The sequence below is a fragment of the Chanodichthys erythropterus genome, chromosome 5 (assembly GCF_024489055.1).
Source record: "Chanodichthys erythropterus isolate Z2021 chromosome 5, ASM2448905v1, whole genome shotgun sequence".
Taxonomy (NCBI): Eukaryota; Metazoa; Chordata; class Actinopteri; order Cypriniformes; family Xenocyprididae; genus Chanodichthys; species Chanodichthys erythropterus.
Genome location: NC_090225.1, coordinates 38485376 through 38557464, shown reverse-complemented (window position 1 = coordinate 38557464; position 72089 = coordinate 38485376). Strand labels below are relative to the sequence as shown.

Sequence of the window (72089 nt, the reverse complement as noted above, 5' to 3'; positions counted from 1 at the left end):
CTTAATTCAAAATACAAAAAGTTTATTGTGCTTTTCCAAATACACCATAACAGATTAACAGCATACAAAATACTGTACATAATACTGTACATAAAAAACTACATGCAAACAAGAACATAATATTTTATACACAGATCAAACTAATGTTCAGAAATAGTTCTACAAATTTCTTTTTATATATTAATGTTATTTAAAAAGAAACGTAGTAAAAGTTGTGCAGTTGTGCTTTCAAGTAGAGCAATCACCCACTCTACAAAAGACTCACACTCACACACACTCTTCGTCCGGTCTCGTTTGCACTTCACTTACCTGAATACTTACCTTAAGGACTCCACCGATCTACTCACCTGTCTCCAGCGTCTCCTGTGTTCCTCGTGTGCAATCCCGTCTGTGTGTGTGTTCCCTGTCTCCAATCTTCAGCATCTGCTCTGTTCTCCAACCCTGCAATCACAAAAGGACAGAATTACCTCTCTGCTTACCATTCATCTATTCACTCACCTGCACTGCTGTTTGACTCTGTTGAGATTAATAAATACCACTGTTTGTTTCACTCATGCCTCCGTGCCTTCTGTACTGTAACAGAAGACCGGACCATACCAACCAGATTTCAACATGAGTCATCAGGATCCCTTTCAAGAGCTCGTTTACGCTTTGTGCCGAGCACTCACACCTCAACCACCATCTCAGTCACCGTCACCCGCTGTTGCTTCCGCAACCACCGTCTCCACCTCTTCACCTGTGGTTCACGCCAGTCCCATGGCCCAACCAACGCCCTACTCTGGATCGGCAGAGGATTGCAGCGGATTCCTCCTGCAATGTGTGCTGGTCCTGGAGATGCAACTGCATCTCTACCCCAAAGAAACAGCGACAATAGCATTCATCATCTCTCAACTGCAAGGCATTACGCTGGGCGGACTCCCTCTGGACACAGAAAGGCCCAGTTGTTCAATCCTATTCCTCATTCATCTCACACTTCCGTGAAGTCTTCGGCAAGCCCCTTTCTGACTCTTCCATTGGTGAGAAACTTTACAACCTTAACCAAGGATCTATGTCTGTCAATGAATATGTCTTGCAGTTTAGAACGCTGGCCGCATCTAGTGGATGGAACGAGCAAGCCCTCATCACCACCTTTCGTCAGGGTTTGGAACCTAGAGTGTGGTTGCATCTCGCTGCATACAAGGATTCCATCGGCCTTGAGCGCTTCATCCAGCTATCCATCCTCGTAGGTACTCGTATGCAGTCGTGTATTGAAGAACACCAGGGCCAGCCACTCCCCAACATCTTCCTCCGTTGGTCCAAATCTGTCAGCCCTCCAGAACCAGACAGCGAACCCATGCAAGTCAAGTCAAGTCACCCTTATTTATATAGCGCTTTTTACAATGCAGATTGTGTCAAAGCAGCTTTACATTGATAATTGGTATATAATTTTTCCTTTTAAAGAATAGTGTCAATGCAGGCAGATCAAAAGCACTGTTGAATAAATGCCAAGGATACTGTTGAATATCAAATGTAAAGTCAAAATAAATTAAATTAGGGCTGCATGATTAATCTTATTTTATCACAATAACGATATCTGCTTCTCTCGATTGATTTTAAATAATTGTCACGATATTGGCCCGCTCTATGAAAATTAACATAATTTGGAAATATTGGAAGTAATATTAGGAATTTCGCTGTTTTATCTTTTGAAGTTCCTAAAGGTTTTACCATTTTTCATAATGTTGATCAGCTAGAAATGATTTTTCTTTGCTTTACGAATTTGCCAGGCAATTTGAATCTGGTTTGTCTTATTGCAAACGAATTGTGTTGCTTTAAAATCTAATGTGAATACATATTACAAAGCGCTCACCAAAACCATGTTTTGTATTGATTTACCATCTAACGAAGTTATCATAGTTGGTTAAATTTAAGTCTTTGTGCCACCTACAGGCCTTTTGGGTGAAGTCTAGGTTGGTAAAGAACTTGCAAAATAGCCATAGTTTCATTACTCTTTTGATAGAATAAACATGATTAATAATCGTGATTATAATTTTGAGGAAACTGTTGCACTGGCTGTCGTGTTGATGATATCTTCACAATGGATGATCTAGTCGACTCGATCTCTGCTGATACAGGGCTGCATTATGGTCGTGTCAAGGCACCGGTCCTCGGTCTCATCTGGAAATGGCCCCGAATCCGGTTGACTACGGTAAACCTCGGGATAAACAGAAAGACTAATATTAGCGTAGATGCCCTTCTTTTTCTGATGTAACGAGTACATCTGGTGTTATAGGAAGTGTTCCCGGTTCTGGCTGAACTAATTTATGCAGCCTAATAATCCTTTAACGGATTTGAAAATATAAATATATAATGTGTTCTGTGTATGCCAGGTTAAAGAGATGCGTTTTTAGTCTAGATTTAAACTGACAGAGTGTGTCTGCATCCCGAACAATGCTAGGAAGGTTGTTCCACAGTTTAGGTGCCAAATAGGAGAAGGATCTACCACCTGCGGTTGATTTCTATATTCTAGGTATTATCAGCTGGCCTGAATTCTGAGATAGCAATAAACGTGAAGGACTATAATGCATTAAGAGCTCGCTTAGGTACTGGAGGCTAAGTAGTGCTTTGTAAGTAAGTAATTAACAAGATTTTAAAATCTATATGATGTTTAACAGGAAGCCAATGCAGTGACGACAGAACTGGGCTAATATGGTCATACTTCCTAGTTCTAGTAAGGACTCTAGCTGCTGCATTTTGTACGAGCTGTAGTTTATTTATCAAAGCGGGAGGAACAACCACCCAGTAGAGCGTTACATTAATCTAACCTTGAGGTCATGAATGCATGAACTAACTGTTCTGCATTCTTCATTGAGAGCATATGTCGTAGTTTAGATATATTTTTAAGATGGAAGAAAGCGGTTTTACAGATGCTAGTAACATCACACCCAGGTTCCTAGCTGACGACAAAGACTTAACAGAGCACCCTAGTGAAAAAAAAAGTATACTTTATTGTATTTTAAATATATTCCCTTTTTCTATAGTACACTGCAAATTTACTAACAAAAAATTTACTATCATTAAATATATAAAAAGTATATTAGTATCATATTTTCACAATGCAACTTTTAACACATTTTAAAATAATTCTACTTTAGTTTATTTTCTAAAAAATATATTTTAGAAAAATATACTTGAAGTGTAAGCTCAGTTTATTTTTTAAAAGTCTATTTATTTGCACTTTATAAAAATATATTTGAGGTATATTTTAACAGTGTGCTGAAAATGATCATTGTAACAATGCACTGAAAGTATATTTTAAAAATACATTATTTAATATCCTGAAGTTGTAGTGTATCTAATGTTAAATTTGAGTATATTTTTTAAGTTTACTTCTTCATCCTTGGAATTCATTATATTACTTGTGCTATTTATTTCAGTATGAATGCATTACAAGCCCATTTAATATGCAGTGTAGCCTATACAATTTCCAAATATGTGTAAATGTTTATTAAGTTCACACTGGCAGAATCATTTTACAATCGTACACACAAATCTATATTAAACAGCACACCAGAAGCACAAGTAATGCAAAAAAAATATGTTGAGTGGTTAAACTTATCGGAATTCAAATGTCTCTTCAACTTGGTCTCTGACCAATCAGATTTTGTTGCTCACTGCCTTCAGCCAATCAGAGCTGCTGACGTCACGGTCGTCGTCTGAATCCCCTCTCTCAGTCACTCAGGTGAAGTATAATGTTGCAATGTATAATTTATTCAATAAAACACTGAAAGTGCAATACATCGCTCAATCTTGGGGATTCTGACCAGTTCAATCAAGTGACATCGCAGCCTGACCCTATGAGCCTGACCGTGATAGCGACGACAACCGGCTAATCTAATGGCCTACGCGATCCTGAAAGAACCGGAGAAAAGTGCTGCCATTTGGTGGTGAGATGTAGTCTACCAGTTAACAAACTTTATTGTATTTTCTTTAACAAACGGAGAGCGATATTTCGGCTTGATATCTCCTTTTTGAGTTTGTGTGTGGTGGTTTATGGCACATGTTTGTATGCAGCACCAACACATTCATATGATTGGTCAAATCGGCCCGTATTTTGTACAATATTAATTCATAAAGTGTTTTATGCTTGACTATGTACCGAAAACAACATCGACATGCCATTTTGATACAGTTCCCTGCTGCTAATCCTCATTTACTGTTCAGAAATTGTATTGGTTCAATGTAGGATAAAGACAAACTATTGTAAACGTGAATAAAGAGTTGAACATGCTGTCTTATATCTTTGGTATATTCTGTCAACAGATGCTGTTCTTCACGAGTCTCTGCGGTCATCATTGCGCCATCAGACACAATGAGAAGCTCATCAGAAAATGGAATATAATGTGTAATTTGTATTTGTGTATAGAGGGTCACCATGGTCCAATATTTTTTTTTCTTTAATGAAAAACATGGTAAGTTTTACTGAATCTAAGTTTAAATAAAAACTATTGGATTTGTCAATGAAATATTTCTCTTCATTAGTGATGTTGTTACATTTTATTTATTTTAATGGCCTTGAAAACAAATGCATTCAACTTTGGGAAAATGTGTTAAACTGTATTTAAATAGTAGCACAACTGTATTGTGTGAGATGTATTGTAATTCAAAGTACAGTAGTCAACATTTGAAGTGGATCAAAAAAGTTAGGACAACTTTGATTAAAGGTTTTGATCCGCTTCAAATGTTGACTATATTATACAAAAAAATAAGTAATAAAGTGTATTGTTATTGACTGCAAAGTGTGTAATGTTTCATATTTGGAATAAGCCTGAGCATACAGTACATACTATAACCTGTAAAATAATATATTCAGTGTATATTGCTTGTGTTTTCTGAAGACACTCGTAATTATTTTGTAATGTACTTAAATCACAAATAAAGTGTACTTATAACACAAAGTGTACTCATAACAGAAATAAAGTATACTTATAACACAAATAAAAGTATACTTATAACTGAAATAAAGTATACTTATAACACAAATTAAGTACACTTTAATATCACTAATCAAGCATGTAATTAGTCCCTACACAGACATATACTTAAAGTGTACTAAGTATACTTGAAGTTGTTCCAATTTAGCACACATACGTATACTAAATATACTTAAAGTTGTATTTTAATACTAATTAATTTCAACTTAAATATACTTAGTACTAAATTAGTTGTTTCAAAATAGCACACTTTAAATGAACTAATCATTAACACACTTGAAATATACTAATAATTAGTCTTGCTGCAAGTATACTTAGTATACTTTTTTTTCACTAGGGCAGCCATCAAGTGTTAGACAATATTCTAGGTTATTACATGAATAAGTTTTTGGTCCAAAAATTAGAATCTCTGTTTTTTCTGAATTTAGTAGTAGGAAATTAGTCAGTTTCTTATATCAGCTATGCATTCTGTTAATTTTGTGAATTGGTAAGTTTCGTCAGGGCGTGAAGAAATATAGAGCTGAGTATCATCAGCGTAACAATGAAAACTAACGCCATGCTTCCTAATGATATCTCCCAAGGGTAGCATGTACAGAGTGAAAAGCAATGGTCCTAGTACTGAGCCTTGCGGTATTCCATATCTAATGAGAGCAGTCTCAGTACTATGGTACGGTAGCCTGACTTCGTCATACTCATATTCTAGGCAGAATGTGAGTCTGATACTGCTCCATTGCACTTGAATTATGGGGCGTGTCTTAACCGAACCAGTAAAAAAAAAAAAACTCTGCACTCAATTGGATAGACCTACAACCAATCAGAGCAACGCAGTAAGTGACATATGTTGAACTTGTACTTAAACTTTTGCCGAATCCCGTTGGAAGGACGGCAAACACATCTTTTCCATTGACAAATGCCTTGATTGCGGTTCTTTGTTCGTCTTTTAAAATTAATGCGCTGTCGATTTCTTTTATTACAGACGTGATAGCGGAATCTAAACATCTTACTTCTCCAACTGCAGTCATCATTGGTGAAAATCAATTCAACCCAAGCGCTCTTTGATGACGTGGGTGGTTACGTAACCACAGATAGCCTGTCCATTATCGATTAAAGCCCGCCCTTGCAATTTGATTGGCTCGAGCATAATTACTCCACAATGGATCGAGTCCAGACCGAACTTCCCGTCCAAAAAAGATTGTGGGCGGGGTTCGGGCTGGCACCCAGGCTAATGGTACGGTCTAAATCTTGACTGGAAATCCTCACAGATATTATTTCTCTCTAAAAAGGAACATAGTTGCGATGAAACTGCCTTTTCTAGTATTTTTGACAGAAAAGTAAGATTTGAGATTGGCCTGTAATTGACTAATTCTTTAGGATCTAGTTGTGGGTTTTTAATAAGAGGTTTAATAATAGCCAGCTTAAAAGTTTTTGGTACGTATCCTAATGACAAAGATGAATGAACAATATTAAGAAGGGGATCTATGACTTCTGGAAGCATTTCTTTCAATAGCTTAGTTGGTATAGGGTCTAACATACATGTTGTTTTTGATGATTTAACAAGTTTAGACAATTCTTTCTCTCCTAAAGCAGTAAATGAAATTAATTTTTCCTCAGGGACACTACAATGCAATGTCTGACACGGTACTGTAGTAGATGGTTGCATGGTTATAATTTTCTCTCTAATATTATCAATCTTGCAAGTAAAGAAGTTCATAAAGTCGTTACTGCTGTGCTCTTTGGAAACATCAGAAGTTGAAGCTTTATTTCTTGTTAATTTAGTCACTGTATCAAATAAATACCTAGGGTTGTGTTTATATTCTTCTAAGAGTTTTGAAAAATAGGCAGATCTAGCAGTTTTTAAGGCCTTTCTGTACTCAATCATTTTCTCTCTCCACGAAATGCGAAATACTTCTAGTTTTGTTTTCTTCCAGCTACGCTCCATTTTTCTGGCTCACTGTACCATGGCAATGGATTAAATTCCTTAATCTTTTTTAACCCTCTGGAGTCTGAGGCTGATTTGGGGCCTGGAGAACTTTTGACATGCCCTGACATTTGTGCTTTTTTCAGTTGTTCATAAACATATTAATGGAAAAAGTGTCATTACACTGTATTCAGCACAAACTAGGCTACAATAATGTGAGGAACATGTATGTACATGTTTGTGTTTTTGAAGGAATAACATTTATGCGTGGTTATTGAAAAAAACAAAAAACTTAAGTCACTGAAATGAGGCCAAAAAAAGTATATTAAATATGTATTCACAAGACTTCTGGTTATTGGAGGTTGTAGACTAGAGTTTTTGCTTCACAATTATGTAAAAATTATGCTGCCTACTCATATAAAACAATATATTGATTTAGTTTTTGTAAGACACTTTTTGCCAAGAAACACAGTATGCGAGGAGGCGTGAATCACCACTGAATAATGGGCCATTCTCACCTGAGAATACAAAATAATTGGATAATAATGAGCTGAAATGACTTGCATATTAATGAGGCATTTCAGTCAGGTAGGCTATTAAAAAAAAACCTTCTGTGATGTCTCAAGCTCATCATGATATATGAAACATACAGAAAAATATTATTACAATATAAAGTAATGGTTTTATATTATACTTTAAAATATAATGTATTTCTGTGATGCAAAGAGTCTGAATATAGGCTTTTAGTTTAAAAGCATGCACATTTGGAGAAATATTGGATTCTCATATGCTTGTCAATTTTCTATACAGAGGAGTTATATTTATTTAATATTAATTGTCATTACTATGAGCGATGGTGTTTTTAATTCATCCTTGAAGTCGCAGGGCGCTCTGTGCATTTTTAGTCCACAAAAGAAGAAGAGGCTATTCCATGAATGGAGTTTCCAATTCATACTGCAGCCGGAGGGAGCTAAAGAAACAAAAACTCATCTAAAATTCATCTATAGAAGAAAAGAAAACAGGAACTAACTGCATGTCTTCTAGAGATCGCTAACCATGACTTTTACATCCAGATAAACACTTTTCAAGACAATAAATACACGATTGAGACGATGAATGCATGTATTGCCTCTGAATTTGCGTCTGAATAGCGCTGGCTCCGTGGGCGTATTAGCAGATAATGAGCTGAATCACGGACTTCTGACATGGCTCTCTTTTCATACAGATTACATAAACACAGAAGGTTTGTTTTCGATTTGACTTACATAATTTAAAACCTGACATCTTAACGTTTTTTTTAGACATAAGTCTAACTTTTTTGTCATTAGTATTCACTAAGTTACAGTTCATTTTCTGAGAACTACCAGATTGGACTTCGTTCAGAGGGAGACGAGAGATCACGCATCATGTTAGTTTTCTTTATTTTACAAAAAGCACAACATTTTATTTTTACTCTGAGTGTACACAAATGAAAGAAGATATTCCACAGATTAAAATGGTGTATAACTCTTAATTGTATGTGCAACATTGACGGAGTATTTCGAGTCTCTTTCACACTGATAAGAAATAAACCACGGTGGTATCGCCGGCGATACCGTCAGACCTCAGAGTGTTAAACGCAAAGGAGTGACTGAATCTAATGTGCTGGAAAAGAAAGAGGCAATAGTTTCTGTTGCAACATCGAGGTTTTCTAAGCTGTCTGGTATGCTAAGGCGATGAAACTGATCAGGAAGGTTATTTATAAAGCGATCTTTAGTGGTAGAAGTGATGGTTCTACCATATTTATGGCAGGGAGGCAGTTTAGCCTCTTTAACTAAATGTAGTATATACGAGACTAGATAATGATCTGAGATGTCGTCACTCTGCTGCAGAATTTCAACGGCGTCAATATCGATTCCATGTGACAATATTAGATCTAAAGTATGATTATGAAAATGAGTGGGTCCTGACACGTGTTGTCTAACACCAATAGAATTTAGAATGTCCGTAAATTCCAATCCCATTTTTTATTATCTACATGGATATTAAAATCACCAACAACAAGGACTTTATCTGCAGCTAGTACTAACTCTGATAGAAAATCAGCAAATTCTTTAATAAAGTCTGTATGGTGTCCTGGTGGCCTGTATACAGTAGCCAACACAAATGTCAACTTACATAATGTTACGTAAAGCACCATCACTTCGAAGGAATTATATTTGAAAGACTTTTGACTAATACTGTAAATATTACTATAAATTACAGCAACACCTCCCCCTTTGCCTTTCTGTCGAGGATTGTGTCGATAATCATAACCTTGAGGGCTGGACTCATTTAAAGTAATGTAATCGTCCAGTTTTAGCCAGGTTTCTGTCAAACACAGCACATCTAGATTATTGTCTGTGATAATATCATTTACAATAAGTGCTTTTGAAGAAAGTGATCTAATATTTAACAATCCAAGCTTTATCATTTGTTTTCATTATTATCTCGATTTTTTTATTTGTCTATGAAACCTATATTATTCTGCGGACACCACTTAGACAGCCAGCCATTGAGTGATGATAATCTGCTAACTATCTCATCACTCTGACGAACAGGAAGGGGATCAGAGCAAATTACTTCTCCTGACATTGTACTTGCGAGTTCACACACCTCTTTAATGTTAATTTTAGTGATCTCCGACTGGCGAAGTCGAACATCATTTGTGGTGACGTGAATAATAATTTTAGAGTATTTACGATTAGCATTAGCCAGCACTTTTAAATTTGCTTTGATGTCAGGTGCTCTGGCTCCCGGCAAACATGTGACTATGGTGGCTGGTGTCTCTATTTTCACATTCCGTTTAATAGAATCACCAATTACTAGGGCACTTTCAACAGGATTCTCAGTGGGTGCGTCACTGAGTGGGGAGAACCTGTTTGATGTTCTTAATGGAACGGAAGAGTGGTGTTTTCCGTGACTAGGCCGCCTCACCGTGTGAGACTAATGACAAGTTAAACAAGCTAGCGAGATGCAAACGCATTGTAACAGCGATTTAGATTCAAAGATTACAAGCTGGCGACGTCAGATTAATGTGGTGGGCAATAGTGTATATATATAAAGTAATGATAATATAAGCAACAAAAAGTACGAGATTCTATAAAAGTAAGAGAAAACAAAGCTATACGGAGATACAAAACACTGAGCAGCGAGGCAGAGAGGCAGACAGGAGCAATTGAGCAATCCAAGTTGACAACTCTCGACTCTCTTCTGCCGAACGTCAATGAAGGCTGACTCTGAATCTCTGTTTATATTGTGGTGCTCCTGGACATGCAATATCCGCATGTCCCATCCATCCTCCTCATCCCATGGTGAGTGCTATCACTCCCTCCATTAAAACGATGAAACCACTCACTACTGTTGTAAACCTTACTGCCGCTGATGTATCTGTTCCAGTGGTGGCACTCCTCGATTCAGGGTCAGCAGGAAACTTCATCTCCGGCTCCCTCTGTCGACAGCTCAAGCTCAAGAGCTCGCCCTCTCCAACCATCTACCAAATCCACTCCATCACGGGCAAACCCTTAAGCCGTAAGAAGGTCAGTCGATGTGTGGGTCCCCTTCAACTTCATATGGGAATTCTTCATGTGGAAGATATACATCTGCTGGTTCTGGAGGAATCCACCTCTGACGTGGTTCTAGGGCGCCCATGGCTGGAGCAGCACAGTCCAACCATCTCCTGGCGGACGGGCGAAATCCTGAAGTGGGGCGATAACTGTTTTTCCGGGTTTCCTGTTTCCAAGTCTCGTTCCAACGACATCTCCATCTGTACCACCTCCATTGAAAGTCCTGTCGAGAAACGTTCAGTGGACATTCCAGCCTGTTACGCCCCCTTCAGCAAAGTCTTCTGCCCACAACCGAGCCTACAAGCTGCCTCCACACCGGCCATGGGACTGTGCCATCGATCTGTTACTGGGTGAGCCAGTGCCCAGGGGAAGGTACCCCCTGTCTGTACCAGAGAAGGCCACGGAGGAATATATTGAAAAAGCCCTTAACCAAGGATACATCCGCCTGTCTACTTCCCCTGCTGCTTCGAGGTTCTTCTTTGTGGCTAAAAAGGATGGAGGCTTGCGGCCCTGTATCGACTACCGTGCACTGAACAAGATTACGTCAAGTTCCGGTATCCCCTTCTTCTCGTCCCAGCAGCTCTGGAACATCTCCGTGGTGCCACTATGTTCACCAAGCTGGACCTCCGCAGTGCGTATAACCTCATCCGGATATGCAAGGGGGACGAGTGGAAGACTGCCATACGGCATGACGAGGTACTCGTAATGGCCGGTGGGCATGACGAACATGCCCACCGGCCATTACGAGTACCTCGTCATGCCGTATGGCCTGGTCAGTGCCCCCTCTGTATTCCAGGATTTCATCCACGAGGTGCTCCGGGAGTTTCTCCATAAATTCGTCCTGGTATACATAGATGACATCCTCATCTACTCCCGGAGCTTGGCAGAATATCGCCACCACGTTGCAGAGGTTCTTCATCGCTTATGACAGTTCCATCTCTTCCTTAAGGCTGAAAAATGTTCCTTTCATCAACCCTCTGTTCAATTCCTGGGATACAACATCGATTACAGTGAATTATGAAGAAGATGGAAAACTAAGGAAAATTCTGTCCTCTTTTTGGGTGGTGTCTCTTCTCCTCTCCTCCAAAACAGGTTTTGGTGTAATAAACATTTACGATCCTTTTTTTCTGGTCCTGGTATAAAAGGTAAAGAGCAAAGCAGTCAGGGGGGATCATTTGTAGGAGAGGCCCCCACAGAGATGGGTGAATGTCTGAAGACATTCACCCATCACTGTGTGTATATATATGCATTTCTTTGAGTAATCAATGTTATGCATTTATCATTTCTGAATTGGCTTTAATTGGTTATGTGTGTAATTGATACGATACACTGTGTAGCGAAAATTAACTCAAAGGGGGAATATTAATAATTATTCATAACCCATTATGATTATTAATTATGATTAATTATGAATATGCAAATCCATTAATCAGATTAACTGGACGTAGCTACATTAAAATTAACATTACAATCAGTTAACCTGTTCGTCCAGTGAACGCTCAGTGTTGATTGTTTATTAATTCTAAGAAATGTCAATTTCCAAGTTATGGAAAAATAATAATTCTTATTGTACTGTACTACTCAGAGCACGTAGTCCGGATCTATCACTTAAGAGGCAATTCATTAGCAGACGGAGTCAGAACCAAACGTGTATTGTGCACAATCTTTATTAACTAACTCACAAACACATAACTAAACTAACAAACACATAACATAACATACATAAAGGGTCTCTCACACACACACACACACACACACACGCAAGTCAGAATGAGTAATGATAGAGTTGAACCGGAAGAGATGCTGTTACTAGAGCTACATGAAATGTCAAAGACAATCTGAAAAGGAATCATCAGTTTCTTCAGCAATAGCAAAGGTAAGTCTTACAAATTAATACTAACTCGCTGTTTAGTGTTAAAATGTACAATACTTGCAAGATGCCCTTAGGCTGAGGAGCATCGGTTCTGCCTTCTGAGGAGAGATCTTGGATGATTCAGTCCGAAGTTATTGCCAGTCTTTTCCATGTTGGATGAGGAGCACATGGCTCATTTGTAGTCCGAGGCCTTGCTTTTCTGTGTCTCTTCTCTGCTCTCCATGCGGCAACCACATTCCTCAGCACAATAAACTTGTAACTGAAAACTTCCCGGAGGATGGGGACAGACTCCAGAGTGAGCTTAAAACTATTGGTTAACTAACCAATAATTGTGTCTGATTTGCCTCAGTCATTACATAATTCCCCCCCTTTCGCTCGTTGTTGTCTCTCTTATGACAACAGTGAGCAACGTTGAAGGTGCAGGAAGATCAGACACATCACTGGCACACAAGGCTGGAAGGCTGTGATGGGCCCTGGTTGTGTGTGTCTCCTGGAGTAGTGGTCGTTTCATGGCGGTTGATGCAGACAGTCTGCAAACTCAGGTCTCTGAGCTGGTGCTGCAGGAATCAAAGCATCCAGTGCCTTGACAGTGTGTCACCTGTCACTCTAAAGTCAGTTAGTGGGGGCAAGAAGTTTGCTGGTGGCAAGGATCAGCTCTTTGAGCTTGCTCAGCAGGTGTCGAGGTAGCAGGTACCATGACGGTGTCATCTGTCATTCGGACACCCGTGAAGCAGGTGATTGCAGGAAGAGGTTATGGGAATTGTAGTGTGAAGAGTGTTTCAGACTGACCTAGGGTTGATGACAGAAGCGTTTGTTTCCTCTGCTCTCAGTCCGAAGGAGTCTGAAGTTTACTGTGTCCCTCTGCTCTTGTGGCAGCGCCAACTTGAGCAGGTCTGAGTGGTCTTGTGTGAGTGGCCAGAAGCTTGTGCTTCTGAGTACTTCTCAAGTAAGCTTACTAGCATTAGAAGCTCCTACAGGTTCAATGCAGGCATGTCCGGTCGCCCTTGTGCTACCTGCTGTTGGAGATCATGCGGTGTCCGCAGGAAGAGGATGTTTCCATCCATGGCTTCTCCCTGTGGTAGGTCTGGTGCCTGGGTCTGTCTGAATTAATCCTTCTCCTTCTTTAGCTTTAGAGGATTTCAGGAAATTGGCTGATAAGGTGTCAAGCAGAAGGCTTTGGCTCCCCCCCTCTGTACCTCTGTGCTTGGCTGGGGGAGGTTCTTCTGCTGATTCTATGTGGGGTTTTGAGACGTTTCTCCTGCTGTGGTTCTTTCTGCTGCAGGCAAGAGAGTCTCAGTTCTCTTTGGGCCATGTCAAGTTCATCTTTGGTGTTGTCCAGCTGCTGGGTCAGAGCTTCAGTCCCAGATCTGGACACATCCAGAGGACGTTCACAGGTCTTGACTGTGTCATCTTTGTCCTAGAGTTCAGAATTTGCTATTTTTAACAGTGACTATTTGTGAAAGAGTTCTTTTACCAAGTCTTCTCTGGCTGCCTTTTCCAGCTGCTCTCGTTGCTGAGCAGCTGTCAGAGCCTTTGAAGTTTTGTGGATTTTCCTCTGTGTCTCTATTCTGTCAGGGTCCAGGGTCCTTTTAGCATGCATTAGTTCCTTGTGAGTCTCTGTGATCTGGAGTTGGAGGTTGTTCACCTCCTGTTTCAAACCTGTGAGGTTGTGGGCCAGGAAGAAGTTGACTTTGGTCAGATCTTTGTGATCATACCTCTGGTTTGAGTCATCTACCTTTACTTCTCTTCCATCTTTGTCTAGTTGCTTTTGGCTCTGGTGCTGCAAGTGATCAGCAGCCCTGGTTAGGAGGGTGTTCCTCACGACACCTAGCCACTCCTTTTGGTCTGCTGTCTTGGCAGTTAGGCTGAGCATCTGCAACATTTGGGCACGTTTGTGGTGAGAGTAAGGGTACGAGACTAATGCAAGATCAAACAGAATTTGGAGCTGACGGCACAGTGAGCAGCCAGGTGTATAAAATACAGCTAGGTTTAATAAATGACTTAAGATGGTTCTTATGGTCAAATTATTCCTCAGAACTTACTGATGGCTCACAAAAGGCTTGACCTCTAAACAAATGGAAAAGGGAAAGGGAGAAGAAGAGGAGAGCTTTCATATTAGATTGTGTTTATTAGTGGTGCTCAAAATTATGCCATAGTAATCGTTCAGATCACTTTTGTAACTGGCTCATAAAATTGAAGCAACTGTTGTAAATAAACAAAATCAAGAAGGAAAGTATGTCTAGATACTTGTAGTTCTAATGGAAATTAAACCACACAAGACCAAAGGGAAAATCTCAATAAATCCTAGAATTCTTCTTTAGCTAAACAGTTTACATGTAATTAAATTTAGATTTAATTACCCTAGTAACTGCAGATTTAGCTGAGCAGTGTTCAGGGAGAACTGCACCTAAGTGCAGGTAAAATCAGCTGAGAAGAATTAAAGGAAAGTGAAAGATCATAAAACCAGGAATGTGGTTAAAGGAAATTGGTTTAGATCACACTGAACACATACAAGCTATAGTTAAAGGCTTTAAGTAAATAATGCTAACTGTTAACTGTAGTAGTTTAGTTAGCTACCTTAGCTGGAGGGCCGCTAGGTTGTATTAGCTTAGCTCCCTAGCCTGTTTTGTGTACAATATGATGTCACAAGGTGTTGAGTTAGTGCTTCCTTTGACAAGTTGTTGTCATGAGAAGCAGTGCATATCAGAGCAATTCAACAGTTCATGAAGAATGTCTGCACATTTGAAACGAGTTACACATCGAGTTAAAATGGAGTGCTTATACTTCATTAATTCAAACTCAAATTCAGCAAGATGCAAGTATGGTTTGCAAATTAGCAAATTTTACTCATGTAAAATTCTCTCTACTTAAAACATCTTCTTGACTAATTTAAAGAGTAGTTACACAGATTTGTCACAAGTCAAAACTGGTCTACGCGTGCAGAATTCTCGTCTTGTGAATAAATACTGATGTTTCTATCGGCCAATTAAACATAGTATTGATCACTAGGTAGCTGATATGCTTGTAGATGCAGCTAAAGTTTAGATGACTGAGTCCCTCTGACTATGATTTCTGAGGCCTTTGCTCTGTAGAAAGGAAACCTTCATCCGAATCTACATTCGTATAACCCTGTACTGAGATTTTTCATCAGAAACAGGTTAACCCTCTGGAGTCTGAGGCTGATTTGGGGCCTGGAGAACTTTTGACATGCCCTGACATTTGTGCTTTTTTCAGTTGTTCATAAACATATTAATGGAAAAAGTGTCATTACACTGTATTCAGCACAAACTAGGCTACAATAATATGTGAGGAACATGTATGTACATGTTTGTGTTTTTGAAGGAATAACATTTATGCGTGGTTGTTGAAAAAACAAAAAACTTAAGTCACTGAAATAAGGCCAAAAAAAGTATAATAAATCTGTGTTCATAAGACTTTAGGGTATTGGAGGTTGTAGACTAGAGTTTTTGCTTCAAAATTATGTAAAAATTATGCTGCCTACTCCTTCATATAAAACAATATATTGATTTAGTTTTTGTAAGACACTTTTTGCCAAGAAACACAGTATGCGAGGAGGCGTAAATCACCACTGAAAATGGGCCATTCTCACCTGAGAAGACAAAAGAATTGGATAGTAATGAGCTGAAATGACTTGCATATTAATGAGGCATTTCAGTCAGGTAGGCTGTGAAAAAAAACCTTCTGTGATGTCTCAAGCTCATTATGATATATGAAACATACAGAAAAATATTATTACAATATAAAGTAATGGTTTTATATTATACTTTAAAATATAATGTATTTCTGTGATGCAAAGAGTCTGAATATAGACTTTTAGTTTAAAAGCATGCACATTTGGAGAAATATTGGATTCTCATATGCTTATGTCAATTTTCTATACAGAGGAGTTATATTAACTTAATATTCATTGTCATTACTATGAGCGCTGGTGTTTTCAATTCATCCTTGAAGTCGGAGGGCGCTCTGTGCATTTTAGTCCACAAATTCATCTAAAAGAAGAAGAGGCTATTTCATGAATGGAGTTTCCAATACATACTGCAGCCGGAGGGCGCTAAAGAAACAAAAACTCATCTAAACTTCATCTGTAGAAGACAAATAAACAGGAAGTAACTGCATGTCTTCTAGAGATTGCTAACCATGACTTTTACATCCAGATAAACACTTTTCAAGACAATAAATACACGATTGAGATAATGAATGCATGTATTGACTGAATTAGCGTCTGAATAGCGCTGGCTCCGTGGGCGTGGCCGCATTAGCAGATAATGAGCTAAATCACGGATTTCTGACATGGCTCTCTTTTCATACAGATTACATAAACAAAGAAGGTTTGTTTTCGATTTGACTTACATGATTTAAAACCTGACATCTTAACGTTTTTTTAGACATAAGTGTAATTTTTTTGTCATTAGTATTCACTAAGTTACAGTTCATTTTCTGAGAACTATCAGATTGGAGTTCGTTCAGAGGGAGAGGAGAGATCACGCATCATGTTAGTTTTCTTTATTTTACAAAAAGCACAACATTCTGTTTTTACTCTGAGTGTACACAAATGAAAGAAGATATTCCACAGATTAAAATGGTGTATAACTCTTAATTGTATGTGCAACATTGACGGAGTATTTTGAGTCTCTTTCACACTGATAAGAAAAAAACCACGGTGGTATCGCCGGCGATACCGTCAGACCTCAGAGTGTTAAGCAGTACTGCAATTGGTATTTGTCCAACCAAAGCAGGATAATCAATTCTGGTACAGTTTACATGCCGCTGAGCTGAGATTTCTTTGTCAAAACAGTCTTACGCTTTAATACTGAGTTTAGGGTTTCTTCTCTAAAGTCAGATTAACTTTACTGATACCATTTGAATATATGCTAAATTGTCTTAAGACTCTTTCTGTTACAGCAGAGGTGTCAATTCAAGCTATAGTTTTATCTGCATCTAACAAGCCAGCACCATCGATCTACATGCGGTTCAAATGTCGTCAAACGTCATGTCGGAATTATCAATTATTAAACACACTTTTGGTTGGACAATGGTTTAAGCGAGTGGCGTTAGGCCATGCTAGCTTAACCAGCTCAATCTAGTGTCATATTTCAAAATAGCTTGTCGTGGATGGTCATGAGCATTTGAGATTTACACATTCACACAAGGTTTCCTTCCATTCCTAATGCAGACTCCTGCATTTCTGCGAACACACATTTTCATCTACTTTAAAAGCTTTATGCCCTATGCTGACTAGGAACCTTTGTAGAAGCAATGTGGAAGGCACTGTGTTTGCTGTTCACAGTCACTGGGGTCTTAAGAACCCCTGCTGAGGGACCTTGTATGTCAGGTCACATGAGTGGCAATGTATGAGGGCAGGTTGTGCTGTCCAAAGAGGAGACTAATTGGTGTAGGAGGCAAAGGTCCTGTGGGTGTCCTCCATTCATTCCAGGTTTGTCTGAGTCTGTGGCAGTAACCCTGGGACTTTCAGATCTGCCTTGCCTGGTGTCGAGGGCAGCGCTCAATCTGCATTCAGGCTTATGGGTGTGAGGAGTCCTTTATGCTGACTGGTTTCAGTTGCTAATAGTCTGATTGGAGGTTGACTGGCTGTTAAGTCAGAAATTGTGGTGATTCTGGTTAGATCAAGAACAGAGAGCCTGTCTTGGTGGGTCACGCCAGTCAGGGGCTTCGGGCAAAAAGGAAGGTCTCATATGTTGGCATGAGCGCTGTGGTATCCTAGGCTGCAGGCTCTGGCCCCTCTCCCCCTTTGTATAAGGCTGGGGAAGCTGGTGCTTGGTGTGGTCCATTTGCAGTTGGTAGGACTGTTTCAGTTCTTTTTGGACCACCACAAGTTCGTCTCCCACACTGGTGTATTGCCGAGTCAGTGTTTGGATTTCAGCTCTGCATGCGCTTTAGTGTCTCTTTAAATACAAACAGTTCTTTACGTTCTTTGACTGGCGAAGTTCAACAGCTGTCAGAGCCTCCTGAAGACTTGTGACCTCCCTCAATTGCTCTGCTCTGTCATGGTTCTTGCATCTGTCCTGTGCCTTCTCATGCTGAGTGGGTTGGTTCTCTGTGGAACTCAGTGACTTGCAGCGTTCGTTCAATTACCTCCTGTTGGAAGCCCTTATGAGTGTAGCGGTTGTTCCTCTGCGTTGTGTTGATTTTTGATGGTGAATAAAAGAATTGTCCACACAAAGCTGGTTTTTAAACTGCTGAGGATTTAATTGTAGTGCCTGTGCAGCAAAACAAGTAAACAGACAGGCACCGTTATCCACAAATGCTCTTATTTTGCCTCTCCTCTCTGATGGTATTGAAGCAAAGAGGACAAACATACCACACACACACTTTACAACAAACATACACATAATATATATAATAATAGTATGAGTAATAAAAATATTAATAATATAAGTCATGTAATATAATAATAAATTCACAAACATTCTTATATACCAATAATTCAAAAACAGCATTACAGTGTTTCTTGAATACTATTTAACATACCTGTGCAGCAAAACAAGTAAACAGACAGGCACCGTTATCCACAAATGCTCTTATTTTGCCTGTTAACCACAAAATACATGTTAAGTACCCCAGGTAGTTAACCACAGAACACACAATGAATGCAATATACAGTATATATAAAATATCTCTCCTAAGGTGTACAAAATACAAAATATATTAAGTCTAAAATATATATTTAGTTTACAAAATATAATTATACATACACATCTTTTTAATTAAACACAATCAATCTATTATTTATCAATTTCTATTTATCTATATATAAATATTCCTTAATTGAGATGTTAGCCGCATAGCCGCTAACATATCCTTCACACACGCGACGCACACACTTTGCCGCCATCTCACGCAATGCACTATTCACCAGTAAAGAGAACTCAAATAAACTACATTTACCAGGTTGATAACACGAACTAATGGTCAAATATAACATTACACAGAATACTTTCTCATATTTGACCACACAGACATGACATGAACACTTATAACACATTTTAACATTTAATGAACGGAGCTCATGAAAATCGTACCTCTCCTCTCTGAAGCAAAGAGGACGAACTTCAGATTGCGCTGCGTTTTGAACGCCTTAATTACGTATGACGTTAGCCGACGTACATACTATATTTAATAAAAGCACGCAACATTTTCAAAATAAAATGCCCCAAAACCATTAATAATAAAAACAAATAATATATATATAAAAAAATAACAAAAATGAATTATAATCTGGTGTAACAACATATCCCTGCTACATCAGCATGGGCTAAGGAGAAATTGAAGCCCCTTTTGGCTCAAGTCAGGTGTCAAGTGTCTGCTGGTGCTGCCGATCTCGCTGTCCCTTACTCTGCTGTTGCAGGTTGTTGACTGCTTTAGCTGAAGGGCAACCATCACATTTTTCCACTGGGTCTCCAGGGGGTCCTGGATGGCAGGGCTGGATGTACTGGGCAGACAGGCACACTTATAGGGACATGAGAGAAACAGATAGCACAGGCAAATGCAAGTTCGTACAGCTATGTGGGCCATATAGGAAGCAGCTAGCTGAAGTGGGAGAAGCCAGCATGAGACTAAGGTGTTTAACTATCTTGGATGACAGCTGTAAGCTGTGTTGACTGATGAAAGGGCTGGTACACGTCATTAAACTATTACTCAGAGTACAGATGATTCCTTTCCAGAAATTATCACCATAAGGTAAATGAATAGAACAAACTGGTAGAGAGAGAGAGAGAAAAAAAATGAAATAAGAAAAGGGAAAGGAAGGAAAGAGGTTTTTACCTATTTAGTTTTGCTAGGATATATGTTTAAGCAGGTGTCACTGGTTCAAGTGATGACCTAATCTCTTAGACTAACAGAGAAACACCAGATGCCTTGAGGTCGAAAGGAGAAGAAACAACGCGAAGAGTTTCTAGTCCTTTCCGGAGCCAAAAGTGCACTGGACGGTGACCGTACTTCATGTACTCAGTCAGCACTAAGGAGTGAGGAGGGGGAGCTGAGAGATAGGTGTTAGCATAGTAATAACCTATAACTCATTATGCCTCATTAAGGAAACAACAGTTTCTAGAACTACTGTAATCCTATAGAAAAACTGAAGAGGGTGATAGTAGAATAACACAAAAAAAATAAAAATAAAAACAGAAGGCCCCTTTAGACCTACGGAATGTGAATACCCAGGTTGAATTAATTAAATGCTAAGTTTAATTAAATCCAACTTGGCCGAACAGAGATATAGAAAGAAAGTGAAGGAAATAAAATGACACGTAGAGGAGGAATGAAGTAGAACAAAATAAAATTAGAATTTCCTAGTAGATTTAGAAATCTAAAAGGAAAGTTAAACAGACAAAATTGATTTAATTAAATTTTCAAATTTAACCAAATTCAACTTGGCTGCATAGGGATAGTCAGGTGAACAAAGTATTAGCATGAAGTAGAGATAGGAAACTAAACAAATTGATTTAATTAAATTTTAAATTTAATTTAAATTCAACTTGACTGAATAGAGGTACTCACACTTGACAACGTGAGTGACGCCACATACGCACACACACGCACACACATACAAACGGTTTAAACCAGAGATGGGTGCCTTTTGAGGCATGCCTTGTGAAGCTTTGGAACTCAAATGAATCGTTTGTGTTGCATCAGTGATTCGGAGCGTGTATCAAACTGCCACAGTCACGTGATTTCAGTAAATGAGGCTTTGTGATGCGTCCTAGAAGTTTCAAAGTGTTTCAATAAGCGCTACAGTTTACTGAAATATCATGTCTTGACAGAAACCTCAGGTTTAAGGATATTAGATGATTCATTGATCACATTTAATTGATAACATTTGTGAATGGTTTATTAAAGATGTCTCATATTCGCTATTCGTATTCATGTGTCTCTAGTATTCACTACGCTTACTGTTCTGACTCGCAAAAGGGCGCTTTGAGCGGTTCGAACAGTGAATCGTTTGTGATGCAATTGATTCATTTGATTCGGAGCTTCACAACGCATTGTGTTCCCATCAGCGGTTCAAATCAAAATCCCTCCTAAAGGGAATCCCAAAGTCTATAAAGTCTTTGGCTTGAATGCTTCACGCTTGCATATTTCTAGGTGCTAGCAGGGTGCTAGCAGCTTTTAGTCGAGGTAAAGGGTTTTAAGTCGTAGGGTATACGCGTAGGGTTTCTATAGAGCTAGATTTGGCTACACGTGATTCGTTGTTTGCACAACAGTCTGTGATGTGGGTGTGCTGCTATCAGACTTTCAGAGGTGTCTGCTCTCCACGCTCTGTTGTCATGCGTTGCCAGGAGACCAATGCCAGCCTGCAACACGATCAGAATGGATCAGAATTCTAACCGCGTTGCAAGCCCGCATTAAGAACTCCAGTGTAGTCACGCATAACTCACAAATCACAACAGCACATCACTTCACAGACGGTGGTGGATTGCTAGTTAGCTACGCTAGAATTTACACCACAGGTTCATTGCGTGTGTTTCATATGTGCGGTCCCACGCATGAATATGAATACAGTGACGGAACGAACAGAAAAAGGCCTTTAATCGGTGACTGGGGAGTCTCGCCCAGAACACCATTACAAACGCTGTAGTGGGATTTCTTCGTCACACAGGTAAATTTATGCTGCTTAATCTGGAATTCCGTCATCGGAAAAAGGCTTATGCATTTACAGCTGAAAGTGGGGATTTCTTCGCCCAGATTTAGGTTAGTTTATTTGTTCGTGCTGCTAATCTGAGATTCCATCGTCAGAAAGACTTATGCATTTAAAGCTTTTGATACCCTTTTGTACGCGCTACTAATCTGCGATTCCATCGTCAGAAAAGTTTTACACTCATTTAGCAACTGAAATTATGATTTCTTCGATAATTTCAGGTTACCTTCTTCATACAATTTAAACATGCATTATAGCATCGAGGAACGTTCTGCCGTTCAAGAGAATGTGCATTGAAGCCCCAGTTTGTGCATGTATAAGATGTTAACAAAAATTATGCCAAAACACATGATTGATTACTGGTCCATCTGCAAACAATTGCCTAAAATGATGCCTTTCGTTCTCCACCAAATATGTAGCGAAAATTAACTCAAAGGGGAAATATTAATAATTATTCATAACTCATTATGATTATTAATTATGATTAATTATGAATATGTGAATCCGTTAATCAGATTAACTGGACGTAGCTACATTAAAATTAACATTACAATCAGTTAACCTGTTCGTCCAGTGAACGCTCAGTGTTGATTGTTTATTAATTCTAAGAAATGTCAATTTCCAAGTTATGGAAAAATAATAATTCTTATTGTACTGTACTACTCAGAGCACGTAGTCCGGATTTATCACTTAAGAGGCAATTCATTAGCAGACGGAGTCAGAATCAAACGTGTATTGTGCACAATCTTTATAACTAACTCACAAACACATAACTAAACTAACAAACACATAACATAACATACATAAAGGGTCACACACACACGCAAGTCAGAATGAGTAATGATAGAGTTGAACCGGAAGAGATGCTGTTACTAGAGCTACATGAAATGTCAAAGACAATCTGGAAAGGAATCATCAGTTTCTTCAGCAATAGCAAAGGTAAGTCTTACAAATTAATACTAACTCGCTGTTTAGTGTTAAAATGTACGATACTTGCAAGATGCCCTTAGGCTGAGGAGCATCGGTTCTGCCTTCTGAGGAGAGATCTTGGATGATTCAGCCCGAAGTTATTGCCAGTCTTTTCCATGTTGGATGAGGAGCACATGGCTCATTTGTAGGCCGAGGCCTTGCTTTTCTGTGTCTCTTCTCTGCTCTCCATGCTGCAACCACATTCCTCAGCACAATAAACTTGTAACTGAAAACTTCCCGGGGGATGGGGACAGACTCCAGAGTGAGCTTAAAACTATTGGTTAACTAACCAATAATTGTGTCTGATTTGCCTCAGTCATTACAACTGTTACCTGACAAATAAAATGTTATATTTGATTTACTCTGGATTCTCCTGATATTATTATTACCAGTGAATTATGGGAGGCTAATGCTACCGTAAATCTGTATCCAGGGTAGAACAAACTGAAGGCGCATGAATGAAGGAGCAGTAGGCACTGAAGACTTAGAAATTTGGCAAATAGTCTTAGAGCTGAAACATGACAAACCAGGGCCCAGATCAGGACGCAGACAAACTGGCTAAACCGACCGTCTGCTAGCCGCCTCACGTCACAGAACTCAGATAATTCACAGCACATAGAAACACTTTCACCTAGATATTATCACATAGAGACTGTGTCTGTACCTCGAACTAGTAAATACAAAAAACTTCCAAAACCTTTTAAGGGTAAAAATTTAATTGATGTTCAAAAAATGAAAATCACAGATAAATCAGATAAACAAATGATAAAGCTTGGGTTACTGAATATTAGATCTATTTCTTCAAAAGCACTTATTGTAAATGAAATTATCACAGACAATAAACTAGACTTGCTGTGTTTGACAGAAACCTGGCTAAAACCAGACGATTACATTACTTTAAATGAATCTAGTCCTCAAGGTTATGATTATCGACACAATCCTCGACAGAAAGGCAAAGGGGGAGGTGTTGCTGTAATTTATAGTAATATATTCAGAATCATTCAAAAGAATTTCAAATATAATTCCTTTGAAGTGATGGTGCTTTATGTAACATTATGTAAGTTGACATTTGTGCTGGCTACTGTATACAGGCCACCAGGGCACCATACTGACTTTATCAAAGAATTTGCTGAGTTTCTATCAGAGTTAGTACTGGCTGCGGATAAAGTCCTTGTTGTTGGTGATTTTAATATCCATGTAGATAATAATAAAGACGCATTTGGATTGGCATTTGCAGATATTTTAAACTCTATTGGAGTTAAACAACACGTGTCAGGACCCACTCATCGTAATCATACCCTAGATCTAATACTGTCGCATGGAATAGATATTGATGCTGTTGAAATTCTACAGCAGAGCGATGATATATCAGATCATTATTTAGTCTCGTGTATAATACAATTAGCCAAGGCTACAAAACCACCACCCAGCCATAAATATTGTAGAACAATCACGTCTGCCACTAAAGATTGCTTTATAAATAATCTCCCCGAGCAGTTTCATCGCCTTAGTATACCTGACAACTTAGAAGAACTCGATGCTGCAACAGAAACTATTGGCTCTCTCTTTTCCAGCACATTAGATGCGGTCGCTCCTTTACGTCTAAAGAAGATTAAGGAAACTAATCCAACGCCGTGGTATGATGAGCACACTCGGGCTCTAAAACAAGCTGTTAGAAAAGCTGAACGTAGTTGGAAGAAAACAAAACTAGAAGTTTTTCGCCTTTCGTGGAAAGAAAAAATGATTGAGTACAGAACAGCCATAAGAAATGCTAGATCTACTTATTTTTCAAATCTCTTAATAGAAAACAAACATAATCCTAGGTATTTATTTGACACAGTGGCTAAATTAACTAGAAACAGAGATTCAACTGCTGACGTTTCCATAGAGCACAGCAGTAATGACTTTATGAACTTCTTTACTTGCAAGATTGATAATATTAGAGAGAAAATTATAAACATGCAACCGTCTACAGTTTCTCTTCAGACAGTGCACTGTAGTGTCCCTGAGGTAAAACTAGAATCATTCGCCGCTATAGGAGAGGAAGAATTATCTAAACTTATCAAATCATCAAAATCAACGACATGTATGTTAGACCCAATGCCGACTAAACTACTGAAAGAAATGCTTCCAGAGGTCGTAGGTCCACTTCTTGATATAATTAATTCATCTTTAACACTAGGACACGTGCCAAAAACCTTTAAGCAGGCTATTATCAAACCTCTTATTAAAAAACCTCAACTAGATCCGAGAGATTTAGTAAATTACAGGCCAATCTCGAATCTACCTTTTCTGTCAAAGATACTAGAAAAGGCAGTTTCAACACAACTGTGTTCCTTTTTAGAAAGAAATGGAATCTGTGAGGATTTCCAGTCAGGATTTAGACCATACCATAGTACTGAGACTGCTCTCGTTAGAGTTACAAACGATCTACTCCTATCATCCGATCGTGGCTGTATTTCTCTATTAGTGTTATTAGATCTCAGTGCTGCTTTTGACACTATCGATCATAACATTCTTTTAAAAAGACTTGAAAACTATATTGGCATTAGTGGAATTGCTTTGGCATGGTTCAAATCATACTTATCTGACCGTTATCAGTCTGTGGTAGTTAATGAAGAGATGTCGTATCGATCACAGGTTAAATATGGGGTACCACAAGGCTCAGTATTAGGACCGTTGCTTTTCACTCTGTACATGCTGCCCTTAGGAGAGATAATTAGGAAGCATGGTGTTAGTTTTCACTGCTACGCTGACGATACTCAGCTCTATATTTCCTTGCGCCCTGACGAAACCTACAAATTCACAAAACTAACAGAATGCATAGCTGACATTAAAAACTGGATGACAAGAAATTTCTTATTATTAAATTCAGAAAAAACTGATTTCCTAATCTTTGGACCAAAAACTTCCTCACGAAAAAACCTTGAATACTCTCTAACACTTGACGGGTGCTCCATTAAACCTTCGTCCTCAGTTAGGAACCTGGGTGTGCTCTTTGATACCAATCTTTCATTTGAAAGTCATGTTTCTAGTATCTGTAAAACCGCCTTCTTCCATCTAAAAAATATATCTAAATTACGACATATGCTCTCAATGACAAATGCGGAACAGTTGGTTCATGCATTCATGACCTCAAGACTAGATTATTGTAACGCTCTACTGGGTGGTTGTTCTGCTCGGCTTTTAAACAAACTACAGTTGGTTCAAAATGCGGCAGCTAGAGTTCTTACTAGAACCAGAAAGTATGACCATATTAGCCCAGTTCTGTCAACATTACATTGGCTCCCTATTAAACATCGTATAGATTTTAAAATCTTGCTACTTACTTATAAAGCTCTAAATGGTTTAGCTCCCCAGTACCTAAGTGAGCTCTTAATGCATTATAGTCCTTCACGTTTATTGCGATCTCAGAATTTAGGCCAGTTGATAATACCCAGAATATCAAAATCAACTGAAGGCGGCAGATCATTTTCCTATTTAGCACCTAAATTCTGGAACAATCTTCCTAGCATTGTTCGGGAAGCAGACACACTCTGTCAGTTTAAATCTAGACTAAAAACACATCTCTTTGCTCTTGCATACACATAACACATTATCAATACATTAACATTTTTCAAATCCGTTAAAGGATTGTTTCGCTGCAATAATTAGGTCGGCCGGAACCGAGAACATTTCCTATAACACTAGATATACCTGTACATCAGAACAAGAATGGCATCTACGCTAATATCTGTCTCTCTGCTTATCCTGAGGTTTGCCGGGTGCTGGATCCAGGCCGTATCCAGGTCAGATGGAGAACCTGCGTCTGGACCTGACTACAACGTAGCCCAGGATCCCCGTATCCGCTTACATATATTTATATATAATCGATTTTTAAACTCTATAATAAAAATGTACAATTCAGATTTTGATCTCCATATACATTTACATATATATATCTTCCAAGGGGTTTTTTCCCTCCTAGGACTTTTTTCCCAGTGCTAGCACGCTGGGTTTTTCTCCTAGGGGGTTTTTTCCACCCCTGGAAGTCAGCCGACATTGGCTTAATGTAGCACCATCTTGTATATGTTACATATTACCACGCTTGTTTGTACAGTTTTAACCACTTCCCTTTTTTTTTCTGTGCTTCTAATATGTAAAGCTGCTTTGAAACAATTACCAATTGTAAAAGCGCTATATAAATAAATTTGACTTGACTTGACTTGACTTGACCTTTTGATTTCTGTTTACCGCTGATTTAGCAAGTTGTATGGAAGTGGCTAAATTAAAATACACTTTTGTTCGAGTGAGCAGTAGGCAACCGACTAAAGGTATTAGCCAACTTATTACACCCTCTGACGAAGATCAGACTGGCCAGTTTATGTCCGTGAGTTTACCGCGAAATCCCGGGGCGAGTATCTCTGTGCGGCATCGGGTCCCTAATGACTGAACAATTGAAATATGGAATATCCAGAATCATCAAATATCTAAATTAATGCATAACTGATGATGAATTTCTAATTGGCAACCTAAGTGTAAGAATTATTTGAAATTGGAGTCAGATTAAGCGAGTGAAATTAAATGAACTTAATAGAGACGCTGAAGAGGCATACAAGTGTTAACCTTCGCCCGGGGGCGTCGGAGTCCGTTTTTGGGCCGATGCAAGGTTCCTTACAATGGGCCTCTGCTGGATGTAGTATATACAGTTTTTTAAAACTATATTTCCTACAGATTTTTCTCTAAACAGCAGATGGCAGAATTATGCCCCAACACCTAGATCAATATCCAGAAAGATACAGTGGGTACGGAAAGTATTCAGACCCCCTTAAATTTTTCACTCTTTGTTATTGTCACATATCCCTTGTTTCCCTGGACTACGTTTCCCATGATCCTCCTGTTCTCCACACGTGCACTCACCTACCTCTTCATCTCCCTATCTTCACGGATCACCTGCACCTGGACTCTATTATCAGCACTCCCTTTATATTGCACTCACTCTCTTCACTCTTTGTCCGTTCTCTGTTGTGTTAAGTGTATGTTTGGTGTCTCCTTGCCTGAGATTATTAAAGTGGTGTATATATTGTGGAAATCCATATCTGCCTCATCTCTCTACCAGCTACACGTAACAGAAGAATGGACCTTTAAACGACTGGATTTTCCACAAAAAAAAAAAAGATGGATGCTTTCCTCTGCTCCTTGGCTCCAGCTTCTCCCATGCCTCCCACTTCCTTGATGGCCGGCGATTGCCTCATCGGGCTCCTACAGGTAGGTCGTTCTCTGGAGAGGTATGTGGAGGAGTTCGTTGAGCTTGCTTTTCTGACTGACTGGCCAGATGCTTGTTTAATCGCCCTGTTTTTGGACGGGCTGGATGACAACACTATCCGTTTAGATGAACCTGATTAACTATCAATTTAATTTTGTGTTTGAATAATTCCAAATTCCTGGTAGAAAGGGTTCAAGATAAGTGTTTGTCTTCAGTCCGTCCAGAAACACGGTTGGCCAGGCCAGTTAGTCAACCGCCGTCTTCCTCCGCATATCCCTCCAGTAAACTCCCTGCCTGTCCTACGCTGGACCCACACTCCTCCGCTGGGTCCAAAAAGCGGAGGAGGAGGAAAAAAGCTACCCCAGCCTATCACGAACCTGCCGCTCCAGCCCTCACCAAGGAGGCTCCAGCCTCACACGAGCCACCATGTGATACGGCCTGATATGGCCAGTGTCTCCAGTCTCAGCCGCCGAGCCAGTGTCTCCAGTCTCAGCCGCCGAGCCAGTGTCTCCAGTCTCAGCCGCCGAGCCAGTGTCTCCAGTCTCAGCCGCCGAGCCAGTGTCTCCAGTCTCAGCCGCCGAGCCCTCAGATCCAGCCAATCCAGCCGCTGCCGAGCCAGCCGCTCCAGCCTGTCACGAGCCAGCCGCTCCAGCCTGTCACGAGCCAGCCGCTCCAGCCTGTCACGAACCCGCTCCAACTATGAACTTTGTTATAAATGTCTCCCCGCTGGTCTCCAGCCCTAAGACTGTTTTCCCTCCCTGCCTCCCTCTCCCGCCTCCTCCCATTAGAGTCCACACGGCACCTCCACCTCAAGCCACCTCGCCCAGATCTCCACCTCGGCCCTCTGGTCGATTACCTTCACCCTGGCTCCAACCTCCCTCATCTCCACCATGGCCCATCATTCCACTAGTCTCACCAGTCTCCACCCTGCCTCCGGTCACACATTGGTCCCTCGTCAGCCTGCCCTCACCTCTGGACTGCACTCCTCCGTCTTCACTCCGTCCCTCCGTCCCTCAGTCTCAGTTGGCCTCCTCACTCCCTCCTGTGTTCCCCTTTGTGTGTCGTCTGGTTTCTACTGCGGCCTTCTGGAGCCCTGCCTGCGCTTCGGTCGGCGGAGCCACTGGTTCCGCCATCTCCCGCCGGTCCTTCAGCACCGCCTGGGCTCGACGGCTTTAGGGCTTTGTCAAAAGCTCCTGACCCTCCATGGCTGCCCTCGGCCCCTGACCCGCCATGGTTCTTGGACCCGCCCTGGAGACCTCCACTCCAGTCTGCTCCTCCCCTTGCACCGGCATGAGGTCTCTCGGCATGAGGTCTCTCATTTAAGTTCATTTTTTTTCCTCATTAACACTCTGAGGTCTGAGGTATCGCCGGCGATACCACCGCGTTTTTTTTCTTGCCAGTGTGAAAGAGACTCATAATACTCTGTCAGTGTTGCACATTTAAGAGTTATATACCATTTTAATCTGTTGAATATCATCTTTTATTTGTGTACACTCAGAATAAAAACAAAATGTTGTGCTTTTTGTAAAATAAAGAGAACTAACATGATGCGTGATATCTCGTCTCCCTCTGAACAAAGTCCAATCTGATAGTTCTCAGAAAATGAACTGTAACTTAGTGAATACTAATGACAAAAAAATTTGACTTGTGTCTAAAGAAACGTTGAAATGTCATGTTTTAAATCGTGCAAGTCAAATCGAAAACAAACATTCTGGCCCGGTTTCACAGACAGGGCTTAGCCTAAGCCAGGATTAGGCCTTATGCTGTGTTCACACCAGACGCGACTTGCGCGAATAAATCACGCTATTCGCGCGTAGTTGGACGCTTGAACATTTTGAGTTTACTCGCTTCATTCGCGCGTGACATTCGCTTCATTCGCGCGTGAAAATCCCTTCACAACAGACGCGAATTCGCGTCATGAGAGGGGCTCTCCCGCTCCTTTATGTGTCCTAGACTCTCCCACTGCTTTCTGCACACTTCCTCTGAATAAACACAACTTGTCAGTGGGGAAATAATTGTAAAATATAGCTGCGAGCAGCGATGGCGGGCCCAAGCCCGGTGGCACCGCCACCCCGGTGGCTTCAGGGCAACTGTGCACAGCGGGCAATAGGCACTTAAAACGGTTAAACATCAAAGGACTATGTCAAATTCACTCCACATTTACTGCACTACAAGGTGCCGCTATAGAGCCCCTCCTCCCTGCCCATTTTCAAAGGATTACATGTGCCAAGTTTTAACATTATTCTGATGAATTTTGAAGCAAATCAGGTAAAAATAAGAGGGTGATCTCAATGTATGCTGAAAGTGACACATTTTCTGCTTCCAGTTGGTGGCGCTATGACTTTGAATCACAATACTCAAATCCATGTGATCAGCCTTGTACAACGAAGACTAAGCCAAAGTTTCATCAAAATCAATTAATGTATGCAGAAGTTATAACACTTTGTTTCCCTTTTCTTGCCATAAATTCGTTGCCTCGCCACGGCCAAACCGTTTGAGATATCCAAAATCCGTTTGCAATTAAACAACTTCAATGTGTTAGCAACAAGTTAAAAAAAGCTTGGTGTAAATTGGATAAACCCTGTAGGAGTAGTAGTATAAAATTCATAGCCTGTTTTTTCAAAAAATTAACATTCAAACCAAAATAGCTGACTTCCTGTTGGTCGGAGCTAATGAATGTAAATTAGAAAATTGTCCGGCTTGATGAGAATAATATGTGTACCGAGTTTGGTGACTGTAGGAAAAACTAACCCCCACTTTTGTCAAAAGGTGGCGCTACTGAGCCCCTCCACCACGCCCATTTCTATGGCTTTGTCCATGTCTACTGGTTGACAATATTGATGTGTGTGTCGAGTTTCATGCAATTTGAAGCATGTTAAGAGCCTCAAAAACACTCAAGAATATTATTACAGTTTGACCTGTTGCCATGGCAACAATATTTCAAATATCAAAAATCCTGTCATAGGTCTACATCTGCTGTGTATTGACATTACACTGATGAAGTTTGAAGCAAATCAGGTAAAAATAAGAGGGTGATCTCAAAGCATTTTAAAAGTGATACACTTCTTGCTGCCATTTGGTGGCGCTATAACTTTGACTCACAATAGTTACATCCATGTGATCAGACTACTACAACCAACACACTCCTGAAGTTTCATAAACATCAATCAATGTATGCAGAAGTTATAACACATTTCCTGTTTCCCTTTTCTCGCCATAAATTCGTTGCCTCGCCACGGCCAAACCGTTTGAGATATCCAAAATCCGTTTGCAATTAAACAACTTCAATGTGTTCGCAACAAGTTAAAAAAAGCTTGGTGTAAATTGGATAAACCCTGTAGGAGTAGTAGTATAAAATTCATAGCCTGTTTTTTCAAAAAATTAACATTCAAACCAAAATAGCTGACTTCCTGTTGGTCGGAGCTAATGAATGTAAATTAGAAAATTGTCCGGCTTGATGAGAATAATATGTGTACCGAGTTTGGTGACTGTAGGAAAAACTAACCCCCCCACTTTTGTCAAAAGGTGGCGCTACTGAGCCCCTCCACCACGCCCATTTCTATGGCTTTGTCCATGTCTACTGGTTGACAATATTGATGTGTGTGTCGAGTTTCATGCAATTTGAAGCATGTTAAGAGCCTCAAAAACACTCAAGAATATTATTACAGTTTGACCTGTTGCCATGGCAACAATATTTCAAATATCAAAAATCCTGTCATAGGTCTACATCTGCTGTGTATTGACATTACACTGATGAAGTTTGAAGCAAATCAGGTAAAAATAAGAGGGTGATCTCAAAACATTTCAAAAAGTGATACACTTCCTGCTGCCAGTTGGTGGCGCTATAACTTTGACTCACAATAGTCACATCCATGTGATCAGACTCCTATAACGAACACACTCGTGAAGTTTCATAAAGATCAATATATGTATTAAGACGTTATAACACATTTCCTGTTTCCTTTTTCTCGCCATAAATTCGTTGCCTCGCCACGGCCAAACCGTTCGAGATATCAAAAATCCCCTGGCAATTTTTAATCATCAGTGTCTTGACTTCATGCTGACCGAGTTTGGTGGCGATCGGATTAATCGTCTAGGAGGAGTATATCAAATTCCAGAGCATGCGTTTTTCAAACAACCCTTAATAGCTGACTTCCTGTTGGCGTGGCGATTAACTTAGAGCGCGAAAGTTGTTCGGCCCGATGAGGTCTATATGTGTACCGAGTTTCATACTAATACGTGCAAGCATGTTTAATATATGGACCAAATTTTCAGACTTTTTTCAAGGGGGCGCTGTCGAGCCCCCCTGCCACGCCCGGGTACCAGCCTCTCCGGCGTCCTAATGGCCGCGGATTCCAATGTGTGTGCCAATTTTCAAGAGTTTTTGAGCATGTTAAGGCCCCCAAAAAGCCCCGGAAGACGTAAAAAAAAAAAAAAAAAAAAAAAAAAAAAATAATAATCCTTAGAAGAACAAGAGGGCCCTGCGCGAATTTTCGCTTGGGCCCTAATTACAGCGAATAAGCTCAATTGGTCTTCTTTAGTTGGCTTGTAGTTTTAATATGTATTTATATATATGTATATATATATAGCTCAAATTGAGTAAAGACCGTTTTTTACAACTTATCAGATTGTCCGACCTCCTCACTCACTTTCTTTCAAACACGATCCTTTTTATTTCTGTTTCTATAAATGTATGAAGATGTACAGCGACGATGATTTTGTCCTCCATTGTTGTTTCGAATTTCTGCCTCAGCTCGCTACGTCACGTCACTACTAGAGCAAGCTCCCGATTGGTTAACGCGGCGCGGAAATTCGCCAAAGTTCAGATTTTTCAACTTGCGCGATTCGTGCGAATCGCGTCATTCGCGCGAATCGCTCAATTCGCGCCGCGTCATTCGCGCGAATCGCGTCATTCGCGCCGCTTCATTCGCGCGAATCGCGCCGCAGGATGTCAATTCGCGTCTTTGCATTGACTTAACATGTAAATCACTCGCGCTTACCGCTTCATTCGCGTCCGGTGTGAACGCACCATTAGTTCAATTAGGATATTTAAGTAGCTTTTAAAAGCATACACTAGAAAAAATAACTTCTGTGCATTTTGAGAAAAAACAATGATGGCAGGGACATATTTTAAAATATGTCAGTTCAAGTTGCTTTCAGTTAAAACAGCTCAAACATGCAATTTAGTCTAGGACTAGTTTAAGCCTTGTCTGTGAAACCGGGGGTCTGTGTTTATGTAATCTGCTATTATCTGCTGTAATCTGATTCAGCTCATTATACGCTAATGCGGCCACGCCCACGGAGCCAGCACTATTCAGGTGCAAATTCGAGGCAATACATACATTCATCATCTCAATCGTGAATTGTCTTGAAAAGTGTTTATATGGGTGTTAAAGCCATGGTTAGCGATCTCTAGAAGACATGCCGTTAGTTCCTGGTTCTTGTTCTTCTTTATATGGATTTGTGGACTAAAGGTGTACATAGCGCCCTCCGGCTGTGAGTATGAATTGAAAACACAGTATCCAGTGCTCATAGTGATCTCAATAAATATTGAATAAATATTACTCTGTATAGAAAATTGACAAACATATGAGAATCCATCAATATTTTTTATAAGCTAAAAGCCTATATGAAATGCCATAGTTGCACATAATTGTTCAGACACTTTGCATCACATAAATACATTATATTTTAAAGAATATAATAGAATACCATTATTTTAAATTGAGCTGAGACATGATTAGAGAGGGTTTTTTCACAGCCTACCTGACTGAATGGCCTCATTAATAATTATGCGATTCTTTTGTCTTCTCAGGTGTAAACGACCCATTATTCATGATGATTCACGCCTCCACACATACTGTGTTTCTTGACAAAAAGTGTCTTACAAAAACTAAATCAATATATTGTTTTATATGAAGAAGTAGGCAGCATATTTTTTACATAATTCTGAAGTAAAAACTCTAGTCTACAACCTCAAATACACAGAAGTCTTTAGAATACAGATTTAAAATACTTTTTTTGGCTTTATTTCATTGACTTAAGTTTTTTGTTTTTTCAATAACCACGCATAAATGTTATTCCTTCAAAAACACAACCATGTACATATATGTTCCTCACATATTATTGTAGCCTAGTTTGTGCTGAATACAGTGTAATGACATTAAGTGTCATTAATGTGTTTATGAACAACTGAAAAAAGCACAAATGTCAGGGCATGTCAAAACTTCTCCAGGCCCCAAATCAGCCTCAGACTCCAGAGGGTTAATGTACACACAGCACCCCATATTGACAGAAAAACACAGAATTGTTGACATTTTTGCAGATTTATTTAAAAAAGAAAAACTGAAATATCACATGGTCCTAAATATTCAGACCCTTTGCTGTGACACTCATATATTTAACTCAGGTGCTGTCCATTTCTTCTGATCATCCTTGAGATGGTTCTACACCTTCATTTGAGTCTAGCTGTGTTTTATTATACTGATTGGACTTGATTAGGAAAGCCACACACCTGTCTATATAAGACCTTACAGCTCACAGTGCATGTCAGAGCAAAAGCGAATCATGAGGTCAAAGGAACTGCCTGAAGAGCTCAGAGACAGAATTGTGGCAAGGCACAGATTTGGCCAAGGTTACAAAAACATTTCTGCTGCACTTAAGGTTCCTAAGAGCACAGTGGCCTCCATAATCCTTAAATGGAAGACGTTTGGGACGACCAGAACCCTTCCTAGAGCTGGCCGTACGGCCAAACTGAACTATCGGGGGAGAAGAGCCTTGGTGAGAGAGGTAAAGAAGAACCCAAAGATCACTGTGGCTGAGCTCCAGAGATGCAGTCAGGAGATGGGAGAAAGTTGTAGAAAGTCAACCATCACTGCAGCCCTCCACCAGTGGGGGCTTTATGGCAGAGTGGCCCGATGGAAGCCTCTCCAGTGCAAGACACATGAAAGCCTGCATAGAGTTTGCTAAAAAACACCTGAAGGACTCCAAGATGGTGAGAAATAAGATTATCTGGTCTGATGAGACCAAGATAGAACTTTTTGGCCTCAATTCTAAGCGGTATGTGTGGAAAAAACTAGGCACTGCTCATCACCTGTCCAATACAGTCCCAACAGTGAAGCATGGTGGTGGCAGCATCATGCTGTGGGGGTGTTTTTCAGCTGCAGGGACAGGACGACTGATTGCAATTGAGGGAAAGATGAATGCGGCCAAGTACAGGGATATCCTGGACGAAAACCTTCTCCAGAGTGCTCAGGACCTCAGACTGGGCCGAAGGTTTACCTTCCAACAAGACAATGACCCTAAGCATAGAGCTAAATTAACAAAGGAGTGGCTTCACAACAACTCCGTGACTGTTCTTGAATGGCCCAGCCAGAGCCCTGACTTAAACCCAATTGAGCATTTCTGGAGAGACCTAAAAAATGGCTATCCACCAACGTTTACCATCCAACTTGACAGAACTGGAGAGGATCTGCAAGGAGGAATGGCAAAGGATCCCCAAATCCAGGTGTTAAAAACTTGTTGCATCTTTCCCAAAAAGACTCATGGCTATATTAGATCAAAAGAGTGCTTCTATTAAATACTGAGCAAAGGGTCTGAATACTTAGGACCATGTGATATTTCAGTTTTTCTTTTTTAATAATTCTGCAAAAATGTCAACAAGTCTATGTTTTTCTGTCAATATGGGGTGCTGTGTGTACATTAATGAGGAAAAAAAAATGAACTTAAATCATTTTAGCAAATGGCTGCAATATAACAAAGAGTGAAAAATTTAAGGGGGTCTGAATACTTTCCGTACCCACTGTATTTAATTTTGATCATCATTAAGGTTTTTTTTTCATTAAAAAAAAAAAATATATTTCATATGTTTGCCAATGGTGTGGTTGAGGAATTTTGCTGTAAATAGTAAAAAAAAAAAAAAAGGTACTTCATATCCCCCAAAACACAGCATAAACATATAGATGAGAAGAAAAGGGGGAAAAATTATATAATTTGTATTATTAAAAATGTATAATTTTAATACAATTGCTCTCTAAATATTTGAGGTCATATGGCACCATTATTGCATTTCTCATGTTTGCTTTTCAATAATAAAAAGTCAAATGACTCATTAAACAGATTCCACTGCAAATTTGCATACACAAAAAGAATAGATACAAATTAAAAAGATTACAAAGTAATTATATAGCATGCATATTCTGAAAAGTTTAAGTTACCATGGTCATACCATCAAAGAGTGTACAAAGTAAAGTTTGTGCTCTGTAACAAAACACCAGCACAACCATCTGGTCAATGTTGCACAACAAATGACATGAGTTTGGGGGCGGGACTATCTGTTTGTGCATCCAGTGGAAGATGGGGGGAGTGTTCATTAAAATCTGTTTTTTCACCATGGAAACAAATGATTGCCATTTCCTGCATGTATAATGACAGGACAAAATAAAACATGATGGATATGGTTTAAATACAGCTGTTTTTGTTATTCCAGTAAAGAGTTCATGGGTTTATGAAAGCAAGCAAGCAAGCAAGAAAGCAAGAAAGCAAGAAAGAAAGAAGGAAGTAGATTACGTTTCTCGTCTGTTTCAAGTTTTGTTAATTATCTAGTTCTTTGTATTTAAGCCCTTAGTTTCCTCTGTTCATTGTTCGGTCTTGTTTTGGTTTATGTGATTATACTATGCTGTATTTATCCTAGTGATCTACTGAGTGTACAGTTTTGGATTTATTCATTAAAGACAGTTTGTTAATCTCCATCATTGTGTGTTTACTGCAGCAGCCACACATTACAGAATGAAAGATCAGTATCACCAAGACTTCACTCTTCCATCTTGATGTCACTATGACATACAAGAGGAAGCTAGGCAAGCTCTGGGCGGTCATTGCTCTCAAATGAGAACACTGAACCTGAGCTGAGACAACTTTATTTACATTCTCTGCTTACATCTCAGTGAGTCTGAATTGGAAAACTAGTCACTAGTGAACTCTGGTAAGTCAAAACAATATTTGCTCAAAAGGTGGACTTAAATGTTTTATTAAAGTGTTAAGTTAAATGTATGTACTATGTTAAAAATAGGGCTTGGAAACCTAATATACTGTGCTGTTCAGTGTGTTTTAGTTGTGCTGTAGTTTTTCTAACATTTTTGCTGAACCAATTTCTACTGAGCAGCAAGAGCACTTATATTTTGGTCATTATTGCATATCTGAAAAAAAAAAAGAAAGAAACCTTGTTAAAACTGGACAATGTAAGGATATCTCAGAATGTGTCAGAATTGGGTAAGACTTTAATACATGTACATGTTATCGTGCATTATGCATTATTGTCATTATGACTTGAGACAGAGAGAGCTTGTTTTGAAGCAACTTCTGAGCAGTTGTTTTCACAATCTCTGCTTACATCTAAGTGAGACAGAATCAGCATACTTGTCAGTTGCCAACTCTGTTAAGTCATGAGAAACTTTTCTTACTTAAATTCAAGAGCTCCACTCAAAGTTGGGTTATTTTAATGCCAAACTGTAGCTCAAGGTAACATGAATTAAAAAGGTAAATTAAAAAAAATAAATAAATAAATTCAATTAGAATATCAACAGCAACAACAACAACAACAACAAATAAATTGTAAGACTGTAAGAAACCACGATCCAATGATTCCCTGATCCAATAACAGAACACTTAAGTGCTGAATAAAAATTAAAGTTGGCCTTGTATGTCAATGTTACAGGCAGGATAACTTTGAGACAGTTATGTTAAACCATAACACAAAAATCCGACCAAGCTATCAGTTTCCTTCCAAATTATAATGTTGTCTGTAGAAACAACACTCTAAAAAAAGACTGTAAAAAATAGGGCCCAATGAACTGTTAATATGAAGGAATTTTATTGACTAGGAGTTTTACCCTCATTTTGCAATTTTGTTGTGTTCTAGGCTAAAAGAAATATCAGTAAACTAAGTCCTGCCAGAAAATTACAAGTACCTTTTCTGTTTTTTTCACTAATTTTTTTTTCTTACAGTGAATGCTGGCCTTGTTTCCCACCAAAACTGAGAAAACATGACTTCACTTTAATTAGTAATAGTAATCGGTAGTAATATTTATTCAATATATATAATTATAATCATTATAGCAAATATTCCAGAGGTACTTGGTGCATCACCAATTAAGGCAGCCATTTTGAAGTGATGTTGTCATAAATAAAAATAAAAAAAATAAGCACTAAACTGCAAGAATATTTTCTCTGCAAACATTATTGTATATTGTTAAACAATTTAAGAAAGAAAGAAAGAAAGAAAGAAAGAAAGAAAGAAAGAAAGAAAGAAAGAAAGAAAGAAAGAAAGAAAGAAAGAAAGAAAGAAAGAAAATAAATAAATAAAGAAAGATGTATTAGTAAGACATCACACTTCCATCTTGATGTCACTATGATATACAAGAAGAAGCTTGATTTAAGGCAAGCTCTGGGCGGTCATTGCCCTCAAATGAGAACATTGAACTTGAGCTGAGACAACTTTATTTATACTCTGAGTCTCTGCTTACATCTGAGTGAGATTGAATCAGAAAACTAGTCAGTAGTGAATTCTGGTAAGCTCAGAAGTTAGACTCATTTTTTTTATTAAGTTAAATTTATTTACTGTAAAAAAAAAAAAAAAAAAAAAAAAAAAAAAACCCTGACAGTGCCATAGAATAATCTGTAAGAATAAAAGGAAATCATGCGTGATGGTTTAAACATCCGTTCTCTAATAGTTGAATTGTCTTTTATAAATCTGTCAACTTTTGTGGATGCCATGCATCATTTAAAGGGTTAAAATTCACTTTGGTGTAGAATTATTTCAAGTTGTGGGTGCTCATGCAACAGTACTTTTAACTACTGACTTATGAAACTGCTGTTAATCTAAAACAACTGCTTCAGCATTTTACACTAAGCAGGAAGACACACTTCCTTATATACCACAAACATCCTCCATTGTTGCAACAAGTTTACTTCTACTTCGAGGGGAGAGTGAGGAGTGTTGTAACACAAGTTAGTTGTAACACCATCATTTTATCTAATTAGAAATTTGTTCCTGAGGTGAAAGCAGAATGGTACTTTTGTTGCAGAATTGTGTTGAACTGTGAAATGTATTTACAGAAACTACACAGCAACTCTGACTGTTGAACTACCATGACGTCGAACAACACTGTACATCACTGTGGTATGTCAACTCAGAACCTGGTTGCAGCCATCCTTCCTCCTTTACTCATCATCGAGCTGTTACTTGGACTACCTGGTAATGTCTTGGCACTGTCAGTCTTCAGCAAAAACTTTAAATCTTGGAGGGCTAACGTCATGTTCCTCTTCAACCTGGTTTTGTCTGATTTTCTGCTTCTGGTGAGCCTACCCTTCCGTATTGACAACTTCATACGTGGCGAGAAGTGGATATATGGAGACGCATGGTGTCGGGTCAACCTATTTATGCTGTCAGTCAATCGTTCGGCCAGCATTGCCTTCATGACCGCTGTGGCTGTTGACCGCTACTTTAAAGTGGTCCATCCGCATCACAAAATTAATCACATAAGCACAAAACAAGCAGCTGGGGTTGCCTGCCTCATCTGGAGTGTTGTGATATCTCTAAGGATCCCTTTGCTGGCCAACAATCTTCTGAGTGTGAAAAATAATGATTCTCATTGTAGGAGCTTCAGTAACTATGAGAAACCACCACTAGGCATCTACCTGCATTATGCAGTGTTTATTTCAGAGTTCTTTGTGCCTCTAGTACTTCTAGTCTTCTGCTCTGTTCGAATTGCATGTATCCTACGGTCTCGCCAGATGGACAAGGACAAGAGAGGGCAAAGGGCTATTCGAACTGTACTAGTAATCGTTGGGGTTTTTGTCTTCTGTTTCTTCCCTAGCATTGCCACAGGATTGACAACACTCTATTTTAAAAGTCTTGGTGATAAGTACTGTAAGGCTTATAATCTCACTGGTCAGCTGTTCTCTATGTCCATAGCCTTTACCTACCTAAACAGTGCTCTGGACCCGGTCATCTACTGCTTTTCCAGCTCTATCTTCCGCAATTATTTGAAAAGAGCCATAAACCAGTCGGGATTAATGAAGCTACAGATGAGCCGACGGGACAGTATGCCCAGCGGAAGTGATTGAATGGACTGGGGTTTTATGAGCATTGATGCAGTGTTACTGCTTAATATACAATGACTTTTTCATTATAGTTTTGTTTGTCTAGTTTTCTTTATTAACATATGACATATGTAATAACGCATGTAGTATTATATTTTTGGACATTTTTTTTATGATGCATATAGTACAGAAATTGTATATAATACATCATGCCATGATCTGCTTTTAATGTAATTAATAAATTAAAAAATAAATAAAATAAAGCCATATAACAATGATAATGAAAATATATATATATTATTATTGTTTTTTTTGTTGTTGTTTTTTTTGTTTTTTTAGAAATTTGGATAAAGAAATAAATCTGTGGACAGAAAACATGGGATTCATTTATTAATTATTTTATAAATATCTTAATATATATTTCAATATTATCAGTGTAGGTAGATCTGTTTGGATAATCCCAATTTCTCATTACAGTGTCTCTGCTGGCATCCATATTATAATGAAATAACTTATTTGGAGCTCTCCTGTGGAACTCCTGTGGATATGTATTAAATATTGGTTAAGCCTATAGTGTAACAACAAACCCACTGGCTTATTTGAGTACCTTACCAACTAAATGAACAGTCTTTTGCTCTATTAATTATCAATTATTATAAATTATGAATATATCAAGTAGCATACTAACAACAATTTACATTTTCTTGTTTTTTATCCATAATTCAGATTCTATTTTTACAGAAACTGTTTTTTAAAAATGATTTCGTAACAGCTTGAGCTAAACACACTTCCTCAGTTATAATCCTTTGTTAGTTATAATTTTGTTACCCATATATATATATATATATACAGAGTTCAAGCATGAAACTCTAACCAGGCACGCTGTTGGCACGGGGGACCCCCGCAGTTTTGAAAAGAAAGAAATCGACCCCCGCACTTTTGATAAGGGTTGCTTCAATCAGTCACAATATATCATCTTTTAGCTTAGGATATTTTCTTTCAAATGAGACCATTTTCACATTTCTGTGAGCTTTTCTTCGTAAATAATCAACTGTTTTGTCACGGATGTGAACAGGAAATGCGCTCTCAAACGGAGAAACACGCAATCTCCAAGCAATCGATCACAGAGTGCTAACGTTTTAGGACAGGTCGATGGTATGTAAATCATGGCCGAATGTTAGCGTTTGTCAATCAAGCCAAACCGTCCATTTAGAAAACCGAGAAATTTGACACTTTAAGGTAATGAGGCTGCTCAGGTTGACGCGCGAGCTGGCTTGACTGAAGTTTTGTGAGGATTTGTAGTTTATGGACTGTTTTAATTTCGGTAATTACATCTAGAAAGTCACCTCGACCGGCAACACAGTGGGGAGGACGCACGAGAGGAGACCTGCGCGTTTAATTGTTATGTGTATACTGTAATAATGCATTGACAAAGCTTATCAGTGGCGTGCACTTTGATCGCGAAAGTGAAAGTGCCCCTTTGCATCGCGGTGCCCCCGCGTTCCCATTTCTCTCGATGTAAACCGTAAGCTCCAGTCCATTACAATTTAGGGCCCTGGTATACTTCATTTCCTGCATTCCGCTCAGTCTCGCGCACGAGCCTTTCAAACTCCTTTGCCCATGAGTGCGGAAAGACGTGTTCGGTATGCACACGTGCACCATCCGTGGTCATAACAATAACAATCTCAATCTCAACCTGGTGGATGCCTTTGTTTTATTTAAGAACCATATTTTCTCTTGTTTATGCAGAAAGGGAGTTAGGGAATTGTGTTTGTATTTTTATTTAATTTTCTTTTTTGTAGGTAAGTTATCCCTTAACTTTAAGAATCCTTTTGTTTATTTTGGCCCCTCCCCTCCTGAAGTCTTTTTGTTGATTCCTATCATTTGGTTAATTAATCTTGTTACCTTTGAATCTTGTGTTATTGAGCATTATTGTACCTGCCCTGGGACCTGGAGACGGCGGTTCTCTCATTCTCTCCACTTTTTTTTGTTACTTGTTGCCGCCTCTTACCCCTGTATTTTAAAGAGGGACTCGTAACAAATGGGGGCTCGTCTGTTTCTGAAATAAATGGAAGCTCGTTTGTTCATCCAGTTTTTCGTGCAAAATTGTGAATCTTTTCCCCCACTGCTCCGTAACAAATGTATGAACGTCACTTCTAAATCCAGGATTTGGTCTCATACATCGCAGCTCAGGTGAGTGCAGTTTTTTATTCTCTCTTTAGATCGCTGGATGTTTTCTTTTTTGGGTTAAAGGGCACCTATTATGCAAAATTCACTTTTACATGCTGTTTGACCATAAATGTGTGTTGGCAGTGTGTGAGCAAAACCACCCTAGAATGAGAAAAATCCACCCAGTGTTTTTTTTACAATCTCAATAATTCATAAGCACTGTCTCAGATTGCCCTGTTCTAAGATTGCTCTCACTGTGACGTAGAATTGCGCTAAGCCCCACCCACGTGGTTTGATTGACAATCTGGTTTTGGCATAGACCCCGCCGTCGGTGATCTGTCAACCATCCTCCATTGTTTCAATGACAGCCGGTAATGTCTCCTAAGAAACATAATCGTTCTGTTGTGGGATGTAATAATGAACATAGTAGTTTTCACTTACTTCCGACATCAGAGCCACTGAAAACGCAGTGGATGGATTTTATTTACGAAGGAAAGGCGCCACTCAAAATTCCAAAATACGTTTATGTTTGCGCAAATAATTTTTTGACTGACTGTTTTGAGAACGAGGGTCAATGCAAAGCAGGTCTTGCTTCAAAGTTAATCCTCAAGTGTGGATCGTTGCCTACTGTTCGCGATCCAACGTCACCTCCAGAAGAAGTACGTGTATTTAATGTTTTTTGAGCAAATAGTAATTTCAGTCAATGTCAGCCAATTCAATAACAAATGCGTCTAAAGTTGTTATCGTCGTCGTAGAATGTCTGTGTATATAATTTAAACTTTGTTTGTATAGTGTGTATCTAACGTACTTAGCAAACGTTATCACAGTATTTGTGTTTGTAGTTTCAAAAAATTTCGCGTGTTATCACAGTGTGTGTGTGTGTGTGTGTGTGTGTGTGTGTTGCACATCCATAATTGCAAAAGGGGCGCGATTAAAACTCTTTAAGTACATAAATGTATCAAATAACCTTTCAGAGACGTCCTTCTCCATTCTCAGTTGTGTTTCTTCTGCCGGAGTCTCTTCATAATCTGGGTCTGATTCCGGTTCAAACATGTACGGCTGAATGCCATACAAAACAGCGGGTCTCTCACTCTCAGCCATTCTGCTTCTACCCACTGTTTATCGCCATATGTATGCAAGTTACGCCCTCATCCAAAGGCAGGGCGTGGATATGCAGCTCATTTATATTTAAGGTGGTACACACCAAAACAGGTCTTTTTAAAAAATGACATTTTCAAATGGTTATAATAAATTAACTGTGGGGTATTTTGTGCTGAAACTTCACAAATACATTCTGGGGACACCCAAGACCAATATTACATCTTGTAAAAAGGGGCATAATAGGTGCCCTTTAAAGAGGAGAGTGTTAGATTTAATGATGGAATTTGATCTAATTTCGTTTACGCTAGCACCGACCACTGAAGTTTTTAATGGCTGTAAAAAGAGCGAACAAACAGGTCATTAAAGAAGAGCTGTATGATAAGCTGGTAAATGAGGGAATTTTACCAAGGCAAAGCGATGATAGTGGAGAGGTACAAGAGAACAACTCGAAGTTATAGCAGGTAAGGAATGGGATAGTGTAGATCCACCTGACACGGACGCTATGGCTGTGCAAGACTCTAAGTTAGCAGTGAGGTTGGATTTGGAAATAAAGAAACAGGAGTGTGAAGCTCATATGATCAAATTGAGAACTGTTGAAGCGGAGGCTGATAGGGATATTAAATTGCGAAAATTAGCTCTAGAAGCTCAGCGCGTGGCTGCGCAACCAGTCCCTTTACCACGTACTAAAACTCAATCAATTTCCTCTCCTATATCGACTGTAGCTAGACCTTTTGCTGGAGGGCGTGGTCATGCATCTTCTGACGTTCCGTTTGATCCTAGTAGATATATTAAACTTGTACCACCATTCAGAGAAGCAGAAGCAGATTTTTATTTTGTTGCATTTGAGCGGATCGCAGGAAAGTTAGGGTGGCCAAAAGACATGTGGGCCCTATTGTTCCCATTCAGTCAGTCACGTTCGACGTTACGTCGATACTGACGTAATGGGGTCTCGCTAGGGAGCCCAATCACCTCCAAGGATACAAAACAAGCCAATGGGAATTGGTCTGTGAGATTTACATGCTGGGCCCCTCCCCCGGCATCCGGGTATAAATAGGGCCGGCATACTCACCTTCATTCATACTTTTGCTTCGGAGCCGATCGGCTGATCATCTTTCACCTCCTAAAAGAGTGAAATTTCACAGAGAGCAAAAAAACAGCAATTCTAATTGCTGACACGGTCCTGCAAACAGCAATTTTAATTGCTATTACTGTTTTTTGTTCTGGTGCCCTGCTCGAGTCTCTCCAGCTGGTGGGAAGGCACTTTCAGCGGTGGGGGTGACGACACGCTGCCCACAGGACGGTGCTACGCCCATCCCTGGGTGCTTCGGCTGGTGAGGTATACTGAAAGAGCAAGCACGGGCAATCAGTGTCTTTTTCAAGATGTCTTTTCGTCCGTGTGTTTCTGGATGCGGTCGTTTCCTGACCTCTTCTGACGGCCACGATCACTGCCTCACGTGTCTGGGTTGACCGCGCGCTGAGTCGGCGCTCGTGGATGGTACATGCCCTCACTGCGAGGGCATGTCCATGTTGGTGTTGAGATTGCGCCTCTCCTTCTTTGATACGGAGGTGAGAGGCCCCTCTGTCACTACCCTACTGTCAGCGGCTGTAGTGGCCGCTGGCCAGGCTAGTGCTCTGGGAGATCTGAGGATCACGGTGGGAGCCACTTCGTCGGGTCCTTCCCCTCGAACCTCCCACCCCTCAACAACACCATGTGCCGTGCACATGCCGCCTGCTGTCGCGGGGCCTTCTTCGGGGGTGCCCCACGTCACTTTTGGCGCTCCAGAAGAGGATCGGATGTCGATCGCTGCATCGGGGAGTGGGTTGAACGGCTCAGAGTCCGACGATGACTCCGAGCTTCCGCCCTCTGGGGCGGTTGCTCAGTCGGAGGCGGACTCTGAGTTAACAGCCATGCTTGCCCGGGCCGCCGCGGGCATCGGGCTCGAGTGGAACCCTCCACCGTGTCCCGAGCGCTCGCGGCTGGATGACTGGTTTCTGGGGTCGGGCCGTAGCGCGCAGCCGCGTCCCGCCCCAGTGCCGTTCTTCCCAGAGGTGCATGAGGAGCTCCAGAAGACCTGGTTGGCACCTCACACTGCCAGACTGCGGTCTTCTGCCTCCTCCACTCTCACTACCCTCGATGGAAGAGCCGCTAAGGGATACGTGGACATCCCGCAGGTGGAACGTGCGATTGCGGTGCACTTGTGCCCGCAGTCCGCGGCCACCTGGCGGAATCGTCCGCGGCTCCCGTCCAAGGCGGGTAAGACCACGGCCGCTCTCGCTGCCAAGGCTTACTCCACCGCTGGACAGGCGGCTTCTGCCCTGCACGCCATGGCTATTCTGCAGGTCCATCTGCACAAGGAACTGCACGAGGGTAGTGCTGATCCAGGGGTGCTTCAAGAGCTGCGCGCCGCGACCGACCTCGCCCTCCGGGCGACGAAGGTCACGGCACGCGCCCTGGGTCAAACGATGTCCACCCTGGTGGTCCAGGAACGGCATCTTTGGTTGGACCTGGCTGAGATGAGGGAAGAAGACAAAGCTCGCTTTCTTGACGCCCCCATCTCCCAGGCCGGCCTCTTCGGCGACACTGTCGAGGACTTTGCCCAGAAGTTCTCGGCGGTGCAGAAGCAGACGGAGGCCATCAAACACATCTTGCCCAGGCGTGATGATGCCACCAATCCGCCTCGGGCCGTGCCTCCGTCTGCTCCTCGCCGAGGGCGCCCCCCTGTGGCTCAGGCTCCTGTGAGGTCGGAACCCTCCCATCCTCCTCGAGGATGGGAGGGTTCTGACCTCACAGGAGCCGACCTCCAAAAAGAAGAAGGCTAAGAAGCGGCCCTGAGACGGGAGACCCGGAGGTTTCGGAGGCTGCTCAGGAGACGGGGACCGCTCCGCTCCTCTGTCCCGGGGGAAAATCCTGTGTTGTTTTTTTTCTGTTCCGCCGCTGGCCGCATGTGCCCATTCCATTCCTTCGCTCCAGGAATGCAATGCCTTACCACGCCACCCTGCCCACTCGGAGCCATGTGAGTGGACCCCACTCACAGCCTCGCCTTCCCAACCCGTCCCGTTGGCTCATTCAGACAATCAGACTCAGCTATGCGATTCAGTTCGCCAGGCGTCCCCCCAGGTTCAGCGGCGTTCTGTTCACCTCGGTGACAGGTCCCAACGCTTCTGTCCTGTGGGCGGAGATTGCGGTTCTTTTGGCGAAGAATGCAATAGAGTCTGTCCCTCCAGCCGAGATGAAGTCTGGGATTTACAGCCCTTACTTCATAGTACCCAAGAAAGGCGGGGGGTTACGACCAATCCTGGACCTGCGTGTCTTGAATCGGGCCCTTCACAGGCTCCCGTTCAAGATGCTCACGGTGAAACGCATTCTCACATGCGTTCGCGCCCAGGATTGGTTTGCAGCTATCGATCTGAAGGACGCGTACTTTCATGTCTCGATCCTTCCTCGACACAGACCGTTCCTACGGTTTGCGTTCGAGGGGCGGGCATATCAGTACAGGGTCCTACCCTTCGGCCTGTCCCTGTCTCCTCGCGTCTTTACCAAAGTCGCAGAGGGGGCCCTTGCCCCGCTCAGGGAAGTGGGCGTTCGCATCCTCAACTAACTCGACGACTGGCTCATTTTGGCCCAGTCGCGAGAGCAGTTGTGCGAACACAGGGACCTGGTGCTCAGGCACCTCAGCCAGTTGGGGCTTCGGGTCAACCGGGAGAAGAGCAAGCTCTGCCCCGTGCAGAGCATCTCTTTTCTCGGTGTGGAGCTGGACTCGGTCAACATGACAGCACGTCTCACCAACGAGCGTGCACAGTCAGTGCTGAACTGCCTGAACTCGTTCTCGCGGAAAACAGCGGTCCCACTGAAACAATTTCAGAGGCTCCTGGGGCATATGGCATCCGCAGCCGCGGTCACGCCGCTCGGATTGCTTCATATGAGACCGCTTCAGCACTGGCTTCACGACCGGGTCCCGAGGTGGGCATGGCACCGTGGCTCACTCTGTGTGATCATCACACCGGAGTGTCGCCGAACATTCAGCCCGTGGTCGGACCTTGCTTTTCTACGGGCCGGGGTGCCCCTAGTACAAGTGTCCAGGCATGTTGTTGTTACAACAGATGCCTCCACCACCGGCTGGGGTGCCATATGCAGTGGCCAGTCGGCGTCGGGCTCCTGGACAGGACCCCATCGCCATTGGCATATCAACTGCCTCGAGTTGCTGGCAGTACTCCTTGCGCTGCGCCGGTTTCGACCGCTGCTGCAGGGCAAGCACGTACTGGTCCGGACGGACAACACATCGGCGGTAGCGTACATCAACCACCAGGGTGGTCTACGCTCCCGTCGCATGGTGCAACTCGCCCACCATCTCCTTCTGTGGAGTCAGCGCCGACTCAGGTCGCTGCGCGCCTCCTACATCCCGTTCAATCGTGTGGCCGACACGCTCTCACGACAGCTCACGCTCCCGGGGGAATGGAGACTCCACCCCCAGGCGGTCCAGCTGATTTGGAGCCGGTTCGGGGAAGCACAGGTGGACCTGTTCGCTTCTCTGGAATCCGCCCATTGCCAGTTGTTTTATTCGCTGACCGAGGGGACCCTCGGCACGGATGCACTGGCACACAGCTGGCCCCGGGGCCTACGCAAATATGCGTTTCCCCCAGTGAGCATCCTTGAACAGACACTGTGCAAGGTCAGGGAGGACGAGGAGCAGGTCTTGCTAGTTGCGCCGTACTGGCCCAACCGGACCTGGTTCCCGGAACTCATGCTCCTCGCGACAGCCCATCCCTGGCGCATCCCCCTGAGGAGGGACTTCCTCTCTCAAGGGCAGGGCACCATATGGCACCCACGTCCCGATCTGTGGAACCTCCACGTGTGGTTCCTGGACGGGACGCGGCAGACTTGAGTGGCCTACCGTCCGCGGTAGTCGACACCATCACTTCGGCCAGAGCCCCCTCTACGAGGCGCGCCTATGCCATGAAGTGGAGTCTGTTCGCTGAGTGGTGTTCCTCCCGCCGGGAGGACCCCCGGAAATGCCCGGTCGGTGTTGTGCTTTCCTTCCTTCAAGAGGGTTTGGAACGGAGGCTGTCCCCTTCCACCCTGAAGGTCTATGTGGCCGCCATCGCAGCACATCACGATGTGCTCGACGGCAAGCCACTAGGAATGCACGACCTGATCATCAGGTTCCTCAGAGGCGCCAGGAGGTTAAATCCCCCTAGGCCTCGCCTCATTCCCTCCTGGGACCTCTCCGTCGCCCTGAGGGGCTTACGGGGAGCTCCCTTCGAGCCCCTAGAGTCAGTCGAGCTGAAACATCTGTCTCTCAAGACAGTGCTCCTGACCGCGCTCGCCTCCTTCAAGAGGGTTGGGGACCTGCAAGCATTTTCGGTCAGCGATTCGTGCCTGGAATTCGGGCCGGACTACTCTCAGGTTATCCTGAGACCCCGGCCTGGATATGTGCCCAATGTTCCCACCACTCCCTTCAGGGACCAGGTGGTGAACCTGCAAGCACTACCCCCGGAGGAGGCAGACCCAGCCCTTGCGTTGCTGTGTCCCGTTCGTGCTCTGCGCGTTTACGTGGACCGCACGCAGAGCTTCAGAAGCTCTGAGCAGCTCTTTGTCTGTTTTGGAGGTCAGCAGAAGGGAAAGGCTGTCTCCAAACAGAGGTTGGCCCACTGGATAGTGGATGCCGTCGCCTTGGCGTACCAGTCCCAAGGCGAGCCGTACCCTCTCGGGTTGCGAGCTCACTCCACTCGGGGTGCTGCTTCTTCGTGGGCGTTGGCGCACGGCGCCTCTGTTGCAGACATTTGCAGAGCTGCAGGCTGGGCGACACAGAACACATTCGCGAGGTATTATAACCTCCGAGTGGAACCGGTGTCCACCCGTGTGCTTTCTACTCGTAGTTAGCCATGGGTGTTCGCTTGCTGTGCCATTTCCCTCGGGAGAGGGAATGCGAGCACTTTTTCCACTCCTCAGTTCAGTTGCCCGTAACGGCGAACCCTGTGGAGTTCCTCCTACATCTTGCGGCGGCCAGACGTGGCGGACGCGTCCGGCGCTAGGTCCAGTACTCGTGTGTATGCCCAGTTGGTCTGCCCTTGTACTGGGCTAGATGCCCATATGTCGTGATTCCCCTCGGGTAATCCCATATGTGTTTGTCCACGGTAAGGTTCCCCTGACGGTAAACCCGTGTCTTTCCCTGGGCAGCTTCGTTTTGCCCCGTCTCTGATTGCTAGTCGTTCCTCCCGAAAGGTAGGACCTACATCAGAGATCTTCCGTATGCGTTACTGTTCTCAGACCAGTCCATATGTGTCTTCCACACGTTACCTCCCTGCGGGCAGGGTGTGGTCTCCGTAGCTTTCCCCTCCTCGGGGAACGCTTTCCTGGCGTTTTTGTCGTCGCTGAAAAACGAGGGATTGAGTTCCGAAGCACTCTTCCCCGTGAAGTAGGAACAGCAGCTTCGACTTCTCCATGGTAACGCCCTGTCCTCTCCATCCCTCCGGTATGGAAGACATTCCTGGGCTTGGTCTGGGCGCTGGAGGGTTGCGAGTATGGGCCGCATTTGCATTTGGTACGCCTTAGCCTGCCAGCACCTGCCTCCCTAACACTCGTAACGTGGTTCAGTTGCTATGGCGTTTTCCACGGGACCCCATTACGTCAGTATCGACGTAACGACAAACGTGACTGACTGAATGGGAACGTCTAGGTTACTATTGTAACCCCCGTTCCCAGAAGGAGGGAACGGAGACGTTACGTTCCCCTGCCATAGCTTGGAGCCACCGCTGAGCGGCCAGGTACCTATCTCGGCTCCTCAGCAAAAATATGAATGAAGGTGAGTATGCCGGCCCTATTTATACCCGGATGCCGGGGGAGGGGCCCGGCATGTAAATCTCACAGGCCAATTCCCATTGGCTTGTTTTGTATCCTTGGAGGTGATTGGGCTCCCTAGCGAGACCCCATTACGTCAGTATCGACGTAACGTCTCCGTTCCCTCCTTCTGGGAACGGGGGTTACAATAGTAACCTAGACGTTACAGTGTAGTCTCACAGGAAAAGCACAAGAAGTTTGTTCTGCTTTACCAATTGAGTCTTCTCTTGACTATGATATAATTAAAGTGGCGGTTTTGCGTGTGTATGAACTTACCGACTTCCCAGAAGCATACTGACAAAAATTTCGGCGACATGAGAAAACAGCCAGACAATCTTATGTAGAGTTTGCGAGGGAGAAAAAAGTCCTCTTTGATAAGTGGTGTGCCTCTGGCAAGATAACGACCCTGGAACAGTTACAGGAGTTAATCTTGCTAGAAGATTTTAAAAATTGTGTGCCAGAGAATTTGGTGGTTCACTTGAATGAACAAAAAGTTGCGTGTTTGTCTAACGCAGCTGTTTTGACTAGTTTGTGCTGACACATCGTGCAGTTTTTCCCGCAGTTTTGCTCCGAGATCAGTCGATCTGCCAAATATAATGCCTCGTGTAATGCGGCCTGTTAGAGCGGAAAACTTTTCCAAGAGTATACGTAAAACTAAATCTGCCAATAATGAGAAACGAGAATGTTTCTATTGTTTGAGTCCTGAACATCTGATTGCAGACTGTCAGTTGTGGAAGCAGAAGAATGTGAAGAATGTGAATGTGAAATGTGAAGTGTGAAGAATGTGAAAACTAAAAGTGTAGCACTTTCTTTACCAAAACTAAGCACAGCTGACGTGGAAAGTTATCAGCCGTTTATGTTAGAAGGCATGGTTTCCCTTTTTCCTGATAATGAGTTTAAGCCAGTTGTCATGCTAAGAGATACTGGATCAGCTCAATCCTTTATTCTTGACCGTTGCTTACAATTTTCTGCTGATACTTACACTGATTTTGATGTATTAGTTTGAGGTATTGAGATGCGCTGTGTTAATGTGCCTCTGCATATGGTTCATTTGAAGTCAGATCTGGTTAGTGGTGTATTCAAGCTGGGTGTCCGTAAACGGTTACCTGTGGAAGGTGTAGATTTGATAATAGGAAATGATTTAGCAGGTGGCAAAGTTTTTCCTATCCCAATGTTGACTCAGACCCCAATTGAAAAGGAGTTATATGATCTTTCTGCTTTGTTTCCTTCAGCATTCCCTGCATGTGCAGTGACTCGGGCACAAGCTCAGAAGTTCAACGAAATGGTAAATCTTGCTGATTCCTTTCTAGTTCCTGACTCTACTCCAGTAGAGGGTACACTGTCTGTGGAGCCAGAGCTAAAGCATGATTCCACTTCAGAGCCCAAAACCCCCTTAACAGTGAGCAGAGAACAGCTGATAAAAGTGCAACGAGAAGACACTACACTAACTGAGAGTATTAAAGCTGCAGATCTTGGGCAAATGTCTTTGTCAGGAGTGATGTATTTCTGGGATGATGGACTGCTGATGCACAGGTGGAAACCAGATATTGACGATGAGAACTGTCAGGAAGTAAGACAGATAGTTTTACCTGTTGGCTATCGCACTGAAGTGTTAAAACTGGCCCATGAACATGTAATGTCCGGTCATCTGGGCGTGACGAAGACATTCTATCGAATTTCCAGATACTTCTATTGGCCTGGTATAAAATCTAATGTGTCTGCCTTTTGTAAAGCTTGCAAAATTTGTCAACTTGCAGGAAAGCCGAACCAGAGAATTCCAGTTGCTCCACTTAATCCAATACCTGTCATGAGTAGCCATTCGAACGACTTATCATTGACTGTGTTGGTCCGTTACCGAAGACCAAAGCAGGACATCAGTATTTGGTAACTATCATGTGTGCTGCAACACGCTTCCCTGAGGCAATTCCTGAAGCCAAAACGGTTGTGAAAGAGCTGATCAAATTCTGTTCTACTTTCAGCTTGCCTAAGATAATTCAGACCGATCGTGGCACCAATTTTACGTCAAGAATGTTTGAACAGATTTTGAAGGAGCTTGGCATAAGTCACCAGTTATCCAGTGCCTACCATCCAGAGTCGCAGGGTGTGATTGAGAGGTTCCACCAAACTCTAAAAACAATGCTGCAGAGTTACTGTGTTGAGACAGGAAAAGACTGGGACGAAGGTCTTCCCTTTCTCCTGTTTGCTGTGAGAGAGACCGTGCAAGAGTCTCTAGGGTTTAGTCCAGCAGAGCTTGTCTTCGGTCATGCGGTACGAGGACCGTTAAAATTGTTAAGTGAACAACTGTTGGCTGAACGTCTGACCCCAATGACTATTCCCGACTATGTCCAGTCTCTTCGTCAGAGACAGCAGCATGCTCGTGAAGTGGCAGCACAACACCTTGTAACAGCACAAAGCATGATGAAAGCACGCTATGATAAGAAGTCTATTGTCAGATCTTTCCAGCCTGGCGATTCTGTTCTGGCTCTCTTACCCATCCCTGGTTCTGTGTTCCAGGCAAAATTTACCGGTCCCTATGTAGTTAAAAAGAAAGTGAGTGATACAAATTACATCATTGACACCCCTGACCACAGACGCAAAAGCCATGTGTGCCATATTAACATGCTAAAAAGGTATGTGACTACACAGTGTAACAGTGAAACAAAGTGTGACACAACTGCAAATGGTGAAAAATGTGAGATTGAGCGTGTGCTAACTTCAACCGTTGCTATGGTTTCCAGCTACAGCATGGAAGAAGATGGACTGGGTAACAGAGAAGTTCAAGTTTCCTCCACACGTCTACAGAATTCTGTCATTCTAGGCCATTTGAATTCTTATTTTGCTCATCTTGGTGAGAGTCAAGCTAATGAACTGTCAAACTTGCTGTATGAATTCCCTAGTCTATTTTCAGATGTGCCTGGAAAAACTACAGTTTGTTCCCATGACATTGATGTTGGAGATGCGTCTCTGATCAAGCAGCATCCCTATCGAGTGAATCCTCAGAAGCGTGACATAATGAAAGCTGAAGTGGAGTATATGCTGAAACATGGATTTGCTGTGCCGAGTCAAAGTCCCTGGAGTTCACCCTGCCTGCTCGTACCAAAACCTGATTCCACCTATCGCTTCTGCACTGACTTTCGCAAAGTCAACAACGTAACTAAGGCTAATTCCTTCCCGCTTCCTAGGATGGAAGACCGTGTGGACAGGGTGGGTAATGCCAAGTTTTTAACAAAGCTGGATCTTCTTAAAGGATACTGGCAGGTGCCTCTGACTCAGCGAGCATCAGAAATATCAGCGGTCGTTACTCCAGACAGTTTGCTGCAATATTCTGCTTTGGCTTTCGGGATGCAAAACGATCCTGCCACATTCCAACGTTTAATGAACACCATGTTGTCAGATGTGGAGAACTGTGAAGTATACTTGGACGATGTTGTTATCCATTCACTTACCTGGACAGAACATTTATCCAACCTCAAAGAGGTACTTCAGCGGTTAGCTGATGCGTCATTGACCCTGAACCTTGCTTAGTGTGAGTTCGCGAAGAGAAAAATCACCTATTTGGGTAAGCAAGTTGGCCAGGGGATGGTCAAGCCTGTGGAAGCCAAGATAACAGCTATCCTTGAGTACCCTGTTCCCTCTAATAAAAGTGAGCTTCGAAGGTTCATAGGAATGTGCGAATATTACCGTGCTTTCTGTCCAAACTTTTCCTCTGTTGTGTCACCACTAACAGATTTGTTAAGCACCGCAAAAAGGTTTATTTGGACACCCAGCTGTGAACATGCTTTTAATGCCGCAAAAAATTTGCTCTGTAGTACCCCTATACTCAAAGCCCCTCAGTTTGATGCCCCATTCAAATAGCAAATTGATGCCTCAGCCACAGGAGCGGGTGCAGTCCTGTTGCAGGAGGATCAATTCAGTGTAGAGCATCCTGTCTCTTATTTCTCTAAAAAGTTCTCAAAGTGTCAACGGAACTACAGTGTTATTGAGAAGGAAACTCTGGCAATGTTGATGGCACTACAGCACTTTGAAGTATACTTGGGTGGTAGTGTGACCCCTATAATAGCATACACAGATCATAATCCACAAATTTTTCTTGAACGCATGTCTAACTTAAATCAATGCCTTATGCGGTGGTCTCTAGCTATTCAAGAATTCAACCTGGATATCCGCTATAAAAAAGGATCAGACAATATTGTTGCAGACGCATTGTCCAGATCCTAGATTACTCTTTGGTGATTGTTAGGTCAAAGTGATTTGTTGACTGGTTATCATAAACAATATTGGTAGTTTATGATTTTAACGGTGGGGGTGTTATGTCCATAGGGACGTATGAATTTATCTTATGAATTGTGTATCTTTTGTTTTTCTCCCCATTTGCTTTTTTTCTCTATGCTGCTCTTGCTCCTCCTGTTTGCTTGACAGACTCATGAGTGCCACCTGAATCCTATTGCAGCTCGTTAGGTGGAGTAAAAATGAAGCTGAAGACTTCCAGTCCGAGAGAGAGATGGAGATACCACCATCTTCTGGTCCCAGTGCTGTTGGTTTCTTTTTGTGTATATTGTTTTGCCTGTAGTGTTCAGGCAAAGAGAGGTGATGTGTTTCAGCTAATGTGTGTATACTTAAAACTTTACAACAATTAAGTGGGCTTCAGTTGACTGGTTTACCTATGCTGTCTAGTGTTACAATAGGACCAGGCAGGAGACAGAAGATAGGAATAACAGGTTGTTTATTGAACACAAGCAGAGTATAACAATGCAGACAGGTGAGTAGCAGATGCACTTTGGTGATGTATGAGTGATATGGAGAATGACACAGTCCTTTGTGATTGCAGAGTGACAATGGAGAATGATACTTGCTGAATGGAGTAGATGACTTCGGACAACACTTCACGCCAGATAGGAATTGAGGAGAGGAGCTAGGAAACACGGAGTACAGGTAAGTAGCAAGAGGAGTCCTTGAGGTAAGCATTCAGGTAAGTCAAACAAGCAAACCAGACCGGACAATGTGACTGTGTGTGAGTGTGTCTTAAGTAGTGCTGGTGATGAGTGTGCTGATGAGGTGCAGGTGGCGGTGAACAGAACTCAGGGGATGGTGTGCGCTGTTATTGGAGGGTGCTGGAACCTGCCGTGTCCGTGACAAGTCCTGGAATACGGAGGGGGCGTTGGCCAGGCCATACGGCATGACCAGGTACTCGTAGTGGCCAGTGGGCGTGACGAAGGCGATCTTCCATTCGTCCCCCTCACGTATTCGGATCAGGTTGTAGGCGCTGCGGAGGTCTAACTTGGTGAACACAGTGGCTCCGCGAAGGTGTTCCAAGGCCGCAGGGACGAGAGGAAGGGGATAACGGAACTTGACTGTGATGGAGTTTAGAGCACGGTAATCAATGCAGGGCCGCAAGCTTCTGTCCTTTTTGGCCACGAAGAAAAATCTGGAATCAGCAGGGGAATTGGATGGTCAGATATATCCTTGATATATCCAAAGCCTCCTCGATGTACTCCACCATGGCCTTCTCCTCCGGGATGGATAAGCGGTAAATTTTACCCCGTGGCGCTGACTCACCCGGAAGCAGGTCGATGGCGCAGTCCCATGGCCGGTGTGGAGGCAGCTTGGAGGCTCTCTTGGGGCAGAATACGTCTCTGAAGGGGGTTGAAGTAATTCTTGATGAAGAATGCCGACTTGAATGTGGATGGGTTTCGTAATCCGGTTGACATGTCTTCGGCTCACAGGTTTTCCAGTTATGGCTTGGATCTGTTAAGCTTTAGGCGTAATCTGGGTCTTGATGTTGAGTTGCTGACAGAGGGCGCCGGAGATGAAGTTTCCCGCTGACCCAGAATCGATGAGGGCACATACTGGAAGAGAAATATCAGCGGCAGTAAGTGTGATCGTCGTGGTGAGTGGCTTTGAAGTCTGGAGAGTAGAAATAATGGCACTCACCATAGGACGTGCAGGATGGGTAGGACATGAGGAGAGTACATGTCCTGGTAAACCGCAGTAGAGGCAGAGATTCTGGGACAGCCTTCTCTGTCTTTCCTCAGAACTTAACCGTGATGATTCTATTTGCATGGGTTCAGGAACTGGTTCTGGAGTGCTGACGGATTCTGGGCGGCAGAGGATGGTGTTGGTGAGACTCTGACCCTGGTGCTCTTCGAGACACGACTGCATACGAGTGGCGAAGTGTATAGACAGCTGGATGAAACGTTCGGGCCGATGGTATCCTCGTATGCAGCGAGATGCAACTGCACTTGAGGATCCAAACCCTGATGGTATGGCTTGTTCATTCCATCTGCTCCGGGCAGCCAGGGTTCTGAATTGCAAAGCATATTCGTTAACAGACAACTTTCCTTGTTTTAATCTGTAAAGCTTCTCACCAATGGATGAATCCCAGGATGGTTTTCCAAACACTTCCCTGAAGTGTTCAACGAAGCCAGCATATGTCTGTGTTACTGGATGCTTCTGTGACCAGATAGAATCGGCCCACTGCAGCGCTTTGCCTTAAAGGTGAGAGATAATGTACGCTACCTTGGAGTGTTCGGTGGGAAATAAGTGCAGTTGCATCTCCAGGATCAGAGACACTTGCAGAGGAAAGCCGTTGCAATCCTCCGCCACACCAGCGTAGGGCGCCGGTTGGGCCATGGTACTGAAGTGCGCTACAGGAGAAGAAGTGGCGGTGGATGCGGAAGTGATGATGGGTGCTGGAGCTGGTGGTGGGACCGGTGGTTGTACCGCAAATGTGCGGCGAAAAGCATCTACCAGCTCTTTGAAAGGATCGGGTTGACTCATGCTTGTATTCCGCTGTTATGGTTCGGTCTTCTGTTACAATAGGACAAGGCAGGAGACAGAAGATAGGAATAACAAGTTGTTTATTGAACACAAGCAGAGTATAACGATGCAGACAGGTGAGTAGCAGATGCACTTTGGTGATGTACGAGTGATATGGAGAATGACACAGTCCTTTGTGATTGCAGAGTGATAATGGAGAATGATACTTGCTGAATGGAGTAGATGACCTCAGACAACACTTCACGCCAGATAGGAATCGAGAAGAGGAGCTAGGAGTACAGGTAACCCGGAGTACAGGTAAGTAGCAAGAGGAGTTCTTGAGGTAAGCATTCAGGTAAGTCCTTTGATGCAAACGAGACCAGACAATGTAACTGTGTGTGAGTGTGTCTTAAGTAGTGCTGGTGATGAGTGTGCTGATGAGGTGCAGGTGGCGGTGATCAGAACTCAGGGGATGGTGTGCGCTGTGATTGGAGGGTGCTGGAACCTGACGTGTCTGTGACATCTAGTGTTTCAGCTAATTTTTCCAACCCTGAGACTTGAGTGTAAGCTGAGCAGCATTGAGCTTTTCAGTTAATTTAAGAGTTATTTGTGAACAGCAGTTATCCAATTCTGTTGCCTTAATTCTCTTGATATTCCAAGTGTTTTCTTTTTAGTTATGTAGGGAGGTGGATGCCTTTGTTTTATTTAAGAACCATATTTTTTTCTTGTTTATGCAGAAAGGGAGTCAGGGAATTGTGTTTGCATTTTTATTTAATTTTCTTTTGGTAGGTAAGTGTTATGATATAGACACGGAGGCAGAGATAAAAGCAATCCAGGTGAGTTTTATTGAACAATATGAGAAACACAGAGTGGTAATGGCTGTTATCAGGTACTTGAGAGATGAATATAAAGTAATACTGTCCTTGTATGGTTTGTGGATCCAGGAGCTGAGATGAGATGGAGGGAGACGTTGGAGACACTCACACACAGAAGGGTAAGCACACAAAGGGACCAGGAGACGAAGGAGATGAAGGAGATCGCTGGAGCAGGTAAGTATGTTGAAGGGGAGTCCTTAAGGTAAGCATTAACATGAAGTATTGCAAACGAGACCGGACAGTGAGTGTGTGTGAGTGTGGTGGCTTTGTAGTGCTGGTGATTGCAGAGTGAATGAGATGCAGGTGGCGGTGATTAGTATGCTGGTGATTGGGTGCTTGGGTACTGTGGTGAGGTGGAGCCTGGCGTGTCTGTGACAGTACCCCCCTCCCACGGCCCGCTCCTGAGGGCCGCGGACCCCGATGTCGTGGTGGTCTTCCCCTGGGTCGCGGGGCAGGTCTGTCTGGATGGTTGGTATGGAAGTTCTGTAACAGAAGAGGATCAAGGATATCGTTCCTGGGAACCCATGAGCGTTCTTCGGGACCATAGTCCTCCCAGTCCACGAGGTATTCGAGTTTACCACCACGGCGTCGGGAATCCAGGATCTCGTGGACCACCTAGGCTGTGCCGTCTTCTAGGAGAAGTGGAAGGGGGGGCTCGGCGGCTGCCACGTCAGGCTCTGTGGAGGGAACAACAGAAGGGTGGTAAGGTTTGAGTAGGGACATGTGAAATGTAGGGTGAATTTTGGTATACTGTGCCGGGAGTTGGAGACGATAGGTGACGGGGTTGATCTGCCGAAGGATGGTGAATGGGCCAATGAAGCGGGGACTCAGCTTCTTGCAGGGCAGACGCATCCTGATGTCCCGGGTGGACAGCCAGACCTTCTGCCCCGGCTGGTTTTTAGGAGCTTTGGAGCGACGAAGGTTGGCTGCCATCTTGCGTCTGCGCAGGGCCCTCTGCAGCTGGTGGTGAGCTGAGTCCCACACCCTCTCGCTCTCCCGGAACCAGTAGTCGACTGCCGGAACGTCGGAGGGTTCCCCGTCCCAGGGGAACATCGGGGGTTGGTAGCCGAGTACGCACTGGAAGGGTGTTAGTCCAGTTGAGGCTTGGCGGAGGGAGTGCTGTGCGTACTCGGCCCAACCCAGGTACTGGTTCCAGGAGTTCTGGTGGCCGTGACAGAAGGTACGCAGGAAGCGGCTGATCTCCTGGATCTTCCGTTCCGTCTGCCCGTTCGACTGAGGATGGTATCCAGACGATAGGCTGACGGTCACACCCAGGAGGGAGAAGAAGGCTTTCCAGACGTGGGAGACAAACTGGGGTCCTCTGTCGGAGACGATGTCTTCAGGTAATCCATAATAGCGAAGACATGATTAAACATTAGTTCTGCGGTGGCCATGGCGGTAGGTAGACCCTCCAGGGGTATTAATCGGCAGGACTTTGAGAAGCGGCCCACTACCACCAGGATGCATGTGTGACCGTCAGACTCGGAGAGATCGGTGACGAAGTCCACTCCCAGGTGTGACCAGGGTCTCTCAGGAACGGGCAGAGGAAAGAGCTTGCCGGTGGGAAGATGGCGTGGGCTCTTGGAGATGGCGCACTCCCTGCAGCCCTGCACGTACCTCCTGATGTCGTTGGCCATGTTGGGCCACCAGAAGCGTTGTTTGAGCAACGAGAGGGTCTCCTTGACCCCCGGGTGACCAGTGCCAAGTGAAGAATGGGTGCTGTGCAGGAGTGGAGTGCGACGTGCCCGTGTGATGTACTGCAAGCCCGGTGGGCAACCCGGCGGGCAACCCGGCGGAGTGCGTGTGGAGGCATTGGCGGAGGGAATGGTTTCTTCGGACCACTGGATTGGGCTCACGAAGATGGACTCCGGCAGAATAGTATCAGGCTTTTCGGGCTTTTCCTCAGGAGCATAGAGGCGAGTTCGTAAATTTCGTATTCTTAGAACCAGGACGGTAGGAGATGGAGAAGTTGAATCTAGAGAAGAACATAGCCCAGCGAGCTTGGCAAGGGTTGAGTCTCTTAGCGGCCTTCAGATATTCGAGGTTCTTGTGATCAGTGAGAACTTGAAACGGGTGAGCAGCTCCCTCCAACCAATGCCTCCACTCCTCAAGGGCAAGCTTGACGGCCAGGAGTTCGCGGTCACCGATGTCGTAGTTGACCTCCGCCGGGTTGAGCTTGCGGGAGAAGAAGGCGCATGGATGGAGTCTACTTTGTGTCCCCTGCTGCTGTGAAAGGACCGCTCCCACTCCGGTGGTAGATGCGTCCACCTCAACTATGAACAGGAGGTCCGGGTTAGGGTGGACGAGGAGGGGAGCGGTGGTGAAGGCTTTCTTCAGGGTCTCAAAGGCATTGGTGGCTAGTGGAGACCAGGACAGAGACTTGGGCTGGTGACGGAGTAGGTTGGTGAGTGGACTGACGATAGTGCTGTAATTCTTGATGAACCGGCGGTAGAAATTGGAGAAGCCTAGGAATCTTTGGAGTTCTTTGATAGTAGTAGGAGTGGGCCAGGACTGTATGGCGGAGACCTTCCCCTCGTCCATCCGGATGCCACTGTGATCAATCACGTACCCCAGGAACTGGACGGAGGGTTGATGAAATGAGCATTTTTCAGCCTTGAGGAAGAGATGGAACTGCCGTAAGCGCTGGAGGACCTCCGCAACGTGGTGGCGATGTTCGGCCAAGCTCCGGGAGTAGATGAGGATGTCATCTATATAAACCAGAACGGACTTATGGAGAAACTCCCGGAGCACCTCGTGGATGAAATCCTGGAATACGGAGGGGGCGTTGACCAGGACATACGGCATCACAAGGTATTCGTAGTGTCCTGTGGGCGTGACAAAGGCGGTCTTCCACTCGTCCCCCTCACGTATCCGGATGAGGTTATACGCGCTGCGGAGGTCCAACTTGGTGAACACAGTGGCACCGCGGAGATGTTCCAGGGCCGCTGGGACGAGGGGAAGTGGATAGCGGAACTTTATGGTGATCTTGTTGAGTGCACGGTAATCGATGCTGGGCCTCAAGCCTCCGTCCTTCTTTGCCACGAAGAAGAAGCTTGAAGCAGCAGGGGAAGTAGACGGGCGGATGTAACCTTGTTCGAGTGCCTCTTTGATGTATTCCTCCATGGCCTTCTCCTCCAGTATGGACAGGGGGTATATGCGTCCCCTGGGCACTGGTTCACCCGGCAGCAGATCGATGGCGCAGTCCCATGGCCGGTGTGGAGAAAGCTTGGAGGCGCGTTGCGGGCAGAAAACGTCGCTGAAGGGGGCGTAGTCAGGGGGAACATCCACGGAGCGCTTCTCAACAGGGCTCTCGATGGACGTGGCATTCACGAGAAGAGGCTTGGAGAGTGGAGATTTCGGAACAGGAAGCGCTGGGAAGCAGTCTGTGAAGCAGTGATCGCCCCACTTCAGGACTTCGCCCGTGCGCCAGGAGATGTTGGGGTTGTGTTGTTCCAGCCACGGGCGCCCTAGAACCACGTCAGCGGTGGATTCCTCCAGAACCAGCAAATGGATGTGTTCAGTGTGCAGGATTCCGATGCTGAGTTGAAGTGGACCCACGCAGTGACGGATGTGTCTGCGGCTTAGGGGTTTGCCCGTGATGGAGTGGATTTGATAGCTCGTCGGTGAAGGAGAGATCTTAAGGTTGAGTTGTCTACAGAGGGTGCCTGAGATGAAGTTTCCGGCTGACCCTGAATCAAGGAGCGCCACCACTGGAACAGAGATGTTAGCAGCAGTAAGGGTTACAGTTGTAGTTAGTGGTTTCATTTTCTGAATGGAGGGAAATATTGCACTCACCACGGGTCGAGGAGGACGTATTGGGCATGTGGAGAGATTATGCCCCATAGTCCCGCAATAGAGACAGAGATTCAGGGCCAGCCTTCTTTGTCTTTCGTTTGGGGTGAGACGAGAATGATCTATTTGCATGGGTTCGGTGGCTGGTTCTGGGGAGCTGACGGGTTCGGATCGACGGAGGAGGTTGGTGGTGGATGACTGGCCCTGGTGTTCTTGAATACACGACTGCATACGGGACCCCACGCGGATGGCGAGTTGGATGAAGCGTTCTAATCCCATGGAGTCCTCGTATGCAGCGAGATGCAGCCGCACAGAGGGTTCCAGCCCCTGACGGAACGTGGTGATGAGGGCTTGCTCGTTCCATCCGCTGGTGGCGGCTAGCGTTCGAAACTGCAAGGCATATTCGTTAACAGAGAGGTTTCTTTGCTTTAGATTATAAAGTTTCTCACCAGTCGAGGAATCAGTCAGAGGCTTCCCAAATACTTCCCGGAAGCGGGAGACGAACGCCGAATAGGATTGGACGACTGGGCCTTTCTGGGTCCATAGTGAATCTGCCCATTGCAGAGCCTTCCCTTGCAGTTGTGAAATAATGAATGCTATTTTAGCCGTGTCTGTGGTGTAGAGGTGCGGCTGCATCTCTAGGACCAGTTCACATTGGAGAAGGAATCCGCTGCATTCCTCCGCCGATCCAGAGTAGGGCGCCGGTTTGGCCATGGGACTGGCGGTGAATGCAGGTGAAGGAGGGTGCTGGTGGGTGCGGAGACAGCCGTGTTGAGGGATGACGATGTCGAGGGCTGTGGTGTGAATGCTCGACGCAGCATGTCCACGAGTTCCTGGAATGGATCGTTAGTACTCATGCCGTTAAGTTGTTATGGTCCGGTCTTCTGTTATGATATAGACACGGAGGCAGAGATAAAAGCAATCCAGGTGAGTTTTATTGAACAATATGAGGAACACAGAGTGGTAATGGCTGTTATCAGGTACTTGAGAGATGAATATAAAGTAATACTGTCCTTGTATGGTTTGTGGATCCAGGAGCTGAGATGAGATGGAGGGAGACGTTGGAGACACTCACACACACAGAAGGGTAAGCACACGAAGGGACCAGGAGACGAAGGAGATCGCTGGAGCAGGTAAGTATGTTGAAGGGGAGTCCTTAAGGTAAGCATTAACATGAAGTATTGCAAACGAGACCGGACAGTGAGTGTGTGTGAGTGTGGTGGCTTTGTAGTGCTGGTGATTGCAGAGTGAATGAGATGCAGGTGGCGGTGATTAGTACGCTGGTGATTGGGTGCGTGGGTACTGTGGTGAGGTGGAGCCTGGCGTGTCTGTGACAGTAAGTTAGTTATCCCTTAACTTTAAGAATCTTTTTGTTTGTTATTTTGGCCCCTCCCCTCCTGAAGTCTTTTTGTTAATTCCTATCATTTGGTTAATAAATCTTGTTCCCTTTGAATCTTGTGCTATTGAGTACATTATTGTACCTGCCCTAGGACCTGGAGACGGCAGTTCTGTCATTCTCTCCACTTTTTTTATTTTTATTTTTTGTTATTTGCCGCCTCTTAACCCTAGATTTTAAAGAGGGACTCGTAACAATAGATAGTCATACACGTGACTATAGCTCTATGGAGCATCAGCAGTACACATATTTTGGTGTTCAGATCTGCTGGGCGGGGGGTATCAGGCCAAAGCTAACTAGGCCGCTTGCTTAACTTGGGTAGCATGGACCATTCTTGCAGCAGCCTTTTCTTTGTTGTTTTATTTGACTAAGCTGATCAAATTTGTATTTGTTCAGCAGCAGCAGCGTAGCAGATCTTGTACGCCAAAATCAAGCCATGTATACTTCATGTCCCATGCCAATAAATGTTGTTTGAATTTAATCCACTCCGAGAGTTGTCACGACTGGAATATTTATATGAATGATTCTCACATAAACTTAGTTTCAAAGATTTCAAACATGAACATTTTAAAATGTTTGTATAAACAAATTTCTTTTTTATACATTAAAAACAAGGTCTGAAGTGTTTGTGATCATTATTTTTTTTTTTTTAAGTTTTACTGACAGTATAACACCTTTTTGAACATATATTCCAAAAAAGGTCCTTAAAATCTCATTACCCCAACTGTCTGCAAATGTCAATACCATTAGGAAAGCTAATACATTTTCACATTTTTTAAAAATTGATTAACAGTCATGCGCAGTTACATGAAACTCTGAAATAATATATATTTTTAAATTAACATTTTTATTTGATTTTGACTTTCTCATTACTGCAGCACCTGCTGCCATTTACAACCAAATATTTTTATTATTTTATTGAAATCTGTCATATTTTCAAAACGATGTGGCAAACCTGAAAGAACACATTGTATAAATTCTGGGTAACGCTTTAGATTACAGCCCGGAAAGTACTGCATAATTACAACAAATTTACAGCGTAACTTTCAATAATTATAGTGTAACTATACAGTAAGTATGTGTAAGTATAGGGGAACAATATGTAAAGTATTGGAAATAAAGGGGTAACAACCAGGAAAATAACAAATTATTTATACTGTAAATATTTTATAACTAAGGGGTACATATGACATATAACTAAGGGGTAAGTATGACATTACGGGCCGTAAATTAAAGTGGAGCTTGTTACCCTCTTATTTCATGTAGTTATAGGGTAAATATGACATTACGGGCCGTAAATTAAAGTGGAGCTTGTTACCCTCTTATTTCATGTAGTTACAGGGTAAGTATGACATTACGGGCCGTAAATTAAAGTGGAGCTTGTTACCCTCTTATTTCATGTAGTTACAGGGTAAGTAATTAATGAAAAATAAATAAATAAATAAACAAATAAACCACAAACAGTTATATTACTTGGAAAACTTTATTTGAAAAACAACTTATTTCAAAACATTTAAAGACATTACGGGCCGTAAATTAACTTCTTATTTGTTTCTCTTTCTTGGCTTCCTCCTCCTCTTGTTCCTCTTTTTCTTTCTTTCCACTGATGAATCTTAAGAGGCAATCCCATTTGCTATTCTGTATTATAAGAAAATACAGTAAGTTACACCCGGAAATGTGCTCACCATTTACTCATCTTTTACCCTCATGCCATTTTACATGTATACGACTTTCCTTCTTAAGATGAACACAAAAAGTATTTTAGGAAAAAATTAAAAATCTGGGAACGCTTTATAATGCAGGCTCATGTGTTCCTAAAAGTCGAAGCATCAAACAGCACATACAGCAATAACTACAGTAATCCATATGACCCTAATGGATGAATCGATGTCTTCTGAAGTGAAACGATACGTATTTGTAAGAAAAATACCAAATATTTGAATATTTTTAAAACTTTCGACCAACTGTCTCCTGCGTGTGCATGCAAGGGTTGAGAGTTCATGCTTGACGTAACTTGAAGCGTGACGTAAGCGTGCCGAGAAACACGCAGATGTTGGATGCCGTCAGATTTTTTTTTTTTATTATTATTTTTTAGTAATGCTCACAACAAAATACACAGAATAACAGATAATGAGAATGAGAAACAAACAAGACAGAATAACAGAGATAGCAGTTCTCGTGCGAGTTTCAAACGAATCTCCCGCGAGAACGTCATGAAAGCTTCATGTTGCTCATTAATATGCTTCATCAAACGCAAAGTCGACTCTCGTGCAGGCGCTGGTGACAGCTGGTCAGAAGCGAAAAGATGAATAGCCTAAACCATGAGAAAATTTCGGGGTGTACTGTATTTTCTTATAATACAGAACAGCAATGAGATTCCTTCTTAAGATTCATCAGCTGAGAAACAAGAGCAGGAGGAAGCCAAGCGAGAAACAACAACAACCAAAAAACAGACAAAACTTGTTACTTTCTCTTTAGAGTTTGAAATGAAAAGTTGATTTTAAAAAAATGAATAATAAATGTTGTAGCCCTGTTCCCTTTCAGTCGGCCATGTTCGACGTACGTCAGTAGTGACCGACGAATTGGGATATCGCTTAGAGAGCCCTATCAGCTTTGTGTAAACTAAAACAAGCCAATGGAATTGGCGTGCGATATTTGCATAATGCGCACCGCCCCCGACAGGTGTATATAAATAGGGAGTGGATGCAATCGCACTCTGTCTTTCGCTTCGGAGCCATACAATGGTGTCCTATTTTCAGAAGACTCCTTTCTTCGTCAGAAAACTAAACTGCCTCAGAAGAGGATTTTCAGCAAGCCGTGTGTGCTGGTAGTTACGGCACTTCAGTGAGGTCGCGAGCTTCCGAGGAGCCGAGCTATAAGCTCTCAAACTGCTGTTTTCACAGCAACACGCCAAGAGTGAAACTGTGTGTGTTGCGATTTGGGCCGGTTCCTCGGTGTGTCCAGGGAGTGGTGTACCTGGCACATCGCGTCACTCCCTGTGTGCTTCAGCACGAGCGAGTTGACTGTTTCCCCTTCTAAAAGAGCTTTACAGACAAACCCTGACAGTATGTCATTTCGTCTGTGCGTTAATGGGTGCGGTCGTTCCCTGGTCCCTGCTGATGGGCACAATCGTTGCATTTCGTGTTTCGTGGGCGTTCAGCACGCTGAAGCAGCTTTTGTGGATGGTTAATGTTCCCATTGCGAGAACATGACTATCGCGGTGCTGAGGTCGAGACTCTCCTTCCTGAAGTCTCAGGAAGCGGGGGTCCCCTCCCCTATGCCCCGTTCGACCGTTTTTTCCGGCCCGGGCGGAAACGCTCCTCGGGCCCCTGCCGCCTCATCAGCACCGCAACCCATCGTGCCACCGTTGGTTTCCGCTGGGCCCTCTACGGACTGTCCAGCCGTTACCTTTGGTGCGCCGGCGGCGGATCAGATGTCGATCTCTGCATCGGAAGGTGAGCCAGAGTCCTCGGCGGAGGAAGATCCGGACGCGCTGCCGCCCTCCGGGACGGTAGCGTTGCCCGAGTCGGATCCCGAGTTGACGGCTGTGCTTTCCCGGGCCGCCTTGTGTGTCGGGCTCGAGTGGAACCCTCCACCCTGTCCCGGCCCATCTCGGTTGGATGATTGGTACTTGGGGGGGGGGGGGGGGTCGCACTGGTCAGACCCAGCGTCCCGCCCTAATGCCTTTCTTCCCGGAAGTACACGATGAGGTGACCAAGTCTTGGCAAGCTCCGTATAGGGCTCGTACAAGGCCTGGTCCCTCGTCCTCCTTCACCTCCCTGGACGGCGGGGAAGCCAGGGGATATGCGAGGATCCCGCCAGTCGAGCGGTCTGTTGCGATGCAGTTGTGTCCAACGGCCACTGGCTGGCGCGGTGAGGCGCGCCTCCCGTCCCGGGCCTGTAAGTTCTCAGCCGCACTGCTGCCTCACAGAGTCCGACCACACTCCGGGCCGCTCCCATGCCGTCCGAGTCGGGTCCCACTCTGCCTTGCTGCCCCACCTCCGGTGCGTCTGTGGTGCCTTTGGTCCCGCTGGCTCGGAGTCTGGAGGCGTGGATCACGCTTCCCAGCCCGTCCCACTGGCTCATTCGCACTATCTGACTCGGCTATGCGATTCAGTTCGCCCGGCGTCCCCCGGTCTTCAAAGGTGTCCACTTCACTCAAGTGTCATTGGACAGTGCACCTGTGCACCAGTGGCGGAGATTGCTGTCCTACTGGCGAAGGATGCAATCGAGCCGGTCCCTCCAGCCGATATGAAGTTGGGGTTCTACAGCCCCTACTTCATTGTACCAAAAAAGGGCGGTGGGCTACGGCCAATCCTGGATCTGCGCGTCCTGAACCGGTATCTTCACAGGATGCCGTTCAAGATGCTCACGCAGAAGCACATTTTCGAATGCGTCCGTCCCCGGGATTGGTTTGCAGCAATAGACCTGAAGGACGCGTACTTTCATGTCTCGATTCTGCCTCGACACAGACCCTTCCTGCGGTTTGCGTTCGAGGGTCGGGCATATCAGTACAAAGTCCTACCCTTCGGGCCCTTCGGGCTGGCCCTGTCACCCCGTGTCTTAACGAAGGTTGCGGAGGCGGCCATTGTTCCCCTCAAGGAACAGGGCGTTCGTATTCTCAACTATCTCGACGACTGGCTGATCCTGGCCAGCTCGCGAGAGCAGTTGTGCGAACACAGGGACATGGTTTTAGCTCACCTCAGCCGGTTGGGTCTTCGGGTCAACTGGGACAAGAGCAGAGGATCTCTTATCTCGGTCTCGAGCTAGACTCGGTTGCACGGACTGCATGTCTCACCGAGGCGCGCGTCCAGTCGGTGTTGAACTGCCTGAGCTCGCTCAAGCGCAGGACAGCGGCCCCACTGAAAGACTTTCAGAGGCTCCTGGGGCATATGGCATCTGCAGCCGCGGTCACGCCGCTGGGATTGCTCCATATGAGGCCACTTCAACACTGGTTCCGCGGCCGGGTCCCGAGATGGGCGTGGCAGTGCGGCACGCTCCGTGTCCTTGTGACACCGCTGTCCTGCGCTTGAGCTGCCGTCGCACCCTTGTCCGGGGGTCGGACCCTTCGTTCCTGCGGGCCGGAGTACCCCTCGAACAAGTGTCCAGGCATGCTGTGGTCTCCACAGATGCCTCTGCCATGGGATGGGGGGCCACGTACAACGGGCATGCAGTGGCGGGCCTTTGGACGGGGCCTCAGCTGCATTGGCATATCAATTGCCTCGAGTTGCTAGCGGTACGTCTTGCGCTGGCCCGCTTCAAGAAGCTGTTGTCAGACAAGCACGTTCTAGTCCACTCAGACAGCACTTTGGCCGTTGTGTACATCAACCGTCAAGGTGGTCTACGCTCCCGTCGCATGTCGCAACTCGCCCGCCATCTCTTGTTGTGGAGTCAGAAGCATCTGAGGTCCCTTCAGGCCACTCATGTCCCAGGTGTGCTCAACCGTGCAGCCGACGAGCTGTCACGGCAGCCTCCACTTGCGGGCGAGTGGCGGCTCCACCCCCAGGTGGTTCAGCTGATTTGGCAGCATTTCGGCGAGGCCCAGGTAGACCTGTTTGCCTCCCCAGAAACTGCCCACTGCCAGTGGTTTTATTCCCTGACCGACGGCACACTCGGCACGGATGCCCTGGCACACAGGTTCTGTTAGTGGCTCCGTACTGGCCTACTCAGACCTGGTTCTCGGACCTCATCCTCCTCGCGACAGCCCCTCCCTGGCCGATTCCTCTGAGGAAGGACCTCCTGACTCAGAGATGGAGCACCCTGTGGCACCCGCGTCCCGATCTATGGAACCTCCATGTGTGGTCCCTGGACAGGATGTGGAGGTTCTGAGTGATCTCCCGCAAGCGGTCGTAGACACCATCACTTCCGCTAGAGCTCCTTCCACTAGGAGTCTCTATGCGCTGAAGCGGAACCTGTTTGTCGAATGGTGCGCCTCTCGCCGAGAGGACCCCCGATTATGTTCGGTCGGATCCGTGCTTTCCTTCCTGCAAGAAGGGTTGGAGCGAAGGCTGTCTCCCTCCACCCTGAAGGTGTATGTTGCCGCTATCGCCGCACATCACCACGCAGTTGAGGGTAAGTCCCTGGGGAAACACGATCTGATCGTCAAGTTCCTGAGGGGAATGACCCTCTTGGCATCTGACCCTGGTTCTCACAGCTCTCCGGGGTCATCCCTTTGAGCCTTTGCAATCAGTCGACCTGAAACTAATGTCTCTCAAGACGGTTCTTCTGGTTGCATTGGCTTCCCTGAAGAGGGTAGGGGATCTGCATGCATTTTCGGTCGACGAAGCGTGCCTAGAATTCGGGCCCGGTGATTCTCATGTCATCCTGAGACCCCGGCCTGGGTACGTGCCCAAGGTTCCTACCACTCCTTTCAGGGATCAGGTAGTGAACCTGCAAGCGCTGCCCTCGGAGGAGGCAGACCCAGCCCTTGCTTTGCTCTGTCCCGTCCGCGCTCTGCGTGTGTACGTGGACAGAACGCGAAGCTTCAGGACCTCAGACCAGCTCTTCGTCTGTTACGGAGGCCAGCAGAAGGGAAAGGCTGTCTCCAAGCAGAGGATGGCCCACGGGATAGTGGATGCCATCGCCTTGGCGTACGATTCCCAGGGCGTGCCTTGCCCGCTCGGGTTGAGAGCCCACTCCACAAGAGGGGTGGCCTCCTCCTGGGCGCTGGCTCATGGCGCCTCGCTGACAGATATCTGTAGAGCTGCGGGCTGGGCGACACCTAACACGTTCGCTAGGTTTTATAGCCTACGTGTAGAGCCGGTATCTTCACGTGTACTCGCATCCACTAGTCGGTAGACGTGTTGTACCCGCTCTAAGTGTCGGCTTGCAATGCCATTCCCGCCCCCTGGCCGGATACGTGCATACTTCACTCCAGTCGTGTTCCCCGCTTGGCGAACCCTGTCGAGTTCCTCCGCCTCCCCCTTCGGCTCGGACATTGCGAAGTGTCTGATGCCAGGCCTACATCCGTCGCTGACGCTGTCTGTTGGCTGGGGCCCATATGACGTGACCCCTCTACGTGAGCGGTCCCATATGTGTAATTATCCACGGTTTAAAACTCCCTACGGTGAGTCCGTGTCTTTCCCTTAGCAGAGCCAGCTCTGCTGTCACCTGTCAGATGAGTCTCCCCCTAACCAGGTGGAGCCATCCCAGGGACTCCATATGCGTACTGCCCCCCGGGCCAGTCCATATGTGTATTCTCCACGTAAACTCCTCCCCCATTGTGTAGGTAGTGGCCTCCGCAGCGTCCCTTACGGGTTCGCTTCCCCAGTGTAGTCTAGTTTACTTAGTGGGTATGTCGGTACAGCAGTAGACTCTCTCGGTGTAAGCTCGCACCCTTCACCGTCCAGCCGGTGCTATGGGCGGCTGAGCTTGCGCTGGGCGCTGGAAGGGGTTTCGTAACTGTGGCGCTTTAGTTGGGATCCCAATTCGTCAGTCACTACTGACGTATGTCGAACGTGACCGACTGAAAGGGAACGTCTCGGTTACGTATGTAACCCTCGTTCCCTGAAGGAGGGAACGGAGACGTACGTCCCGTCGCCACAGTTTCTGTACCCTCGCTGTAGTGCGGACACCAGTTGTCTCCTCAGCGAAAAACAGAGTGCGATTGCATCCGCTTCCTGTTTATATACACCTGTCGGGGACGGTGCGCATAGCCGAGAGACGGCTGAATAACCCAGTCGTCTCTGGGTCTTCCATCATAGGGCCAAAGCGATTCTCAATGCCCACCTGCAAGGCATCCACAAGCAGTTTGCAGTACTTCAGCGGCAGCTTGATCCTATTCAGCTTGATTTTCAGGAGCTTGACGGTTGGGAGCAGCCACCCCATCTGGACATTGGTTTCAGCTTGCAAAATGTTAGTTGCTTGGGCGAATGGAGTCATGACAGCAGAATACTCTGACAGGAATGCAAGTTCAGCTGGATTAAACCTGTGAAGAAGACAAGAACATATAAACAATAAGAGACAAAAAACAGCATTGCTACATGATTGGATGATTATCATGCAATGAATTTAGGGCTGGGCGATATATATCGCATGCGATTGTCACACGCATTTCGTCAGTAAAGCTGGTTCCCTGATTACCGCTAAATCGCCCACACCTGCTTTCACATGGAGCGGCATTTAATAGATGGAGCCGTAGTTCACTGACAAGCCACGCAATATCGCGTTCATTATCTAAGGGGATTCATCTGCGATAATGAACGCACATATTAAATGCCGCTCCATTTGAAAGAAGGTGATGGCGATTTAGCGGTAATCAGGGAACCGGCTTTACTGACTAAATGCGCGTGACAATCGCATGCGATATATCGGTCAGCCCTAAATGAATTGGTACATCATTAAATGTTAATCATTCGATTCAGTGTTGTACAAGTAGACAATATGGACCAGAATTGAGTTTGAACAGAAAGAGTACCATATGAAACATTTTTAAACTTACATTGGAACCTTCAAATCTGTGCAGAAAACTCTCATTGTTGCCTCTCCCTTTTCTTTCACTATCCTGAGCACTCTCTCCACAGCCATGAACACAGAGTTCCACATTGTTGCATTTGGTTGCACAAGCTGGAGAGAGCAAGCATCTTCCACAGTTTCAGCTGCCGTTGAGGATCTTGAACACTTATTCCAAAGTGCATTGCACTTGCTAAATGTTGAGTAGTTTAATTTCTTGTACGCGTCATTGGACACTGCCTTGCTGGGATCGGCAGTGGCTATTAGGTTAAGAATGTGGCATGCGCAATGCTGGTGCTTTGGGAGCTGGAACTCAAAACCATCATCCTCATCCAAAAGTGAAGATACATCGACAAACTCTACCTCCTCCTCAT

The 72089-nt window shown here is 43.9% G+C and overlaps 1 protein-coding gene across 1 annotated transcript; it reads left to right on the top strand.

Moving 5' to 3' along the window:
- Positions 1 to 36755: 36755 nt before the first annotated feature.
- On the top strand, positions 36756 to 40941 carry hcar1-3 (hydroxycarboxylic acid receptor 1-3). The gene is made up of 2 exons (XM_067387020.1): positions 36756 to 37218; positions 39351 to 40941. The coding sequence occupies exon 2, from the start codon at positions 39384 to 39386 to the stop codon at positions 40359 to 40361; it is 978 nt and encodes a 325-aa protein (XP_067243121.1). The 5' UTR covers positions 36756 to 37218; positions 39351 to 39383; the 3' UTR covers positions 40362 to 40941.
- The last annotated feature ends 31148 nt before the right edge of the window (positions 40942 to 72089 follow it).

Bases quoted from the DNA above. Each gene is read 5' to 3' on its own strand.
- hcar1-3 (XM_067387020.1), top strand. From the start codon at position 39,384: ATGACGTCGAACAACACTGTACATCACTGTGGTATGTCAACTCAGAAC.